This window comes from Paramacrobiotus metropolitanus, unplaced genomic scaffold (assembly GCF_019649055.1).
Source record: "Paramacrobiotus metropolitanus isolate TYO unplaced genomic scaffold, Prichtersi_v1.0 Parri_scaffold0000121, whole genome shotgun sequence".
NCBI classification, from domain to species: Eukaryota; Metazoa; Tardigrada; class Eutardigrada; order Parachela; family Macrobiotidae; genus Paramacrobiotus; species Paramacrobiotus metropolitanus.
The window spans coordinates 1230-71596 of NW_026570341.1; the positions used below are offsets into that span (position 1 = coordinate 1230).

The 70367-nt window shown below is 49.4% G+C and overlaps 4 protein-coding genes across 12 annotated transcripts; all 4 read left to right on the forward strand.

Moving 5' to 3' along the window:
- The first annotated feature begins 12145 nt into the window (after nucleotides 1–12145).
- Nucleotides 12146–21782, forward strand: LOC129598394 (uncharacterized). Of its 9 annotated transcripts, none has more exons than XM_055496281.1 (11): nucleotides 12146–12443; nucleotides 12707–13063; nucleotides 13318–13375; nucleotides 13512–16128; nucleotides 16221–16402; nucleotides 16926–17058; nucleotides 17149–17243; nucleotides 17308–17359; nucleotides 18456–18727; nucleotides 18804–18901; nucleotides 21134–21782. In XM_055496281.1, the coding sequence occupies exons 6-11, from the start codon at nucleotides 16989–16991 to the stop codon at nucleotides 21606–21608; spliced, it is 1062 nt and encodes a 353-aa protein (XP_055352256.1). In that variant the 5' UTR covers nucleotides 12146–12443; nucleotides 12707–13063; nucleotides 13318–13375; nucleotides 13512–16128; nucleotides 16221–16402; nucleotides 16926–16988; the 3' UTR covers nucleotides 21609–21782. The 9 variants fall into 9 exon arrangements, with proteins under 9 accessions (XP_055352256.1, XP_055352259.1, XP_055352261.1 ...); XM_055496284.1 differs by having other exon boundaries at nucleotides 13612–16128; XM_055496286.1 differs by having other exon boundaries at nucleotides 12707–12765.
- A 5982-nt stretch (nucleotides 21783–27764) lies between these two features.
- On the forward strand, nucleotides 27765–30699 carry LOC129598418 (uncharacterized). The gene is made up of 2 exons (XM_055496310.1): nucleotides 27765–27880; nucleotides 30174–30699. Exons 1-2 carry the CDS (start codon nucleotides 27786–27788, stop codon nucleotides 30661–30663), a joined length of 585 nt encoding a protein of 194 aa, XP_055352285.1. The 5' UTR covers nucleotides 27765–27785; the 3' UTR covers nucleotides 30664–30699.
- Nucleotides 30700–49358: 18659 nt separating this feature from the next.
- Nucleotides 49359–51639, forward strand: LOC129598404 (uncharacterized). The gene is made up of 3 exons (XM_055496295.1): nucleotides 49359–50021; nucleotides 50363–51187; nucleotides 51408–51639. Exons 1-3 carry the CDS (start codon nucleotides 49359–49361, stop codon nucleotides 51591–51593), a joined length of 1674 nt encoding a protein of 557 aa, XP_055352270.1. The 3' UTR covers nucleotides 51594–51639.
- An 879-nt stretch (nucleotides 51640–52518) lies between these two features.
- Nucleotides 52519–54636, forward strand: LOC129598405 (uncharacterized). Its single transcript, XM_055496296.1, has 4 exons — nucleotides 52519–53133; nucleotides 53212–54099; nucleotides 54168–54240; nucleotides 54575–54636. The coding sequence occupies exons 1-4, from the start codon at nucleotides 52519–52521 to the stop codon at nucleotides 54634–54636; spliced, it is 1638 nt and encodes a 545-aa protein (XP_055352271.1).
- The last annotated feature ends 15731 nt before the right edge of the window (nucleotides 54637–70367 follow it).

Here is a 70367-nt window from a genome sequence, read left to right on the forward strand (position 1 = left end):
AATTTCTGCACGGCCCATACCACGGCCAAGCATTCCCATTCGGTAACTCCATAGTTGAGTTCCGGTCCACGTAGGACTCTGCTGGCGTAGGCGATTGGATGATCGTCTTGTGAGATCACCGCGCCAAGTCCGGCTCCGCTTGCGTCACATTCGATGACGGTCTTCTTGGTCGGGTCGAACTTTGCCAGTACAGGTGCTTCTGTTAGCGCCTTCTTGATGTCGTTGAACTCAGCCGTGTGGGCTTCCGTCCAATCGAGCTTGATGTTTTTATCCTTCCGAAGGAGTTCGTACATCTTTGAAGTTTTCTGAGCGTATCCTCGGATGAACTTACGGTAGTAGTTGGCCAGTCCGAGGAACGACCTGAGTTGTCGTTCAGTTCTCGGGCAGCTTTGTTCTGCGATACAGGCCACTTTCTCGTCATCGGTCTGGACTCCGTTTTTACTGAGAACGTGTCCGAGGAACAGCAGTCTGTCCGTTCCGACCTCACATTTGGAGGGTTTGACGGTAAATCCGGCATCACGGAGGCATTTGAGGGTTGCTCGGAAAGCCTCAAGGAAGTCTTCGAACTTTTTGCCGAAGAAGATGATATCGTCAATGTAGGCGAACACACCCTTCTTCCGAGCTGATGCCGTGATCTTGTCCATATGCATTTGGAAAGTTGCTGGTCCGTTGCAGACTCCAAACGGCATACGGTTAAATCGCCACATGCCTTCGGGTGTTACGAAGGTCGTGTAGTCCTTGGACTGTTCATCCATGGGGATTTGCCAAAAGCCAGACTGACAGTCTACTTTGCCGTAGTATTCCATTCCGGCACATCGGTCCAGTAGCTCGTCCGGGTTCGGTAGTGGGTAGTTATTCTTCTTCGTGACTGCATTCAACTTGATATAGTTGATGCAGAAGCGTGTTCCTACCGTGCCGTCTCCGTTTCGTTTCGCGGCTAAGACGACGGGGAAGCTCCATGCTGCCGATGACGGTTCGATGACTCCTTGGTCGAGCATCTCTTGCACGTGTTTTTGGATGAATTCACGTCCCTTCCAGCTTGTCCTGGTGGGGTTCATCTTAATCGGCTGTGCGCCCTGGACATCAATGGTATGTGTTACCCCTTTGACGTCTCCGTAAGGTTTCTTCGAGGTCGGAAATACGGTCCGGTAATCCCATGCAACTGCCTTCAGTTTGGCTAATTGCTCGTCGGTTAAATTTTTACCGAAATTCATGGAGTCGATGATTCTTCGTCGCTCCTCTTGGGATTCCGCGTCTTCCTGCTCGACTTCAGCCGTGTTGACTCGTGCCTCTTCGACTTTCTGGTCGTCCGTCATCATTGTAAATGCTTCAGCTCGGCCCATCGGGGCACCTTTGCGTAAGGTGACTTCCCGATGAGTGTGGTTAGCCACCATGACGGTGAATCGTTTCCCGTCATGTTTGGTAACACCGTCCATGAATTCGACTCCGTCTCGTTTGGGGTCGGATTCTAGTACATCAATTTCTGGTCCTTGGATACCGGTACGTCCAGGACGACTTCTACCATGGTTACGGCTCGAGGGATGAGTTTGACCTTCCGTTGGGCTCGAACTCCTGTTGCCTCGAAAACTTCGAATTGGGGTTTTGGCTTTACTTCCCGGGTCGGGGGCCAAGTCTTCGCCACTCTGTGTGGGAGTTCCCATTCGACGAATGCATTGTTGATTTCCGGTTCATAGACATCAGCGTATTGCATATGTCCGAGTCGAACACCTTTCTTCAGCACCTTTGTTTGGTGAGTCGTGTTCTGAATGTTTATCCAGGCCGTGTCGTTTGTCGGTCGGATGTCGATCTTGGCTTCGATTGGCCGAATAGGTCGGACTACCCGTTGTAGGGTAGAGAAGTAAATTGGTCTTCTCGGATCCATTGGTTTGGCCGTCCGTACCTTGATCGAACATGTTGACCATGCTGGGAGAGAGACTCGCTCGCTGTTAAAGACAACTTGTCGGTCTAACGCTTTTGTCTCTATGTGGGGATCCAGCCTTAGGTGGTGGACTTCTGGGCATTTGTTGTCCAGGTCCAACTCCTCGATCGTCGTTACTTTGGCAACTCGTGCTTTCCATGTGTTGAAATGCTCCGACTTCTGTTGGTCGGTTAAGTTAGCCAAGGTCGGTTGTTCGGTTGACAACTGCTGGACGAATAAAGTTGGAGGTTGGAGATCGTCTTCCTCCGGTTTACCTCCTCCGAATTCCCGCAAAGCCTTAAGTTGGTCAAGTTCTTCCTGTTGTTCGGAGTCGACCGGCTTCGGTTGTTCGGTTTGTTCCGGTTGCTCGACTATAAATTCTGTGTGAACTATAGTCCGCAATGCCGTAGTTAGTCGGACATCGTAGGTCGGTTCTTCATCCTCCGATGACGAGTCGTCCGAGTCGTTTATGCTCGGTTTATCCGTCTTACACCGTCGGACTGACAGATCGAATTCTTCGTCGTCTTCTTCCTCGGATTCTTCCGAAGGTCGGTTATCGGAGTCTGTGTCCGCCGAATCACTCGTACTCTGTATATCCGAGTCGTCCGACTGGTAATCTTCATTTTCGACGGTTATTTCGTCTTCCTGTCCGACTTGCGGCGTGTTGCCGATTTCGACCTGTGTGGTCGTTTCAGCTTGGTCGGCCTTATCCGTCAGTTGGATAGGTCGACTTGCTTCGTCCTGATTCTCAAGGTCGGTTGGCTGTGAGCCTATGTCGCTCAGCCATCGGATGCTCGTCTGTTGGGGCTTCCGAAAGCGGTCTACCTTCCGTTCCTGTTGCGGAGGTGACGGTGACGACGGTCTGTCGTCCGACCAAGTTAAGTCGTGATGAGCCTTTATGGCCCGTACCACTCCGTCAATGTTGTCCTTACAGATGGTACACTGATAAGGTTTATCAGTTTCCTCCAGGATTACGTCGTCCTGGGGTTTCACCGGGCTACTCACGAATTGCACTGTGGTCGGAGTATGCTCCTCAACTGGCGGCAATGGGTCGGGAACATGTCGCGTTATAGCGGTGTCTTCGCCATACCGTTGCCAAAATGCGGTCGTTGACGTTTCTCCGTGCAACTGAACTCGCTGCATGTAGGCAAAAAGTTGAAAGCCTAGTTCCTGGCAGGGCATTTCCAAAGGCCGTGGGACGGGAAGTCCGTATTCCATGTACTGTCGATGGATCGGAATTCGTTCATCTTCCCATTCCCATGCTTCGTCCTCTATGTCATTCATGAGGGCGATTACAGGTTCACACATTTGTTGTGCGTCCCGTATTTGCTCGTAAGTTACCGCTCCGTTCTGTCGCAGAGTGGTCACCATCTCCAACGTCCGTTGGTCGAGAAAGTGTCGAGCTCCCGAGAACCAAGTTCGGTACTTTTGTCGTACTCGTTCTAGGTTCTGGGCATCCGCTTCAGCGGGTGCCTCTGGTATCGGGATAGACTTCAGCACCGTCCTTGCCGTTCGTAGTGTACCGTCGCGTATCCGTTTCTGATAGTGCTCTATCACGTTGTGGAGTGCTAGTTCCTCCAACAGAGTGCGGTTCGTATCCCGGCAATCGCGGCAGATTTTACGTGTGGAGTTCGCCGGGTGATCAAGCCGACTAATCCGAGCTTCGTTTCCTACCGTGTCCGATGCCTCTGGTATCGGGATAGACTGCACTACCGTCTTTCCTTCCGGTTGTTCCGGAATTGGAATCGGTGTAAGAATAAAGGTGAACTTCGAATGCAGGTAGTCGCATCCGAGTAGCACTGGGATATCCGCTTCGGTCGGCTGGACATGGAATGTGTGATGGCTAGTAAAGCCCTGCATTGTTACAGGTGCCGTACAGCAGTGTGACACTACAAAGGCGACTTGTCCGCCCACTCCAAGTATTTTGGTGTAATGTCCGAGGGGTTGCATCGTTAAACCGTTCCTCTCGCAAAACCGTTGTTCGATGAGCGAAGTTTCCGCTCCGGTATCTAACATCGCCATTGTGGGCGTGGATCCGACTTGGATTTCATGTGTCCAAGCTCGAACTGTTTTCGGTTTCTTATGCGTTCCCTTCTCAAAAGTTACTTCCCGTATCGTTGGTTTGATGGGAATTAGTGACACCGGTCCGTGGTCGGCTGGCTGTTGAGTTGAACTTTGTGTAAGTTCGACTCGACTTCACCACTTCCTGTACCTCAGGTCGGTTAGCTACTCCGTCCTCCGGTAATTTGGCGGTTCGGAACCGTTGTGCCTGTGCCAGTATCCGTTCCTCTATTGAGGTGTCTGTTGGCCTCAATTTCGACCACATATAGTCGAGGTTCAGGAATGTTCGAGAACTGGCTATCGTTCTAGCTGGTCGCTCTTTTGGCTGGAAGAGGTCCGCTTCTCCTGGCCGAGAGTAAACGGGTACCTGTGCTCCCAATGGGACTGTTTCCCATTCCTCGACTTCTCCTTCCGATTCTTCGGTGAGCTCGATGGCTGCCATTGTCGCAGCGTATCTATCCGTTGCGCGTGCGGATGATACGTTGGGGAAGTTTCTGTTGCCCCGGTGCGTGAATCGGCGTCCCGGTCCTCCGCGTCTTGGGCATCGTCTGGCCTGCTCGGTTGAGTTTATCCTCACCGGCAATCCGGTCCAACTTCCGTGGCCGGGCCGTGCTACGTTACTTTGTGTGACGGACGGCGCAGTCGCTTTGTTCGCACTGCTTAGGTCGGGCAATTTCTGCGTTCCGACCTCCGACGTTCCAGCTTCGAATCGAGGGGCTGGGTCGGTCGCCTCGAGTGCTTGTTGCATCCCGGGCCACGCTTCGACGGTGCCGTTGTTGGCGTACACGCCGAACTGAGCGGCTAACTTCCGAGCCGTCTCCGCCTCCTTTGTGGAGGCCGATATCGCCTTTGCGAAGTCCTCCTCGGAGCTGTTTTCGTTCAGTCCGAGTAGTTGGAGGATGGTGGCTACCTGTTGGTAGCCTTCCTCAATCGTCGTGGGGAAGTTTGGTTCGTTCCGGGAAGTAAGCGGCTGGTTAGTGGGGTTATCCTTGTCCGGTGGTTCGGTCGGATGTTGGAGGTCGAATGAGTCACCGGAGCTCATCGACCTTGGGCGTTTCGGGAGTTACTCCCGAGCCGGCCCATTGTTGGGTGGCGTCGAGTTTAGCGACTGGCGGGGCGGCAACGGTTCTCTGTATGCCGGGGAACCTTGTTGGTTCCCACCGCTATTGTTGCGGTTTCCGCCATTCCCCTGGCCGGGCGACCGGTTTCTGTTACCGGGGCTACCCGAGCCTCCTGCCTGTTGGCGTTGGCGTGGCGGCGGCACGATGTCCTTCCAGAAGGGATTCACCGAGCCTACCGGGCCATTCGTCGAGTATCGGCGGTACCAGTCGTCGTACCACCGATGGTTCGGATTGTTATCCGAGCCATAAATGCAGCGCGACTCGTCATGGTTATTGAACATGCAGTGCCTGCACCGAAAGGTCTTGTCCTTCGTCCACTGGAAGAAGGCCGCCTCCATCTTATCGACGTACGATGTTCCTTGCCGAGCACTTTGTTGTGCCTGGGGAGGTCGGTTGCCTTGTGGGCCGCCGCCTCCGCCGCGGTTAGGGAAGTTCCCACGGCCGCGATTCCCGCCGCCGCGCCCTTTTCCGCGACCATAACCTCCGCCGCCGTATCCTTGTGGAGGATACTGTCCGTATGCGGAGTACCCCTGGTTCGAGTTCTGTCCGTAACCAAAACCTGTGTTGTTTTGGTTACCGCCCGAGCTATAACCTGGGCCGCCGTAGTTGTTAACGGGGCTCCAACTCCAGGTGCCGGGGAATTCAGGTTCGCTGCTACCGCGCCTGCCCACGTCTGTTGCTGAACTGGTGCTTGTTGCACCGGTGGCGTCGGGGCCGGACTTAGTTGTCCGTATTGTGCCGTTGGAGTCTGGTATCCCGGCATCATATGTGGCTGATATGCAGTCTGTTGTGATATCGCCGGAGGTGGAGTCGGAACAGGTGCAGGTGTTGCTGCCCGAACTCTGGCATAGTCGCTATCGCGTGATTTGCGCACCTCATACATTTCTTTGCCGTTAACGAAGTCCCGCAGGTAGTCACGGAACTCGATCGGCGTCGCCGGCATCCTGATTTCCAGGGCCGCCCGCAGTTGGGGTTCGTGGACGTTCTCCTTAAGGTGGTACAGTATGATTTGGTCTGTGACCGTCGGGACTTGGGACTTCATGAACATCATTGCGTCGTAGTATTGTTCCGGCGTTTCTTCGCCGAAACGGAATATCCGTTTATTAATCCTGGATATCATGTTTACTTCTTTGTTTTTGTCCGCAAATCTCTGCTCGAATTTGGTCAGCCATAAGTTGACTGGCCATCCGCCGAGTGGTTCTCCGGCGGCTTCGAGAGTATGCCATTCTTTCGCTTGGCCGTCCAGTTCGGCTATCAAGTCGGACATGAAGGTCTGATCGTCTTCATACCATCGTTGGGCTTGACGATACAGGCTTCGGATTTGCTTAAGCCACCCATGAAGTTTGGTGTGGTCCCCGTCGAACGGCGGTAAGGGTTGCCGACGTCCGTGGGCTATTGCTCGTACCAAAGCAACGTGTGCTGGGTTTTGCTCCAAGGGATTTGGGTGTGCCGCCGGCGCAGCTTGTTGTGCAGCCGGGGCGGGTGGTGGCTGGACGTATGGCATGTGACCTTGTTGGTCTTCGTACGCCTCCTGTTGGTAGGCATCGTCGTCCTGGCCTTCGTATCCGTCCTGTTGCGGATGCCGAGCCTGAGCCTGGTCTGCGTGACGAGGCTGTTGCGGCTGTCCTCCATACTGTTGTGGAGGAGGCGCTCGATTTTGTCTCGGCGCCGGCGGATAGAATCCGCTCGGCTGGTCGTAGACTCTTCCGTACCGGTCGGGCTGTGTTCCTGAGCCGGCATCCGACTTTGTGTAGGTCGGTTTGGGGGCCTTCGACCTTGTTGGTCGGAGCTATCTTCTCCGTTTCGTCCGTCCTGCTGCTGGTCGGTCGTGTTGAATGACCGAGCTCGTCCGCGTTCCGAGTCGGAATGCGGATTCTGGCGGATGAAGTTTGGATTGGAGTTCGTCCGTGGTGGGCGATATGCGTCCATGCCAGGCCTTGGTGGCTGAATTGGGAGACGTTCGGCGTTCGTCGTCCGGTCTCCTCTGGCATTAGGTACCGGCGCGTACATTGTTGTCCGCGTCGCGTACGAGGTGCTGGTATATGCACCTGTCGACGTCGTTGTCGCCACGTTCGTCGTCGGCACTCGTGGTGCCGCGGTCGATGTGTTGTGTTCCGGTTCCGGAGCACTCGGTACAGTTGGTGGTTGTGGGATTGTTCCCACACTCGGGTCGGTTGTTACGACTCCGACGAAGTAGGAGGTGTTGTTCTCCTTCTTCACCATTTCCTGGGTCGGGTTAATTCCCCACAGGATGTCACTGATTGTTCGTGACGGCTGTTGATCCTGTGCCATGGACGTCCGGTATGAGGGCGGTTCAACCCGACTATGTTCCTGGTATGGGGGAAGTTCGACCTGGCTTTGTTCCAGGTGTTTCTTTTCTTCCCTCAGACATCTTGTTTCGATGTCCATTTCGTCCATTTGCCGCATCATATCTGTGAGATTACGGGCAGCCTGTTCGCCGAAGTCGTACAGTTCGACTTCACGGGCCTCCAGGTAAAGGATGCGACTGTGTTGCGCCTCGTTTACCTTTTGGGCCTCGTTCAGGTTGTACTCGAGTTGAGCTCGGAGTTTCTGTTCCTCCTTAAGGACTTGGTTCAGTCCATGGACCTGGTCGGCTAGCTGGGCATTTGCTTCCACCAGGTCGACGTCGGCTGTCCTTTGGTTAGGGAAACCCATGTCCCGAGCATTCGCGTCGATGAACCGTCGTCCCATTCTGGTGAAGACGAGTTCAATTTCCGACTCGAGCTCTTCTACTCTGTGCGTTAGGCGGTCGATCTCGTCATCGGCCTTCTTTAGTTCCACCACATATCTATCGACTTCGTTTCGATAGACCTCGGCTTCTTCGTTGGCCGTGTTGAGTTGCTGGTGGAACGCTCCAGCTGCCTGCTCCGACTCGACCAGTGCGGTCTGCACATCGGCCAGGTCTTTTGGGCTTCTTCGAGCGCTTTGTTCGCTTCGGCGAGTTCCCGGTTTAACTCGTTGACCGCATCCATAGATCGATCCAACATGCCCTTAAGTGTAGTGGCTTCGTCGATGTCGTGCCGACACGGTTGGTCGGTACGCTTCAATATGGCATTCAGCCGGTCAATTTCCCGTTGTTGGATGGCGATGCCTTTGTTGGCGTCGGCCATTTCGCGTTCCCATTTGCTTCGTTCGAGCCGATGGGTATCTTCCGAGTTTCGGAGCGATTTTCCCGCCGAGTCGATAATTCTGTCTGCCAAAGCGATCTGAGTGATCAGTCTACGGCATCTCGAGCGGAGTAGGTCAACGTCTACGATCCTTTCGGGCGGTGTTGCCGCTATCCACTTCTCGGCCGTATATTCGAGTGTACTGGCCTGGTAGGTGAGGTCGTCCTGGTTGGACTTCACCGGTGTTGTGAAGAATCCGTCCGCACTGTTCGGTCTTGACACCTTTGTTGTGTCAAAGACTTCGTCGTTCGGTGTCGGGGTTCTTTCACTACCAAGTTCGCCAGGTTCGAACATTAACGGTGATGGTCGGATCTTCAGGTCGACTGGTCGACTTTGTGTCGCCTTGGTCGGCTTCGCCGTTTGTTGAGCTTCGGTTACTCGAGTCGACTCGCTTCCGGTTGGCGAAGGTCGGTTCAACGGTGAAATAACCCTTTCATTGGGTGCTGGTATGCTGGTCGGCGATCCAGCTGGGCGAGGGCCGCTTCGTGGCGATACCTCGGAATCTTCCGTTCTAGTTGGTATTTTAGTCGACTGGACGGCCGCATCTGACTTTGTGTCGGTTGGTTGCCGTTCCAGGGAAGTCGGTTGCTTGTTGCCGACTTCCTTTTCTCCGACTTTCGAGGTCGGTGAAATCCTTCCGACCTGTGTGGTCGGTTGGACATTGCCGACTTCTGTTGTCGGCTTATCCATTCCGGTCGAAGTCGGTTGTTCGGTCCCGTGAGTTTGTGGCAGGTCGACCTGCTGTTGACCGACTTCTTTTGCCTGCGGCTGGTCGACCATTTGTTGGTCGGCCACCGTAGGTTGTTGTTCACCGACTTGCTTAGTCGGAGATTTTCGCTCGGCCTGTGTGGTCGGCGATTTCCTTCCGACTTGGTTGGTCGGAGCGTCCATGTTAGGCGAGGTCGGCTTCGGCACCTCTTCCGTCCTGTTGGGTGAATGCCGTCCGAGCTCGGTTGTCTTTGTGACTACCGAGCCTTGAGCTCTGTGTGAGCTCGAATCCAGGTCGGTATGAGACAATGTGGTCTCAGCGTGCGGCTGTTCCGCATCCCCCTTGGTCGGGTGGGACGGGGCTGCCGTGTCAGCTGAGGCTTCCAGGAATGTCTTATCCCGGGCGTCCTCGAAACTGTCATCCGAAGTCGGATTCGAGTCGGCAAGGAGGATGCGTTCGTTGCGTCTCTCCTTTGCCTCGGCCGATTTAGTCGAGTCGGTGGAGGACGGCTGACTTTTGTCTTGACCGGCGTACCGAAGTGAATACTTCCCGGTCATATTCGCGCGCCGAGAATAGTCCGTGTTGAACTTTCTCGCGTACTGATCTTCTCGGGGATTCGACATTGTTGTCGAGTCAGGTCGGCTCTGGTGGAGCCTTTAAAAGTTTAATCAGTTAAAAAGAGAAAGTCGAACAATCTTCTGTGTGAAGATGTTCGGTAAAGTCAGGAACGTCTTTTTGTTCAGGAACTTCCAAGGGTCAGGAACGTCCGATGAGATGTTGTTATTGTTGTTGATGTGTCTGTTGGTGACTCAGTACACAGGGTATTAATATACAGTACAATGGTACAGTACAGTACGTAATAGTAGTACGGTGTAGTACGTCCTATGTTACTGTGCTGACCAGTGTGACGTAACAGGTTAAGTGGTCTTGCACTTCTGTCTACGTCACGGAATGCGAGCCGCGTGCAAAATTTGCAAAAAACGATGAATCACGCCTATGTTAAGCTATGGGAACTTTCCCCTGCACGCTGATTGGCTGCCTCTTAAGTACTGATAAGCGGTCGTTATGACGTCACAAGGAAGTTCGAGAATTTTCGCGCTATTTCCCGCGAGAAAAACAAATTATTTTAGGTCGGCTAGAAAGTTTATCTAGTCGGATTTTGAAATTTTTAACCGTTAGAAATTAGTTTTGTTAATTAAGAAGATTTTCTGGTGGTCGAAACACCGTTAGAAATCAAAAATAAGAGAATTTCCGACCTGTTGCCGGTTAGCCTTTGTCTGACTGTCTAGACAGGTTCGTTGACCTAGCAGGTCGGTTCTCGACCAAAAGCAAAATTCCGAGTCGGTTTCTCCGTCGAAAATTACTTTTAACCGTTAAAAAGTTCAGATATACGGCTAGAAATAGTTTTCTACCGCTAGAAAGTGAAATGCCGACCTAGTTTCGGCTAAAATCGACCTATAACCGTGACTTTACCAGTGTCGGTGTCGGTGTCGGTTCCGGTCGATTTCCTCCGTCCGAGGTCGGAAATCCGTCGTTTCCGAGCTGAAATCCGCGAGTAAAGTTGCGGGTCGCTGTTCAAAGCGAAGGTCCCCGTATGATTGGAGTAATCCTATCGCGCTGCGGACTCTCGTTCGAGTCTGATCCGTCAGTTGGGAGAAGAAAAGTCCGTGCTGTTGGGAGATGAGATTCCGCTCTTCAATGTGGAAGAGACCAAGGAACTGTGCTCACCAGCTGGGTAAGAATCACTTCAGTGATCCTCGTTTTCCTCAGCTGTAAGACGATGCGACCGTTCTGATCAAAGTCAAGGGCAGAGATTGCTTCAGCAATCTATCTGACAGTGACTTTCAGGTTCCTCACAAGTTCTCCGTGAATTGAGCCTTCACCGTCTCCTCAAAGGGTCCGTTGAAAGAAAACCAAACGATCCTGCTTACCATGTAACAGGCAAGCGCGAGGAGATCACGAGTGTGCTTTATTGTACAAATAAAGGAACAATACTGCGTAATAGCAGGGAATGCAAGAACAAAGCACTGATGGCTAAGCAAGCAAGTGAATGCTAGAGGGCTCTTGAGCGTTCGTCAAGGCGTGAAAGAAGCAACTGGCGGCAAGCACGTGCTGTGTGCCATCAGCTGTGTGATGATGCGCAGACTGGACTCAATCCAACGCGAGCGTACGCTGAGTCATACAGCGAGAGAGGGACGAGAGAGCAAGTATGCTCAGTGTGTGCGCCGCATATATCCGCTTCAGCGGATACGAGGAGGGGGTAAATACAAGGGATAGACAGAAAAAACGGCAATAATAAGGGATAACCATTCACGTGTTGTGCAACACGGCCAGCCACCAAGGGAAGGCAGTTCTAGTGCCACTGTGCAGAACAGCCGTTGAAACTCCAGTCTCGAGCTGTTTCTCCGTAGACTTCTATGTTAAACTCAACCACCTTCGCCTTGCACATTTCAGAACTAATCCGCACAATCGATAGCTCAAAAGAACAAAAAAAAATTTACAAGATTTTTGATACCAAACAATTCGCCACTTATTAAAACTGAGGCAAGATTGAGCCATTTGAGTTTCTCGTAGACTAAGCATAGGAGTTGGATGATTTGTTTTCACGGAGCTCCTACGCTTTGTCTATGGGAAACTTAATTGGCTCTAACTTGTCTTGTTTCTCATAGATCACGGCTTGCGTGGTATCGAAAATCTTGTTAATTATTTCTTGTTGTTTTAAGATATAGATTGCACGGTTTCATTCTGAAATGTCAAAGACGCGTCACGCAGGTGTTTGAGTATAACATAGGAGTCTACGGAGAAGGCAGCTCGGGTCTCAAAGCATGAATTTTGTGTAGTGTCGCTGGACTGCCTTCCCTTGGCGGCCTGCCATGCTGCACACCACGTGAATGGTTATCCCTTATTATTGCCGTTTTTCTGTCTATCCCGTGTATTTACCCCCTCCTCGTATGAGTGCAGTGCAGCAGCACACGTACGTACAGCGAGAGAGGCGATATGGCAAGCATGAGTGCAAGTACGTCCATGGTGGGCCGTATGCACCAGGCGCAGTCATGTGCCTCTGACAACAGTATCCCACGCTATCTTGGCGGTTACGTGATGAGGCTCGGTGTTACCTTGCACTTCGTACTTGGCAGTTGCTGTCTGCCATTCTGAAATTCCATTTTGCTGCTATCTCCAAGGCCCAAGCATTCGCATCTGTAGATCATTAGATGTATCTTTTCTTTCGACGCAAATCATTGCTCGCCGAGCGCTTTACAACGATAATCACCGTTGTTTGTGCCGCCATTGTCGTACCCAAGGAAACCGTGGATTAAGGATAAGAACCATTTCTTGCCAAGCGAAGTAACGGAGACCCAAACCGTATTCGACGGGCATGATGACATTCCCCTGCATTAAATTCGTTCACGACGATGGAGTACAAGCCCGGTGATTCTTGCGTAAAGGTACAGCACGAAATACGGATTCATGGATTAAAGTATAGTTCCATACCACGGTCCGCCAAGCTTTACGCATTACATGCAATTGCCATGGCTGATGCACCCTAAAATACTTATCGTGTAATTTATGCACAAACTTGTCGTAACATCGAAGACCTTGTCAATCAAATTTATTTTCAGATCAATTCATTGTAGAATTGAAATAATATTTTCATTGCGATAATGCTGCTGATGCTACAAAACAAAGTACCCAGCGAAATGTCTTCCAGATTGCTCCTGTTAACATTAGGGGCGAAACGGAAATGTCAGGAGTCAGGACCGACAGCAGGTGGGCAACATTTTTGAAATGCAGAAAGGCGGCATCTTTAAAAGATTGTCAACCTCTTCTCGTCCTAACCACGCCTACCTCCGGCGGGGGGGGGGGGATCGGCCGCTCGAACGAGGGTACAGTTGCATTTGTGCGGGTGCTACTGTTTGGGGCAGAAGACGGCGCAGGCGGCATCCTGGAAGACGGGCTGGAGGTCCTTCTGCGTTAGAGCGGAGCATTCCAGATTGTGCAGCGTCTTTGCGCGTGCCTACCAGGATACATACGGATACAAGTCGGTCAGGAGATTGAACACGTAAAGGTACCGCTAATGACCAAGCGCGATGTTAGCGCTTGGCACGATGGCCGCTACACTACGAGCGGCGTAACCCGTACATTTGTTTATTTCGCTGTATTTAATCGTGCTTATCATCCGGACCGGCTTGTGTGTAATACTCCTGCTACATGTAAAAGGAGACATTTTTTTTACAAAAATTACAAACAAAGAATGCTTCAGTCAAACCATGCACAGAGTAAAAATAAACCAGAGTGGCTGCGATCTGTCTGCTGTTTCAGATACGCCGGAGGCCCTTAGTGAATTAGCCAGAGCTTTCATTACGTGGTAGCAGGTCCGGTAAGTTTTCGCTCGTCGAGTGAATACGTTCTGGTGTATTTTGCAGGATAAATTTACCCACTTTCATGTGGATTTAAAAATGTTTTGGAGCCCGAAAGTTAAGTTATGTGTATAGTAAGTATTAACATTTGGATAGATAACCGCTGCCTAAAAAAACTCTCGCCCGTTTCTGGACTGTGGCGGCGACTATACCGCTCCCAAATCTTCTCCGCTAGCGTTTTGTTCCGCCTCTTCAGGGTCCGAAAATTTTCATGCAGCGGGAATCCAAATGGTATCTCGATGGAAACCAGTTGTGCTAAATCAGGTTCCCACTTTTCGGGTGCTCGGCTGTTGACTCCATGTGCACAGAGACGCGGTCGATATAAAAAACTGCCAGTGTGACTACTGACTGCGCACGTCACACCCCCGGCTAGCGATTTAACGCGTTCCCATGGCGCAAGAGAGATCCCATCCCGCCTCTTGTGATCTTTCACAGAAAGACCTTTTGGCTCCATACCTCCTGGGAAACCGGCCGTCATAGTCCGCGAGTGAGGCGCCCGTTGATACCGTCGTGTCAGGGCAGTTTTCCAGTCGATCGCTTATGCCGAAGCCCGTGGCGTCCCTGGTCATCGACTGTCCCGTCTCATGCGCACGCCGGGTAGCGATTAATTCATGCAGATTTACATTATATTGATGCCTATTGATATAACAGACAAAAATTGCAACTTTTGATAAGTTGTGGCATGCTACGGCTTCCGCATACTATTACAAAAGCAGGAGTTAAATCAAGTCATTGCTCTTTTATAGCGACTATCGTATTGTACATATAGTACGAGGGCATGTTTGGAAAGCGCTTCATTTCCGGTCCTAGATGCAGCGAAACCGCGCGGTCTGGCAGCTTGATTCGGATTTTCGGTCCCGGTCCCGTGATTTATTGACGGCCAGCAGCACTTCCGTTGGCTAAACCTAGTAGACTCATGATAAATATGCGATTAGTGGGTAGCTGCGTAGTGAGGACCCAAGTAAAGCAACTACGCTAATCCGCTTTAATATTTTATGGAAAATGGCCCCGTACATAGCGTCGAAAATGAGATACATACACAAAAGCTTTCGTTTCCGCGCTCTCCGAATCACTTTTTTGTAAGTAATACAGACACTGTATGTTATTCTAATGCTAAATGATTTGTACACATTTTTCTGAAACGGTTTTCGCGCGCAACATCCGGTTGCCGAGATATGGCGTGTTAAAATACGTAAAAAGTTTAAATGCATTATTGTGTACCAAAAGTGTGGTCGTTACTATCCGATCTTCTTGAGACTTTGCTATAAAAGACACAATGCCATAAAGTCGAAAGTGAACTAATTTCAGGTTCATAGCACTTTCTAATAATTTTAAAATGGATTTTGAAATTTTTGAAATTCATCTTAAAAGCGAAAAAAAAACGCCATGGATCTGATCGCTTCACTTTCGGCTTAACGGCCGTATGTTTTTTAGCAAAGCTTCAAGAAGATCGGGTAATAACCAGACTTTTGGTACAAACAATGCAAGTAAACTTTTCGCAAGTTTTGCTTCCCCAAATTTCGGCAAACGGATGTTGCGCGCGAAAACCGTTTTCAGAACAAGGTACACAAATCATTTAGCTTTGGAATGACATAAAGTATTACCAAAAAAGTGATGCGGAGTGCGCGAAAGCGAGAGTTTTAGAGTATGTATCCCCTTTTTGACACCATTTACCGGCCATTTCCCTTAAAAGTGGAACGATAGAATGCCATTAAAATTAGTGGTGGCGTTAGGATAAACAAAAGATTTTTTTTGCCACATGATAATTCATTCGGTTGCTAAACATGTGAATCAAGTTTTTTTTTGTACCAACCGGCGCATATAGCAACCGGAAAGCGCTACCGCGTTTTGCTGCAGTCCGTTAGTCACACATGATAGATATATTAGTGTGACCTTTTCGAGTTGTTCGTAAATTACCAGCAGCACTGGATGCAACGTTGATTAGAAAGTCTATCGTCACGGTGAATGTAAAGAAGAAAGCATAAGAATTTCGTACGAGTATATTCTTGGTGCTAGCAACCATAAGAACGCATCGTGCAACCATCCGCTTCAAACTATGTCGTGTGTCTGTTGTACTTCGGGAACTAACTTCGCCCAAATGAAAAGCTCAACTCATTTTATGAAAAAACTTGAAAAAGCTCAACTTGACTTTATTATCTGTGCAAGTGTGCAGCTCATATCCTGTTCTGTCATGCGCAGCGCAATGGTAATTTACGCTGCATTCGTTATATTAATACCAGTAGCTGGGAGTAAAATTGGCATTTCTCAGTAAAACTACCCGGATCCTCATTCGTGACCTTGATGGCTGCAGCCTGCAGGAGCGCCGTAACTCGGCGTTTTCTTCTTAATAGTATTCCTTACCGTACGGTAAGCATTTTCGGGCGATATTTCGATTTCCCAAACGCGTACGAACGGGTTCTCCGGTTGCCTTTAATTTGGCAACTTCCGGAAAAAAATTTTTGCAGTTCACCTTGTTTAGTTGATTGATTGTGCGGGAGCGAAAGAGGTGCAGGAACGGTAAGCAGAGATACTGTAAATATCCATGGAATTTTTAATACAGTTAGTATGGGCAGGGTTCTTCTAATTGCACTGCTGCGGCGCTATTAGCGGAGGAGGCCATCCTGTTTAGTGCTTAGAATTTTGTATCTGCCGTATTAAATTTTCTTTACAGATGTACTAAGGCAAGTCACGTATACTGTACAGATGTACTAAGGTAAGTTGTCCGGCCAGACACGAAGTACATAAATAAAACCATGTATAACGTAATTCAGTTACTTGTGCCAATGTACCTTTTTGGATGACTAGTTAAGTCACCAAATCGCAAAAAAACGGCGCCCAATATATGGACCAGAAATAAAGCGCGGCACACCGGCGATTTGCTGATCAATAACGCGCTGACTGACGAAACGTTCACCCGACGGTTCGTCGAAGCACCAAATCGCTGCTCGGCAGGTTTCTCTGCAACGATTAACTGGGTGCAACCACCGGTAAGAAAAGCGCAATAAGAATTAACGGTCAGCACTTTGTCCGACAGCGTGGACGCTGCTTCAATAACGTGTTTCAACAAATTTTTAAAAAACGAAAAGGGGAAAATTTCTTTTTACAAAATCTTCAATCAAATTTCAGCTTAGGTGTGTATTATTCCGTATTTGCATACGTATGTGCAGAAGCATAACTAACAGCGCAGAGAACCTGCTTACATCGCTACCCGACAGGTCCATAGAACCATAACTGCAAAAAATCTTTACGAATTAAAATTGCAACTTTCTGTTGCACTCGTACAGCCCGCCGACACTGGCGAATTTAACTCGCTTGAGCGGGAGGGGCACTGAAACACCGGGAACCCAAAAGGCGGTGAAAAATTCTGCTGTAGATGTTGCTAGAAATTTTTTAAAAATAATTAACCTGGTGTAATCATGTACAGTAAAGATAAAGAACTCGCGCAGCGCGAAACTAACAGTCGGTTTACTGGAAAAGTTGCTAGAAATTGTACGTAATTTGGTTTCGTAGATTTAGTCTTGTCTCTTTATTGGCCTGGATCCAAACCGTCGCACTGCACACTCAAAATCCAGAATGGCGAGCAGGGGCTCGATAACCAGCGTTAACTCTGATGGATCCATAATTCGCCGCCCAGCCGTGGAAGGTACTGCTTTTGCGGCAATTACCGAAAGTGGATTGTCAATCTATTCAATCTGCTCTGATTACAGTTAAATAAAAAACAAGATAATTGCAGAAAGCGTCGCACCGATTAGGATTATAATGGATGATGGCTTTCGTTTAGGACAATCCGAGAGCGAAGAAGATAAAATCATCCAAGCGATGGATAAGGTAAGGCTCTCGCATTGCGTTTCTTTATCGCCGGCAGCTTGCAATCAGATTATTTTGCCAACAGGAATACACGCGCTTAAAGGCTATATGGACGCAGGACAAGCAAGACGCCCGGCGTAAGCAATTCCTTCTGTTCGTGGTACGAGCCGCGCGCCGAAAACCGCTCGACCCTTACACAGTCCAACGGTCACGATGCCCACTGGTCATGAAATCTAGCTGGTTTCTCGACGTTTTAAAGTTTTGTTTTCCGTTTCCTAGTTGTCTTATAAGGTTTCTCAGTTTTTTGGTACTTTTCTGTGCTCTCGTTAAGAGTCGAAGCAGTGTTAATCGAGTTGCGGGTCGCCCGGGATTCTCTTACGGTCTTCGAACTCTCACATTTTCCACCAAACGAACGTTGCCTCCTGTCCTCGCAGTCAACGAGTCAGAGGGCTATCTTAACTGTACAGGCGAAAGGAGGAAGATATTTTACCAGTTTGAAGAATGCGAAAACTACGAAAGATAGATATCATCTTCCAATTTTACCGCGAGTTTCAGAGTTTTTTACCGCACCACCGTCGCAGTGCGTATGCCCTTCACTCCGCTAAAATCATGGTTGCTGTCCATACTTAGTTTATGTCTGTCTCCGGGAAGATATCCCAAAGTTACGTCCAAGGGACGAAAGGCACGATGACCCTACACAGGAGACCCCACTTCTGCGCACACAGCCGAGCAACATGCCAGTTGCTCGAATCCTTCGAAACCAGATGCATTCTAAGCACTAACTGATCTACCGGTAGCGACCCTCCAAAAAAGACAGCCACGGAACGCGGAGTGAATGGGAGTTTTTATGGGATTTTATGCAGAATGTGTGCGACATCCTTTTACGTTTTGTTACATAGTACGCAACGCTTGCCTCGTTGCAAAATTTTGCTGCATCGTCAAGTGCCTGGCGATTTGCGAAATTAAGTTGAGTTGATAGCAGAGAGAAAGCGCTTTCAGATGCAACATGAATGAAAGTGAGATCTGTGTGGGCAAGATTGTACCAAATTAAACAAAAACAGTTAACACAGGTGGATACACCCTCTGTAATACTTTTATTATTATATTCAGCAACCTGTCGGTCAACAACAAGCTGTCCGTTAGACATTTTATCGGTCAGACACAAGTCGTTATCCGTTAGCAAGTTGTCTGTTTTTCCGCATGCACGATTAGTTAATCGGCGGGTACTTATAGTGACCATCCGCACGCTGCAACAACAGTTGGCGGACCGCGATCACGACATTGCACAACTGCGGACCATGTTGACCAATCTGCAAAATATGATCGGCACCAGGAACCGACTAATTGACGACCAGCAGCGGCGCTTGCAGGAGATGGAGGCACGTTTAACGGAGCAGATGCGTCACGTTCTGCAGCTGGCAACGCGCAACGCCCAGCTCGTGCGGTTCTACGGGAAGATCCGCGGGATGCTGGCTGACATCCCAGATACGGTGCAGCCACCACAGGTGACAAACTATAGACATCGTTTTATTAAATTCCTTGACGTAATCTGTTGGACCTTTGAGTGTTGCACCTTTTTAGGATGCGCAGTTGCATGTCGAGTTTCCTGCTAATGACCCGCCCGTGGACGCTGCGATTCCTACTGTCGCCATGATTCCGGAAGTCGTCGCGCCTAAAGGGTAAGGAACTAGATTATGCTGTTCGAATTTATTTAGCATTTTGTTCAATTAAAGATGGAACGTGTGCATACTGTAACCCTGCCTTTTCATTTCTACGTAAGCTGTGTATTATTGCGCACATGTAACCGTCCAAAGCGACCGATCGCCCGTTTTTGTTTTGACGTTTTCGATCGTGAAAAACAGAAATGAAACAATCGCCGTAAATTTTGCCCACCCATTTTTTTCGAATTTTCGATCGTGAACAAGAGCGATGAGTGTATTTCGTATCCGGTCGATTCTGCCTACGTCTAATTTTGTATCCGGAGTGTAATTTGGTATTCGGTCGCTTCAACAGGAATGTAAATTTGTAAATTCGTCCTAGTAATTATTTTAAGCTGAAATGCACACTTCGGCAGAAATGACCGGATACGAAATTACACTAGGATAGTTGCACATGACGTTAGCTCTGACCAGCGAAACTCCGATGTGACCAATGTACGACACGTAAAATCCTGAGAAACCTAAGAAACCTAAGACATCTAAGAAACCTAAGAAAACTTGCCACGAAAAGGTGGAAGCCGAAATCACCGGTATGTGGCCAATCATAAGTGTTAAATATTACCATATCCTAACCCTTTTTATTCTGAGCCACGTTATCATTTTGTTGATTTGCCTACGTAATAAACCTTTCGTAAACAATCTTGCTAAAACTATTGCAAATATAATTTTATTTCTCAATATGTATAAGGCGAGCATCCCTCAACAAAACTGATCAAATGAAGAATTTGTCCCAATTAACATGGGAAGGGACAGTGCACAAAACACTCATCGCATTGCCCCGCATAATCTCTAAACTTAAACGTTGAAACAAAAAACAAGTAGAACGGCTCTCGCCCGTCCTTAAAAACAACTTTTTACCAATCTCTTTTAACGTAATAATGCCGGTCTCACACCAAGTGCCAAAAGTCTCGCATGCAAAGGGGACAAAATTACAGCGATCCATAAGCGACTTGTATTTTCCAATCTTCTCCCGGCAGGCCAGTTCAGCGGCAGCGCCAGCACACTTTGAAGTCGCGTCGATGTATGAATCCGCCATCGTGTCTCTGCAAGTGACGTCCCAAACTAACGGCTGTCCGCGGTACCACTTCCAACGCGTGGCTCCATCCGGGCGCTTTCCGTTTTCACGCAAAAAGCCAATGGGCTCCGGATAAGCTTCAATGCCGGCATTACATAGCGCTCGCAGTATGATATCGTTGATACCATTATGGCGTTCCCTTCTCCCGATGCACTTCTTGCAAGCTAGCCCATGGTATCCGTTTTCCGCAACCTCTTTGCCACATCTCGCACATGAGTGCTGCTCTACGATCTTGGCGCCAAGCCATAGGCCAACAGAAATGCGGAAAGTCTGATCATCCAGGAGGTTGCCGAATACTTTCGCGGGAAGGGCGTTAAGCCAGGCCCCGGCGTACTTCGTGCTGACTGCTCTCAGGCGAGCTTCTTTTATCTACACCAATAATATTCCACAACGTGTCCACGTCCTTTTGGATTACCGCGTTATCCCAAACGCATTGGTGAACACGTGCCAGATCTAACGGCAGTTCTTCACACGCAGATTCCAGCTTCCAGTTTTCGCACGCATCGCTGACCAACTGTTCGCTGTTGCTGTTGAAGATCTGTGATGATAACTGACGAGTTGCAAACATGGAAGCCAAAAAGGCCGAAGGAGCCAATGCTTTTGCTCGTCGTACACCCAAACCTCCTTTGGCAACAGGAAGCGTTGCCTGCGTGTATACAAGGCCATCCAGATTGGTGTTGGTGATTTCTTCAAGGGCAACTTTGACGTGCAAGTCGAACTCATCAAGCAGTTCCGGCACTTTCCAACACGGGCTGCATCGCAACGTGTACATAAGCTTCGGGATGGAAAGGCAATTCCGCAGGAGGTAAAATCCATGATGGGCGTTAAGTAATTGCAAGCGGTCTGTAAAAATTTTTAACGAAGCAATTTTCTGTTGCAGTAAGAGGGTTATGGCCTCATCAGTTAATGGTGCCCCAAGAAACGTTACCGTTTCAGGCTGCAAAACAATCGCACCAGGGGCAATTGAATGCAGCCTGTTCTTGGCCACCTCGCGTTCTTCAGTAGTACCACCGATCAGCAGCATTTCACACTTCGCGGGGTTCAATTCCAGTCCAGCGGCGCTGCTGGCGGCGATGATCGATGTCAGATCATTAGCCACTTATTGCAAATAATTTCAGGGATCCCGTGGCGGTGGACGATGACGCACCGGAGGTCCCGGTGGAGACGATCGGCGAGCATGTCGAAATCGACACGGAACCGACGGCCGTCCTGCAGCCGCTGCCCGCTGCTAACGACACAGCGTCCAGTTCCGCCGTCGGCGAGTGCGTTGGAGACGACACGCGCTCAACGGATCAGTCCGCCCAACTCCCCGCCGCTGCGCACGCCCCCAACGCTGAACTCTCCAAGAAATTCGGTCTGGCCCGTCGCTCCCGCGCCTCCACGGACTTGCCGGCCACAGTGGCGAACCGGGTCGGTTGGGAACGCAGCCGGACGGATCAGGGAACTGTTGCTGCCGATCCCGGGAAGCGCAGACGGAGATTGTATCCGTGCGGAACGGTGGGATGTCCGCGGGTCTTTCGTAATGAGCCCTGCAAGCGGCGGCATGAGGCCATGGATCACACCGAGAAGCCGCAACTGCACTCTGCCAAATAGATGCGGCCAGATCTTCACGCTTTGAATTCTGACTGTTGTCATAACTTTTTCTTATGTTGTATCGCCATTAGTGTGCTATGCGGTAGACACCTAACTTTGTTTTAACAGAGAAATTATTTGCGGTGCGCTGAGGCGATATGATGGACAGTCGTAACTAAGGAAAAATTGAGGGAACCAACAAAGTACGAAGGCTTAGAACCATAAGAAAAACCTTAGAAATCAAAGAATAACCTATGCATAACCTAAGAAACCTACAAAACTTGAGAACAATCTAAGGAACCTAAGAAACCTGAGAATAACCTAAGACACCTAAGAAACGTTAGAAGCCTTCTTCTTAATATACTACTGAGTGTATGACGGTAGCGCCTAACAGATCGGCAAAAAGCGTCCAGTGAAGAAGCTTTAAAAGGCTTCCACCTGTTTCAAACCATTTCCAATAAGACAATGTCACCATATTTCAGTTCCTCGATATGAACACGTGTACTGGTATACAGATATTTATATTATTTAGTACAGAATGCTGATTGCTTGCAACCAAGAACTGCATCCGCGGATGTGAACCCATTCTTGTCTGCTGAGTGTAAGGCGACTCGATACGAAACAACCCAAATCCGTAGACTCTATCCGACAATATCATAGTGACGGGCGCAGGAAACTTGTCAGTTTGGTGAACAGGTACGCCGTGCGCAATAAAAGTGATGCAGTAAATTTGCACACATCAGAGAATCAAACATAGATAGGAGCATTTTTGGCAAAAACTCAAAAAACCTGTTTATACGTGACACTGCTATGAAAACTTCATTGGGAATCCGAAAAAAAGCCGGTAATATGGCGAACCAGATAAAAACGACCAAGGTGAAGTGAATCCAAATTCGAATGATGGATCTACAGGAAAACCATCAACATCCGAAAGATAGCCGCGAAAAAGTGCTCCTTTCCCAACACGTGGAGCGAGGTTGTCAGTCCCAAAAGGGGCGTTCCCGTCCATACCACAAGTATATATTTGCAGTTGCACAAGCAGGTGCCGAGTGATGCGCGACAGTTTCTCCCACTGCAAATCCTCCAAACCTTCCACGCACCACTGCTTCCCGCGGTAATGCGACGTCGGGCGTGGGTCACCCGAATGCGCCAGACACAGAAATTGCAAAGAGAAAGAGTTGGAAAAGTCGCGCGGTGTCGGCGCCGATCTGGCACTCCCTGGCCAGATGGACACCCTCCGCAAAGACGAACCACTGCCAGCCAGCGTAACGCGGCAGTGCGTTATGTGGAGGGTATCGCACGACAGACGGCGGCACACGCCAATGAAATCCTCCAGCCGGCCGTACCGTGCTCCGCGTCCAGCGCTGACTGATCCGGCATGAGCGGATGCCGACCGCATTCGTCCATATCCGCGTAAGCGATGGTATGGTTAGTGCTGATCACGCCCACGAGATGGACGGTACGCAGGTGGATGCCTACTGGATCATCCGCCTGCGGACGCCTGCATCCTATTGTAACCCTACAAATGAGATCTGTGGTGAAGATATACATCTCATTGGTCCTAGTTCAACCGAAAACATCTGAATGTGCATTTGTACAAAATGACGAAAGTTCTACCGTGGATTTTCTAGACTTCTGAGATTGTCTGAATGTTCTAAAATCATTCTTGCCCTTGCCCTTGGGCAAGAGCTCTTCCGCAATGACTTTTCAGGTGATTAAAAATGCTTGTGTACATTGACAATCACGCCGGTATCGGTTAACATGTTCGCAATTGCATAATTGATTTTTGGGTAATTCGCTAACTCGTAACATCACCGACGGTCACCGATGAACCATCAAACCTCGTTTCATCGTGGTACGGGTGGATTAACCCACTCCACTAGTGACAGCTTAGAAAGTTGCCGTTGCACCATAACGAACCAACAGCGAACAGTAGGAGCGGCATGGCGAATCTGCATCCAACTGGAACGGAGGCAATCGCTACAGGCCACAACGGGGCGAGTCAGTGCGCAGGACAGTAAGGTGAGGCGAACGCGGTGCAGATGCAGGGTCGTCAGTCAGATCCCGGTCTGCTGAGCCGCTACATACGGAATCATGTCGCACACTTCCATTGGAGTGGCACGCTTAGCGCGAATCTCATCCTCCTCTTGCGAACAGGTGACAATCAGGCGCTGCGTGCCGGGCGCAAACAGTTGTCACATCGTCGTGAAGCAGAGAAGGCTGCCAGTGGTCCAGTCGCGGTCATCGTCTTATCGGATGACGATCGTGAAATGCAACGCAGGCGTTTCCATTATCCGGCTGCACCTAGTGCAGATAATGCGCAGCTTTGTCTGAGTAGCAGTGCCCAAGTGGGAAAACACTTCCGGCCACAATTCTGCAGCGCCATTTGCACTTCGTGAACGGTTGCCGGGGTTTTGCAGCCAGGGAAATCCATTACCATGCCGGGCAAACTGCGAGGTAATCCGCTCCGCAAGATCCCTACACAGTTCCGCCCTTACCTCTGTGCTGTGAGCGTAATTTGCAGGCTGGCAAATGTAGCTCAATGTGCCATCCACGAAGTCCACATGAACACTGGCGAAAGCGAAGCAGGAGGTAGCCTTCAACATTCGACCGCTGGATGAGCGCCGGAGAACTCTGAAAAACAACGGAGAACTCTGCGCCGATATAGTCCCCATTAAGCGACTGCGCCATGTTAGGGAGATTGTTGAAGAGTCTCTGATCCGCGAAAAGGACCGCATCGAACCGGGAAGGTTCGCCAAGTGCAGCCTGCAGCTGGATGCGCGGTTTCGCTCGCTCACGGCGGAAACGGCTGCTGCGCTGATCGCGGCGAGTACGGGTGATGATGACAGTTACCCACCGAAGTTATTTATACGGATGGTGGAGCTGGTAGACGGCCGATTGGGTGTGATGTACCTTCGCCAGCGATTTATGAGCTGCGATGCCAACGACCTTCGATTCCAGGTACAACAACACGCAGTTCTCAAATTAGTGTGATGCATTTAGTATTAGTACAGTGCAGCCACACCCACTTGTACGAGCCCATCCACCATTCACATACGCGGCTTGCAGCTAGTGCGTGTTTAAGGGATTTGGCCCGGTACATAGCACCAAATTCGTGTACATACACGGGAACTTTCGCTGTCGCGCACTCCCAAACACGTTTTTGCATTGCTTTATGGTATTTTGTAGCCAAAAGATTTGTATACATAGGCGTGGAATCCGTTTTTGCGCGCAGCATCCGGTTCGGGAGTTATGGCTGTTAGAAAATTCCAAAAAGTTTATATGCATTCAGGTGTACCAAGTCTCATTATGGACCGATCTCCTTCAAATTTTGAATAAAAATGCACATAACGACGAACAACGTTTTTACAGCAATCCTCCGTTCTTAACAGGTTTTTCAAATTTTAAAATGAATTTCAAAAATTTTAAAATTCATTTTAAAATTCGAAAAAAATCGTGGAAGTCTGGATCCGTTTAAGAACGATGTTCACGGTTATGTGCATTTACGTGCAAAATTTGAAAGGGATCGGTCTATAATGAGACTTTTGGTACACCTGAATGCATTTAAACTTTTTGGAATTTTGTTACCCTCATAACTCTGCAACCGGATGTTGCTCGCGAAAACGGATATCACGCCTATCGGCCTATGTATACAAATCATTCGGCTACACACTGTCAGAAAGCAACCCAAAAAAGTGATTGGAAGTGCGCGAAAGTGACTATTCCCGTGTGTGTGCACGAATTTGGTGCTATGTACCGGGCCAAATCCCTTAAACGTGAATTGGTTGAATGTTTATCCGGCTATACAGCACCGTGTCGCTCATAGCGTTCACATTTCCTAGAAGTGCAGGGTTAGAGTACAGTATTTCGATTTTTCTCACCTTTGCGCTCACTTTGCGTGTACGGTTTCATCAACTGGCCAGCTTAGCTCTCTTGTAGCTTTAAAGCACAGCTAAGCTTTCTCGTGTTTTCGAAGCAATGCTTTCGGAATCAATCGTACTTCAGGCTTTTTCATTAATAACAATGACTTCGAAAACTTTATTGTAATTAAAAATTAAACAGGATGCATGCATGCAGTTTCCCGAGAGACTGCACGGGTTTCCCGAGTTTTAGAAATTACGAGTCTTCCACGTCTTTTCAATCTCGTTTTTCCTTGTTCCACATGGATTACAAATTTTTGGAAACATATGATACATGGTACTTTATTGGTACATGATAAACCGTGCTTTTAGCGTATGCTAAGACAGAAATGATGCACAGTATTCAACGGCATGCTTAAGAACTAGACAGCAGTATTGTATTGTATGAGAGCGCACAGTCGCACGCCCAGTCAGATGTGTAAAGACATAGATCGGAATCCGGTACATCAGAATTGCTCAAGGGCAGTTACACATCAACGATACATTATCGCAACATTCCCTTCCTTAAAAAAATGCTGTCCTCAGCATTTGCGCGTTCGGAAATTATAGCGTTGAGTCGGAGCCTCGTCGATTTGATTTTCATGGTCGGCAATTTATTTTTCATGTTCAGGTTGATTGGTAAGTCCGTTATTCACTCTTTCGCCGGGGATTTCAGAATCAGGTTCTGCTTCCCTATTGTCCGCATATACGATATTTTCTTCGTCCCCCTTTTTCCTCTCTTTCTTTAAACGGTCGAAGTCGTTCGACGTGGACGATATCCTTTCCTTTCTTTCATGCCTGCTTTTAATTTCATAATAAACATTATTTACTTGACGAATTATCTTCCATGGTCCATGCAATTTCCGTAATCATTTTGTTGTTAATTTTCTGTTTTCTTCGGCAGTCGTTGGCTGATGGTTTCTTTTATGAAACTTTGGTGGTGTCCTTAATAGAACAAGATCGCCGGAGAAACATTAAAATAAAATTTAAAACAAATAAAACTGAACGAAGAAAAATCTCATGGACCGGACCCAATTCTGAAATTTTGTTGATCAGCGACAAATGTTGTCTGTTATTGTGTAAAAGCGTGGTTACGCGGCTAAGAAACCGTCAACAATAGTGGTGTCATTTGATAAAAGCAATCATGCATACAAATGTGCTACAAGGCCATCCGCTCAAATACTTGCGTCTTGCAGCACTACTGTACTCGTAGTCTCTCTTTATAAATTTATTTTAACTGGCGAAGCCTTATTAACTTTTGCACATGAAGTTAACAATGCCAATAGTGACTAGTGCGTACCAGCACCCTTTACGACACTATTTCAACAGCGAGTTTGGGAATTACCCGGTGACAATCAATTTACATTAATGACTAACACTGCAACAATATGGGTTGGGCGATGAATGGTGATTAAACCACAAGGCATTATTAGCCCATAAATAAATCAGGAATTGACAATAGTACTTACTTGCAATTATCTGATAGAGCAACGGCGCAAGGTAATACTTCAATAATATTGACAACAGTCACCAAGGTAACAGGCATCATAAGCGCCGACACTTGATTGCCAGAATTTCAACATTAAAAAATGTTATAAAATCACGGTAATTATATTAGGGTTCATGCTCCGTAAGTGCAAAACAACGGGACATGCACGAATGCTGCACATGCATGCACCATTGTAAGAATTTTTATTGCTGCCAAAATCCAGTAAAAATTACTATGACCATCTTTTCAAATTTCAGGCGTGCAAATAAAATTACTTACCTACATGAAAAGACAAGAAAGACACATCTGAATAGAATAAAAACAAGTAGAAATCGCAGAATTTTTCACCATCAAATTTAAAACTGACGACGCAAATCCACTTCGCGCACTTTGATCAAGAAGGGAAAATACAACTGTTGACACCGTTAAACACAGTATCACCTTATCTATTATCGGATAATAAGAAATACTACCGTTTTTTACCTAATCGAGCAAGGAATAAATTTCGAGGTGCTGCTGCGAGTTACGTCGATCAATGGTGCATCGAATGACTGCTGAAGGCCGTTTCAATGCCTATGCGGAATGTTCGTTTCATCAGAATCAAATTTTAATGTAGTGCTAGTACTCGTATCTAGGCAGCCGAACGCAGTTCAACGCGGTCGCTGTCGGATCATTTCATACGTGAAAGTGCGCTGCGGGCTGTACCGCTCTATCGGCGGAAAAACATTGATAGTTTATGTCGTCCTGTGCACATGTTGGCTGATTCCATCACCACATGCGTCCCGCCACAGAGACTATCCAGACAGCCGAATGACCGCTTCAATCACACTTGCGTGTGATCGAAACCTATTGTCTTTCTGTGTTTGCTTTAATTCTACCGATATCCAGCGATGTTTTATGGCTCGGTAAGATAGATATGGCACGTTTCGTACCACTCCATAAAACCGACCATATCATTTCTTCACAGTAGTCTACGTATTCCTACGTATTCTCCCTGTATTCGTACTGTATTCGCCTCGTATTCCTCCCTGTGCCGACCGTAACATTTCTGTTTTCGCTAAGTCAGCTGCCGTATTCCTACGTATTCTCCCTGCATTCTTGCTGTATTCGCCTCGTATTCCACCCTGTGCCGACCGTATGATTTCTGTATTCGCTAAGTGGGCTGCCGTATTTCTAGGTATTCCGCCTGTATTCTGCCCGAATTCAAGGCGTATTTTAAGTTTTCTAATTCGGAAACCGAAGAATACATTGGAAATACAGGCGGAATACGGGAGAATACGGGGACACACTAAAGAAGACAGCAGTCAGGTCTAAATTAAAGCTATATAATGGAAAATCCCTCCCGATTACAGTAGGAATACAGGCAGAATACGGATGGAATACGTGAGAATACATCTAAAGAGTAAAGATACGAGTATCTTAATCATAGTGGTGAGATTAATATATCTGTGGAGTGTGCCCGTATTCCCACGTATACCAACTGTATTCTGATTGTTTCTATATAGTATTCCATAACTGGCTTATCTAACCTCTGTGACTACTGTCTACTTTCAGCATATTAGTGCATTCCCACGTATTCAGTCAGTATTCACCACGTGTTCCCTGCTGTTCTTGTTAAAAACCTAAGAAACCTAAGAAACCGAGGAATACATTGTCAACACGGACAGCATACGAGTAGAATACGTGGGAATACGGTATTATACAGCAGAGGAAAACGTAGGCAGACGCACTTGCAAAAGCATAATAATGGAGAACATAACGTGAATACAGACAGAATACGCGTGGGATACATAGGAATACGTGGAATACAATCAACAGAAAAAGGGGCCGATTTTATAGAGTGGTACGAAATGGGCCATAGGTGTAGATTAGATTGCTTGCAGGCAGTGGTGTTTGTCGGTGGGCGCGCCGGACCAGCGGTCATTGCTTTATAGGGCTGTTATTCGTTCAACGCTTACTCCGAAGAGCTATTGTACTAGTACAGCTTTTGCCCAAATTAGCTATTCTTGGGCCTGGCGGTAATTCGGAGCAACCAGTAGTTCCAGAAGAAGAATGATTCACTAGTCAGGCGGCGAAACAGGTGTGAAGTAGAAGGTGGACGTAGGAAGTGGATCGAACCGATTGAACGATAACTAGAACTAGAGGTGCGCCAAGGCAACACGCCGCACAACGGTTGAAAATAACAACCAATCAGAAAAAACTTATGTTACGTGGATAACCGAGTCCCTCAGATTTGCGAATTGTGATTTGCCCACAAATTAAAAATTTGACAGGATGATATTTTATAAGAGGAAAAAGCATAACCGTTTGTCAAAAAAAGCCAAAGTTCGTTGTGCTTAAAATTTTTAAAACTAGATAAATTGACATGGAAAACCTGCTGTGCACGAGAGAAAAAAAATCAGGAAAATGCGTTAATTGGAACCCTACAAGATTTATATTAGTAACGGGCTAACCAATGGTACCAAAACATAAGAACTTTCGAACGCCATTTGACGGTCGTTGTGTGGCAAGCACTGTGCAACGTTTGCGCAATTCTACCATAAGCTACCGTTCAATTGGTTCGATCCGCTTCCTACGTCCAACTTCTACTTCACACCTGTTTCGCCGCCTCACTGCTAAACGTTTAGGTGGGAACGGTAAACGAATGAAAAGCATTACGGAATCTGCCACACACTCTACTCTGTGCATGTAATACAACATACCGACGTACCGAGTGGCTAAACAAAATGGCCTTACGGTTTTTTTTCTCGCAATCAACTCACCGTAAAGTAAGCAGCTTAGCATCGTTCGATAGACAAAATAATGGCTACCAAAGTCAATACATTGCTTTCTGGTGCCTCGCAGTCAAAGGAATGATTTACAGTATATGCCAGTATTTGAGTGAAGGCTAAAACTTTAGTTGGCTTGACAGCTGTATCGTTCGTGTTGACAGATCCAAACGCCTCTGCATACCAGATGCGTAATTGTCACTCACAAATTAGGCGCAGAATTAGAATTTTCTGTTTTTTGCCGTCGTGCATGACTTGAGTACGCAATCGTATAAAAATATAAATAATTTTCAGCTAACAATTTACTGTATATGTACACACATTTCCAGTGTTTTTAAAGCACTTTGGAATCTCGCAGCGCGATTTCATGATAATTTTTTGTTTGATATCGTGTTTTAGGGATGATTTGTTCACGAACTGTTTTCAATAGGGCAGAAAGCCTGGGACAAGTTTTCCTCTTTTTAATAAGCGGATTGTATCAACTGTTGCAAGATGTGCCACCTGAGGGCTGGAAGAAGATATTTGTCTGCTACGACAATATTTGCCAATTGAACCGGCTGAAAGCTGCCTGTGAACTGCTTCCATTACCTAAACCATTTGATGAGATGTGGTTGCGAGTCAGCAAAATTATCGACGGATTGCACATTCAAAACCACAAAGATCCAAGATGCAGCAAAGATTATCACCCGGATAATTTCTACTCAACCTATCCAGAGGCGGAAAGGCGGAACACGATGGCAGCTGAACAAACGTTTGCGTGGTTGGCGAAATTCCGGAAACAGCTTAACGCAATGAATAAAGCCAAGCAAATCTTCTTTCTCTATCGAATGATATTACGGCGTAATGTCTATTTGGCAGAATGTGTAACAGAGAAAAAACAGCCGGTCGGTGGTACAATGCGTACATTTACTGACAAATGAAGCCATTGCTTACTCTTCATTGCAGGCTCCTTAGATATTTCCAATTATCACATGGCGGGTGCATTGTATGTTTCAATGTTTCTTAATCTCCAAGTTGACTTATTATTCTTTGTTTGGCCTAGTTATACTAGCGCTCCGTGGGGTTGTGATTGCCCTCTTTCGTAGTTCACGAAATAACAAAATCCCCGTTCCCAGAATCTATCGCCTCGGGCGTCTAATAAGCTGCAGCGCCGCGTTTTTTAGTTGGTACACTAAACCTGCGCAAAATGCTCATTTAGTTATTGGCCCAAATCCCACTTATCACAGCACAGAGCGTTAATATCGATTTTAAGGTAGTTGTGCTAGCCCAAATTCTACGAGTAGTGCAACCCACAACAAAAGAATTCAAAACAACAAAGGAAATTATTACGCGAAAACTTATAGAAGTTGTTATAGACAGTTTTCAGCTTTATTTAGTTGAACTGAAAAGCACTTATAAATCACTTTACTTTGAACTGCATAACGCCAATCAAATCGGCCACCAATCTACTCGGATTGCATTGTATGTGCTCACAAATTATTGGTTAATTTGCAAAAAAATAATTTTTATGTTCGAATTTACAGGCTTTTTAACTTACAAAGTAACCCGTGATGAATTTTTGAAAATCTATGATTTTTTCAAGAAGCGGTTGCATGGGCTACCGAATGCTTGCTTCACTTGTATTAGGTAAACATAGTCTGCAGTATTAACATTGGAGACCAACCTGCACTGCAGTCAGCGCAGTGCTAGTAGCACGTAATGCTATTAAATAGCAGGCAGCTAAATTTTAGCTGTTTAATTCTTGTTTTGCCACGCTCTGTGGACCTTTGCAGATGAAAGTATTGTTGGAATATGGTGTGGCGCTATTCCAGCGTTTCACAACTCGTAGTATTCTAAGTTTGGTGACTATTTCCTTACATGACCAGCAGTAGTTTGGATTCAGAAACGTACTCCGGTTTTCTTAAATTCACGAAGATTTGGGTGGTTTACTTAAGCTGCGTAGTTCAGTTTTCTCAGGTTAAAAATCAACCTTTAGTTTTACGCTCACGCTCACCTTACCATAGAGCATCATTTTACTCGTGCTTTAGCCTTTCCATTAGCCTGTCGTGTCGTGTTAGAATGTTAGAATAAGTCACTTTCACGGCAACATATTAATACTTCTTAATCTACCGCAGTATGGTGCTTATGAATGACCGTATTAGAGCTACAACATGGAATCGATAGACGGTAATGGATGCTGTTTTATACAGGCATCGCGGCGTTGCGGCAAGTATGCCTGACTGCGGTATATGCAGTGTCGCGGTGCATCGCGGTTATATACAGGCATCGCAGCCATCGCGGCGTCGCGGCAGTATGCCTGACTGCGGTATATGCAGCGTCGCGGTGCATTGTGGTTATATACAGGCATCGCCGCAAGTATGCCTGACTGCGGAATGTGCAGTGTCGCGGTGCAACGCGGTTATATACAGGCATCGCGGCCATCGCGGCGTCGCGGCAAGTATGCCTGACTGCGGTATATGCAGTGTCGCGGTGCATCGCGGTTATATACAGGCATCGCGGCGTCGCGGTAAGTATGCCTGACTGCGGTATGTGCAGTGTCGCGGTGCATCGCGGCTATATACAGGCGTCGCGGCCATCGCGGCGTCGCGGCAGGCAGGCCTACCTGCGGCATACGCAGTGTCGCGGTGCATCGCGGCCATATACAGGCGTCGCGGCCATCGCGGCGTCGCGGCAGGCAGGCCTACCTGCGGCATACGCAGTGTCGCGGTGCATCGCGGTTATATACAGGCATCGCGGCCATCGCGGCGTACCGGCAGTATGCCTGACTGTGGTATATGCAGTGTCGCGGTGCATCGCGGTTAAATACCGGCATCGCGGCCATCGCGGTGTCGCGGCAAGTATGCCTGACTGCGGTATATGCAGTGTCGCGGTGCATCGCGGTTAAATACCGGCATCGCGGCCATCGCGGTGTCGCGGCAAGTATGCCTGACTGCGGTATGTGCAGTGTCGCGGTGCATCACGGTTATATGCAGGCATCGCGGCCATCGCGGTGTCGCGGCAAGTATGCCTGGCTGCGGTATGTGCAGTGTCGCGGTGCATCGCGGTTATATACAGGCATCGCGGCCATCGCGGCGTCGCGGCAAGTATGCCTGGCTGCGGTATGTGCAGTGTCGCGGTGCATCACGGTTATATGCAGGCATCGCGGCCATCGCGGTGTCGCGGCAAGTATGCCTGGCTGCGGTATGTGCAGTGTCGCGGTGCATCGCGGTTATATACAGGCGTCGCGGCAGGCATGCTGTCATGCCGCATTAGCAGTGTCGCGGTACGTCGCGGTTATATACAGGCGTCGCGGCCATCGCGGCGTCGCGGCAGGCATGCCGTCCTGCCGTGTCTGCAGATTCGCGGTACGTCGCGGTTATATACAGGCGTCGCGGCCATCGCGGCAGGCATGCTGTCATGCCGCATTAGCAGTGTCGCGGTACGTCGCGGTTATATACAGGCGTCGCGGCCATCGCGGCGTCGCGGCAGGCATGCCGTCCTGCCGTGTCTGCAGATTCGCGGTACGTCGCGGTTATATACAGGCGTCGCGGCCATCGCGGCGTCGCGGCAGGCATGCTGTCATGCCGCATTAGGAGTGCCGCGGTACGTCGCGGTTATATACAGGCATCGCGGCCATCGCGGCGTCGCGGCAAGTATGCCTGACTGCGGTATGTGCAGTGTCGCGGTGCATCGCGGTTATATACAGGCATCGCGGCCATCGCGGCGTCGCGGCAGTATGCCTGACTGCGGTATATGCAGCGTCGCGGTGCATTGTGGTTATATACAGGCATCGCCGCAAGTATGCCTGACTGCGGTATGTGCAGTGTCGCGGTGCATCGCGGTTCTATACAGGCATCGCGGCCATCGCGGCGTCGCGGCAAGTATGCCTGACTGCGGTATATGCAGCGTCGCGGTGCATTGTGGTTATATACAGGCATCGCCGCAAGTATGCCTGACTGCGGTATGTGCAGTGTCGCGGTGCATCGCGGTTATATACAGGCATCGCGGCGTCGCGATTGTGTCCGCGACTGTCGCGCGATAAAAGTTTGGTACCGATTGAGCCAGTTCTATAACATCTTGCACATGTTTGTACGTGGCTTGGAAGTATAACACTCGAAACTTGTAAAATACGAAGTGCTCGTCACAATGACTAGGAATGCCACAAAAGCCAAGAAGGTAACGCCGGATTAAAATCAAACTGCCGGAATAGCAACTGAAGGTCTGGTAAAGATCTGAAACCAATGCGGAATCACACCATCCACAAGAAAACCAACCCATTAAGTAAAAGTTAAAGTGTGTTCACCGAATTCAGCAGGATGTTTTGATGATGTAACATGCCTAATATCTTGACCAGCGTATGAGCGCGTCAGACAGAACACGAAGAACACATCCGAATCACAACACCCAGAAGAAAACCAACGACTGAATGAAAGCTAAAGTCGGTTTATGAGAATTCAGCAGGATTTGTTGATGATGTAAGATGCCTAATATCTTGACCAGACTATGAGCGCGTCAGACAAAACACGAAGAACACATCCGGATCCGGATCACAAAAAAACTCCTCTGCTGTAACTTGCCCGCTACATTGCATTCGGCCGATTGCGCCGCGCACAGCATTCACAAAACAACGGCACCGGCAAATCGGCCATGATTACCTTTGCCTTTTTTAACTTCACCTTTACCTTTGCCTTTGACGCCGTCAGAAACGTACCGTCCCATTTAACCTCCCAAAACGCCGTTTTAAATTACCTTTGCCGTCGGCTATAACCGCTGCATGACACACCACCGTCAAACACTTTGCCATTTTCGGATCTTATAGTCGTTATCCAGGTTGTGAAATTATTACTCTTATTCATTATTGGTAATACAAACATTAAACAATAACATGGCAATAAATCTAAATTCGATGATTGTGACCGTCATTACGCAGAAATTGGATAACTTAAACTTTAAAGGTTGCATCGATTTGGAAAGGACTGTGGGCTGCAATTCTGAACCTGCAATGCAAAAAATTTTAGAATTTGTTGAAAAAGTCGGCATCCTTAATCTGGTTGATGCTTTAGCGTTCTCCTGCACCTAGACATAGTTCCTTCAGTCCCGGGTACTGTAACAAAAGGACCAAAGGACAAAGCACTAACATTCCAGGTGCTATGATCATAACCCATTGGCTGTAGGCTACTCTAGGATACCATTCAGGATACGTGCCCCGCTGCAAACACCTGTAAATCGTCGCCATAGGCAGAAAGCGATGGAATCGACACAGGGAGCCCGTGTACTCCTCCAAGGAAATGGTGATGCGCCCGCTCAGCACTGGCTCATACAGCATCGTGTTCCATGCTGCGCAGACCGCGCGCAGCCCCATCTGCGTCACGGTGTCCAGCTGCGAGAACACCTTCATGAATAATTCCCCGGGAAGCGCCTTCTGGTCCGTCCCTGTCGGGACCTTGTCCGTCAGCTCCGACACACTGACCATCTCCTCGTCAAAACTCGCGACGGCCGCCTGCAATCCGTGCAAAACTCGTAACCAGATCGTTTTCACACTCAAAGTGATCGTGATGCCTCACCAGAACACGCCGCGTCCAGGAATCGTCTCGTCGGGAGTGACTCGGTCGACAAATGTACACCACTCGGCCGTCGACGACATCCACGACGGCAACCGTGCAGTCCAGCGCATCCAGTTCAGACCCGGTCAACCGCTTCATGAGCGCCTCGATTTCTTCCGTAGACAGGGAGCGAAATACGTCGTCCAGCTGCAGAGTCTGCTTGACGAAGGTGCCTGGGCCAACATGATCCAGCACTGTGTGGTAATCCGAGGCATCTTCGGTTCCCGTCGTACGTTTACGCTGAAGGTGAGCCAGCCGCAGCAGATTCAGCTCCGTTTGCACTGTCCAGCGGATCCGTTCGCTGGGAACGAAATCGGTACACGTTTTTCCGCTGCAAGGGCGTCGCCATTCGACGACGATCCCGTGCTGCATCCCGCGTCCGAAACTGACGGCTTGACCAAGGACCCGCATCCACGGTCCTAACCTTGTCTCCTCCACGAGTACCTCCACGGGAATGTTCGGGGATTTCTTCGAGCAAATACGAGCCACATCCGCTTCGCTCGTTCCGCTCAGCACAAGCATAGACGGTCGAACGGGACGAATTCACGGCGTCGGTCGGGGCAGAGCAGATCCACGAAGAGTCCGTCTTCAGCCGCGTCCACCACACGCGCGTACCGCATCATCCCGTCGTCGAAGAGAACGTCCACGGCGTTCTCGCGGTGCATTCCGCTTGGCATTCTTCAGGATGCGTCGGGACTCGAAAAGGGAAACACTTGCGCTCATGCGCAATGCGCCACCGCGTACAAAGCAGGATGCGGTCCAATAAACGCCTCCCTGCTAAAAACTTCGATGCAGAACGAAGTCGAGGCAGAAATTCAGTTAAAGATACGCTTCAGAAATCGTTCAATATAAAGCACAGTTTATTACTTAACGCGGAGTGGCTAGCAACTCGGTCCTTCTGCGGAAACGGGCATACCATCGACGCGTTACAGTTTTAGACAAAACCGTAGAATATAACACATAAAGAAATGATTTTTGTACTTTAAAATGGGTTCAGTAACAGTAACACATTTATTGTTGCTGAGAAATTAGCTTTTAAATTGAAAAATTTGAAGTCGATTTTTACAGAGTACAGATGTGAAAAAAAATATTCTGCAACGGCCATTTTATAGAGCGAAGTATTATAAGCTTATTATACGGACAGAATTTTGATTGATAAAAAACAGAAAAAGAAAAAAAATCGGGGGTGCCAAAGTAGTGCTTGGGGCACTCTACCCCTGGATATAATTGACCATATTTGCCGAACAAAACCCTAAACAGAAATTCTGTCCGTATAATAAGCTCAGGCTGCGGTACTTTATTTATTGCGATTTTATTTGTAATTTTTGGCAAACCAATGTATTCACAGCTGATTTTCAAAGTTTTTTTACGTTTTGTTCAGTGTTAGCTTGCAGAAGTATACCTCTTTCACGGCTTTGGTGCCGGTACCGAGAGTTGCTGGCTGCCGCACACAAAAGCACATGCACATGTGGAGCAACGCAGAACAGGCAGGCAGCCATATAACATTCATGCAGACTGATGCAGTCATAGACACTAAAACAAAAGACTGCAATCAGACGGCAGATTTGCGTTTATGGCGTCTTTTGTTTCTCTTTCTTTTCAACAAACTCAACAAAGCTGGATGGGGCAGTTGCAGATTTTGATCGCACCTGATTGCGATTACTTCAATGCTAACCACCGATGTCGGGGGCGATTGAAGGAATATGCCATCACTCACAATAAGTGCGGCGCAACCCATTATTTTGCGGTTCACCTTACGTGCCCCCCTCTACCACTCGTACAACTTTAATTTTTTTCTTGTTAACGAAAAAAGATACACTCATTACAATTATCGCATTATGTAGTATAGAAAACGCCCTGTAAGATGAGCTAAGGTAATTTTTGGGAATTATTTTGAAAATTCGCTAGCCACTTCACGTTTAATTAGATACGAGAATATTAAACTAGAACTGTGTCGTAAAATGCCTATAATTTTACTATAATTATCAATCTTGCATTTACGTACCGTGAAATAAAAGCTTCTTAATGTGATGAACTCCCTTAACAAAATGTAGAAAAGTGTTTGCTGCTCGACTGGCTGACAAGCGGTGGAGAGACACTGGCTGTTAATTTATTGCCGGGAACGTCCTGTCACAGCTGGACGTACGTACAAGCGCGTTTGATACCAATCAACGCTTTACACTGCCCCTTTTCTCAGACTATTCCCGTCCGTCATCTTTCATTTGCCGCCACGATTGGCCAAAAATCGGTAGTGTCGTCAGAGCTGTTCCTGTACCGTTGTACATGAGAAAACTGATATTATTACTACTCAGGCACAGCGCCATCGGCTTTTATTTCCCATAGGGGAGGCCAATCTCCGGTACGTCATTGCGCAGCAGGTTGTAAGCGTGCTACACTCCGAGACGTACACTGGGCGCTGGATCGCAGCAGGACTGTCCGAGTCTGGTTGATGCGACGTCGTGAGCGTCTTCGTAGGATCCATTACTCCGGAAAGACCTTTTAGGTTCCTATCAGCCATTAGCTACACGAATGAATTGATCGTCAAAGCTAACTTACAAGTTATTGTGAAAATTAATATCAAATCCAAAACTGCCAACTGATGAGCTGCGTTCTTGCACGGTTTTGACTGTTAATCACTGTCACAAATGGGAAAAGTAGCTGCCGTGCTCGATGAACAGTGTGGTGCGGTGACCACGCCTCCTGCGCACATCGCAGTGTACTGGCACCACCTTGATTAATGATTGGCTGGTGGAAATTCGGTAGCTGCTTTGTCAGCGCCATGGGATTGCACAGCGAGTAGCGTCACAAATCCAGCCCAACCAACTAGCGAACGGACGAAATTTTCTCTGCTTTGTACTCCGCAGGCTTAGCAACCCTCGTACGTACAGGCACAACTGTGACGTCGTCAGGACGCTATCAATTTTTAGCCAATGGCAGTCGCCATTGAAAGATGACTGACAGGAATAATCTGAGGCTAGGAGCAGTGTGAGTCGGTGAGTGGCAGCGAAGGCGCTTGTACGTACGTCCAGATGTGGCAGGGCGTCAGTCTCCCGGCAATAAACAATTACTGAATAACGAGTGTCGGTCTCTCATCCGTTTGTTAGCCACTAATATACATGCGCTTGGTTCTGTTGGCAGTGTTCGAATTACTCTACGTTAGATTTAGCGTTCATATCGACTGCGCACTCGACGAACTGAAGTGGATGCCATTACTAGTATCTATCCTTTTGACAACGGTTTCGAATGCGTAGGACACTTTCCGAGTTTCTTCGTCGAGCGTTTACGCACATCCCGAAAGCGCTACGGTTTTATGTATCTATACACCATCAAGTGCCGCGAAAAATGTAAGACGAAAGGTCACGAAGCGAATGACAATACCAAAAGGTCACAACTGACCTTTGCACTAAGTTTGCTTATAAGTGCTGTATCTTATATATGGCGCGCAACTTTTGGATAACTTTATAGACATCACTTATTCAGTTATATGTAAATTACAGTTCTCATGACGAACTGTGGTGATTTGGTCTGCTCGTATTTCTCCCGCGAACGGCCGGAACGGGTGCATTTTCTCAATGTTACGGTAAATAATCGCTCAACCCGACTGCCGACTGGCTCGGAATTCGGTGGCGCACTGTGAGATGCCATGGACGCGGCGCTGCCGGTACCTGCAAAAAACTAACGCTTTAATTTAAATAAGCAAAGATATAGTTTATTTTCATGCAGGTACCGAGTAACCAAATGCTGCACGAGCTCTTGGATTGGCTGAAAGGGAAGTTGGACGTGGAGCGAATTCTCAGGCAAATCGTTTGCAAGGTACGAATCATCAGTTACGGTTTGTCCTTTGTGCTGTTTCCTGACTTGAAAAACACTGCACGATATACGTGCTTGCAGATGTTGTGCGCGCTGCAGTCGGCCGATCCGCGACCCTCGGATTACCGCGGGAAGCAGTGGTGCGTGGAGGGTCTGCAAGGTTTGCTGTTGGAGAAGCTGTCGCACATCGCCCGCCACTTCCTATTCATCTACAAAGAGTCACTTCCCGGCCGTCACACTGGGCGGCCGCGCGCCCTTGACCAATGCCGGACGACTTTTAACTAGCAATCTGTACAGATCGCGGCAACTCTGTTCTTCTTTCCATTTAGTTTGCTGCGTCAGCCATTTTCTTCCTTTTTAGGCCGGGCAGTTCGGATAGTACGTATACTGGCATAAGATTCAACATTATTGCTTGGTGACAGTTGAAAGCATTTTTCGGTCTGTACAATTCCGCGGAATCGTTTCCGTGAACGTGAATCACAATACTGTACAATACATACTACAATTACCCGATTAATCTCGCATTCGCCGCGTCTCGACGACCGGTCATTCAGGTTGTGGAAGCGTCAGAAGGATTCCGGGGCAGATAATGGGTTGTACGTTCCTGACCGTTGTTACGACAACGATGTCATTCGCGCACCTTAAACGCGGAACGCCTGGTTCGACGATTCGCAGGAGCGAGCGACTGTGCAGGGTATAAAGGGCAGGCGACTGCGGGACAGACAGTTACAACTGGCGGAAATTGGTCGGCCCGCGCTCAAGCTCTGACTCTAACTCAGACTCTGACCGCTTAAACTCTGACTCTGACTACTCAAAGTCTGACTCTGACTGTCCAAACTCTGAATCTGACTGAATAACCTTAGAATAACTTAAGAAACCTAAGAAACCTAAGAAACCTAAGAAACCTATTAAGAAACCTAAGAAACCTAAGAAACCTAAGAAACCTAAGAAACCTAAGAAACCTAAGAAAACTAAGAAAACTAAGAAAACTAAGAAAACTAAGAAAACTAAGAAAACTAAGAAACCTAAGAAACCTTCAGAGTCAGAGTCAGACTTTGAGTAGTCAGAGTCAGACTTTGAGTGGTCAGAATCAGAGTCAGAGTTGGAGTCTAGGCCTCTCTTGGCCCTTGAACCGTCCAAAAAGCCCGCCGTCAATCTTGCTCGCCCGGCCGATCCGTTCTCGGATTACCGCGGGAGCAAATAGTGCGGCCTGCAAAATTTATTGCAAGAGAAGCTGTCGCGCATTGTCCAGGTGCAAGAGTAAGAAAGCAAAAAAATTACGCCCGGTGTGCTAATGTTGGCGGCGTGCTGGATCTGTGCCGCTACTCGCTGGACACCCCCATTGCGCTGACCTCCCGGCGGCTGGCCGGTGTGTGCCCACCGCAGCAGCTCAAAATTCAGCCACTGAGATTCAGCAGCTAAAGCAGCCACTCCGTTTCAACCGGCCAAGTACACTGCGATATGCACAGGAGGCGTGGCCACGGCACCACAATATGCATCGGACATGAGAGTTCGATTTGCCCCAATCATCACAGTAGTTTCATATGTGATTTGCAGTCAATACCGAGCAGGAACGCATTTCATCAGTTGGCAGTTGTGCATTTGATACTTCGCAGTAACTTGTCAATTAGAGTTGAAGAAATTAATTTCATTGGAGTAACTAGCGGTTTATCGATACTGAAAAGGTCTTTTCCGAGTAATGAATCCTCCACCGAAGAAGCTCAAGGCATCGCATCAACCAGACCCGGACTCCGCTGCGATCCAGCGCCCAGTGTACGTCTCTGAAATTAGCACGCTTTCAACTTGCTGCGCAATTGTTATTGCAAGAGGGAAATAAAAACCAGATGTGAATAGATGTTAATATTTGTTCCTCCATTGCAGAATGGACCCACGTGGGCAAGGACGCTGCGAGCGCCGCATCACCGTACTTCGGCACCATGTTCACGGGTATTTCCGAACCGAACCAACTATGCAACATGCCTGGCGGCATCGGCTGCTTCAACACGGTCCAGGTGGTGGACGAGGACGGCTGCCTGCGCTACGGCCGCGTCGTGGACGTGACCGTCATCGGGTTCTTCGTCGAGCTGCGTGGTCCCCGGCGGGAGCGCCGTCTGTTCCCTTTCGGTCGCGTCTACCGGCCACGCCAACTCAACGAAGCCGCTCTGGCTGGAAAAGCCGCTGCGGAAACCGGTCTGCAAGTGCTGGTTCGCGAAACCCCGTCCGGTCATTGGATCTGGGCTCCCGTGGAAAATATCCGCGTGGGACGCGGTGAAGCGGCCGTTGTGCAGTGGAGGACGAACGGCAGCGATGTGTCCTACACCGATATCGTGCCCGTTGATCGTCTGCGCTGGCCGTTTGACCCCGCCCATCGTTATCAGCACATCAAACCGGGAGCGTTCACTAAACGCAGCGTGCGGTTGGATGCACAGTTCGCTTCTCTATCAGCAGACGCGGCCGCCGCGATGGTCAGGGCGGCCAGCGCGACGGATTCCTTCGGCCGACTGGAGTCGCGAGTGGCCATGGTGGGCATTGTCAACGGCCGCTTGGATATTCTCTACGCGCCGCAAGACTGGAACAGTTGCGACGCCGAGGACCGCGAATTCGTGGTACGCTCACCATACATAATATAGTAAAACAGTTTTAGTAAGTACTCCAACACTACTTAGATGAGTGTTTTGTGTCGATTTACAGGAGATATTGGCTCATCTGGATCTGAACCTGAAACACTGTCTGGAAGCGTCGAAGAATCCCCCGGAAATTGCCGACTGCAGCATGTTACCGGCAGAATTATGGACGGAAGTGTTCTCCCATTTGGACACGGTGACGCAGACGGCGCTTCGCCTCGTCTCGCCGGACTGGACCGCCATCCTCACAGGACCGACACTGACCGCCGCCATCGTCATTACCAGTCAGAAGAGCGCACGTTTCCGCTACTACATCTCGGCGGTCCTCTTCAAATGCCTCAGTCCTGGCTCCCAGCACCTCGTCCTGACCGATTGGGAGGAAGACGTGGACATGGGAGACTTAATGGCGCTGGCAGGCACGATTAACTTCGTGGCGGCGCAGCATCCCGGCGTGCGCCTGCAGGGACTGTGGCTGCGGGGCGTCCGTCTGCAGTTGCTGCTCAGCGACGTCCAGGAGGCGCTGCCCTGGGACGAACTCTGTACGCTGCACGGAAAGTATGAGTCCTCTGATCTGCTGACAGATTATCATGGGGATTACTTTGTGCGCCTGCGGGATTTCACCGAAGTGTATGGTCGTCTGCCGTGTGACGCCATTGGCTTGAAGGACTGCTCGCTTCTCCTGGGATGCTCCGTCATCCATCTGCTGTGGCAAACCCGCACACTCGCCTTCTTACCGGCGCGCATCGGTGCATCGCGGATGGCGTTGGGTGTCGGTTTCGCTTGCGCACTGTGGCAGACCTTGGACACGGCCGCTGCGGAACCGTTCGGGCCAGAGCGGAAGGAAGTGGCGCGGTTGCTGGATTCTGCCAAAGACCCGACGAAGACGGCCCAGAAGATGGTCAACACCGCGGTGTGCCAGGTTAGACTGACTAGCTGATTTCAACTTTTTTAGTCTTACAGTAAAGTTCTTCATTAATTTACTTCATTCTGATTGATTAATTTGATCATCAAGTTGCAAGCGGCCGATAAAGACAATCGTCGGTTGGTTAATTGCAGGTGTTGTGTGCCGTGCAGTCGGCCGATCCACGCCCTTCGTCGCACTACCCCGGGAAGCGGTGGTGCGTGGACGGTTTGCAAGATGTGCAGCTGGAGCAGTTGTCGCGTTTGACGCGGCACTTTCTGACCCAACTCTGAATGTAGGCATCCCCCCCAACCATGAAGTCTGCCAGCATCGGCCACCGCGCAGTCTCATCTTTCTTTTCTCTTATTCTGCAATTCGGAATGCAGTTTGTTCTTTTTTATTACTTTTTTTTGCAATCTCATGCTATATTTTTTCGCTCTTAAAGTAACTGGGAATGGTCGCCGGACTTGCCGCGGCTGAACTTGTACTTTCTTCCATGTTCTTTTAGTGGCTGCGAGCACGAATTATTTTGCTCTGTGGAAGTTATTCCTCTTAGTTTTTAAGTAGAAGCTGATGCAAATAAATTGCCGATGTTAGTCATGTTATCGAAGCTTTGTCTTAAGAATTATGGAAATAGCAGTCCGTCTCGGCGTCTGGCGGATAGTGATATCCCAGAAATTCGCCATCCGCACATCTTTAGAAGCAGGCTACGTGGCGCTATGGCGTACTGAAGCCGTCCGATCAAGTTCACAAAACACCATTTATTATCAGTTTACGGTAAAGGTCATTAGACACTAATACACGTATGAATACATACGCTTTCCTTGTTGGCAGCGCTCAAGTTTCTCCACGGTAGAATGACTGTTACGGTAAATCTTAGAAACGGCTTCAGCGCGTAGTACTGTATGTGCGTGCCTCGCTGTGCTGTCCCCGTGTCCAGCGCACATATGTAAAAATCGCTGCATCGCTTTTCCCTTTTATCGCGTTTCTGTACTGACAAGTTTGCTGCGTAATCACTCTGATGTTTTCGGATAAGAGACTACTGACTGATTTTGGGCAGGGTTGTTTCATATCCAGTTACATCCGTTCTATTCAGAAAAAAAGAAAAATATTTGGGTTCATATCCGCGAATGCAGGTTTTGCTTGCTTCTAATCATTAACAACTTCCAAAGAGGATTCTATACTTATATGCGCAGTGCGCTCTCACATCGACTGCGCACTCGACGAACTGAAGTGGACTACATTGTCCTACGGGAGACGGTTTCCATTCGGGGAACCCTTTGGGTGACAGGGCGTGAACTTAAATAAACAGCCGTAGAACTGTCGTATTTGTTCAGACCGTCAGTTATTAGTATTCCGTGGTTTTCTTCCTGGGACACGGTCAGGCCATCTCCTGACAATTCCTACTCAATAAAAATAAGCAAACGACCAAAACAGCTTGTTTTGGTCGTCATCGGAACAGGTACCTCATTGTCACTGTGACATCGTACTACTGTAGATGATAATATTGAAAAGAAATAAATGCTACTCAATACCGCTAATCAAAGAAATGGCGTGCCAGCGCACGTAAGAAATAGGAGCAGCTGGAGCAGTTATAGCAGAGAAACAATCCATCGCAACTCCAACAACAGAGGCAATGCAAGCATACAGCGGAATCAGCGACACAATGCACACTTTCGGTTAGGATTGGCAGTGCTGAGAATCGTCTAAGCGTAGATGAAGGTCCACGTCATATGGCACAGACACCCTGAGCGACGGGACATAATGATCAGAACGGCGCTTTTCGGGACGCCAACCAGGGAAGGAGCAGGAGAAAATGCTGAGTCATCCGCGATAATTGCTCCCACGGCAACTGTCGCAGGCCGTCCACGCACCATTTCTTCCCGCGGAAAGGCGACAGGGGACGCGGATCCCTTGACTGCACTCCGCACAGTACCTATCAACACCCAACACGGTTAATTCTTTCGTGTGAAGTGATAAAGTGGACAGATGCAGAATAAGCGAACATAGTGAAACTGACCTGACAGATATCCTCCCGTGTAGTCCCGCCCCATTGGTCGGATGTGGCCAGCAAGTCGGTCAAATGCTGCAGCGTGAAGCCATGCGTCTTCGTCAGGCCCGCCTCCCACGTCTGCCACAGCGTCGCGCCGAACTTGCCGCCCAACGGGACTGGCGATTGACAGGAATCCGCTGATATGTGGGCACTGAGGAAATCCGTGTGGCCCCAGGCTGACCGGCGATCGGGCAGGGCGCAGACCAGGACCGCTGGGCACTGCGTCAGGCGCAGGGCGACAGACGGCAGACCGGCGTACACGTCCACAAAATCCTGTAGGCGACTGTAGCACTCGCCGTGAAAGTTCTGGACCGGCTTTTCGTCCGCGGCCGCGCTGCTCCGATGCCGGACACACTCCGTCGGCTTCGCTGGAAACCCGTTGATTACCAGCCGCAGCGTCACCCCGCGGAAATGCAGACATCGCAAGCGGATACCGGAATGCTGCGTTCCCCCGTATGCAATCATCCCCGCCAGTGCCATGACGTCATTCATGTCGAAATGCCATGCGTGCTGCGCCACGACGACTATATCGCGGGTGTGGGCGCGCAGGCAGTGATAGATAACCGCGGCGTTGTGATAGCGGAAATGCCGGTTGTGTCGCCGGCAATTGCCTGTAAAAATACCGATCGTGGCGGTCAGTGTCGGCCCAGTGAGGAGGTGGTTCCATGTGGCGGAGACCGAGCGGAGTTGCGTCTGCGCCAGGGTCTCCAGATGGGAGAACACCTGCATCCAGATTTCCGATGGCAGCACGATCGTGGCATTCGTTTCCGATGGTGTCTCCGGCCAGCAAAATTCTATGGTGTCCTTGAGATTATCGACGGCCATCTAAACAAACAACCGGAAGAAAACTGCACATGTTTGGTAATGCGTTTAGAGGCATGCTAGATACACCGTCGCTCGGCTGTTCGAACCGCATCGATACTAAAACATCCGCGTGCTATGCATCTTTACCAGAAATGAGCGGTCGTCATCGCCCCCTAGCCACCCCGAGGGCCGGTACACCACCTCCAACCGGTTGTCCACGAGGTCCACCGGGCACACTCCAGCATCTTGCCAGCCGTACCGCACCCGCCTACGTTGGAGCAGGACCTGGGTCTCTTCCAGCGAAAGTGCCGGGAACGTCTGCTGCAGCTGGACGCAGCGCTTGACAAACGTTCGCGGTGCGACGCACTCTTGCTGCTGGGTCCGTTTCCAGTGCAGCCGCTCGACGGGAACGATAGCGGTGTGCGGCACTTCACTGCCCCTATTCCTCCACTGCACGACGGCCGCTTCAGAGCTCTGGCACCGAATGTGGGCAATGTCAGCGTCCCGCCAAATCCACGGACCCGACGGTCCGTCGCGAACCAGAACGCGCAGACCCAAGTCTGCGGCACGTTTCGCCGTCAGATGGTGGTCTTCCAGGGGGCGGGGCTAAAAGATTCGGCTGAAGGGATAAAACTCGCGACGTTGTTGCGGACAGAGGAGGTCCACGAAGAGGCCGTCGTCGGCCACGTCCACAACGCGGCCGAAACGCAGGAACCCGTCGTCGCCCAGAACATGGACGGTGTTGAAGCGATGAATTCCGCGGGACATGCTTGGCGTTGATAAATGATTTGGCTGTGAATACGAACAATATCACTTCGCGTTCACAACAGATCGGTGACAACTGAGTCCGAAGCGAACTTCAAAGTCTGCAATACAAACTCACTCACAAACCACCGTGTGTACATCGATAGTGACATATAAATGTATACTAACCGAAACGCTGCGAACGACCAGTCCGAGCAGAAAGGCTACAAACGCTGGACGATGGGCCCCGCCTATTTAGGGCGCAGTGTACGGTTCTTAGTAACGACACCCATCATGCCGATTCGATTAACAGCCGATTCGTGCCATCACGTCGATTCGTTCACTAAAGAACAACGTCATTACGGTGCATCCAACTGAAGCGCTGCTAACCTGCAAGATTAAATTTGACGGTTTGCTGCCGCGTCCGATCGAGAAACCCATATGCAGTATATCGATACCTGAATGCCGGAAATAAGTTCAAATACTTGACAGCTGCCATAAAGAATCAGGATTGTGACTGTCGTGATCGAAGCCTGTGAAGTGTATTTAATGTTTCTCGTTACCTTACACATACCACAAAAACCGTTCTCTCTCAATTCAAAAAAACAGCAGTGAACTAAATCAACGTAGAAGAGATGATCCAATTCCTTCATTGCAAGGAAGAAGCAGGGAATAAAGTACATAATATGGAGCGAATGCAGCGAGCTAATGATCGCCAATACATCGCAACATTTCACAAAATCCCAGTCAGTTTTAGGAGAAAATGCAGGGTCACGCGCGACAACTTCTCCAACTGCAAATCGCGCAGGCCGTCCACGCACCATTTCTTCCCGCAGTAACGCGGAAAGGCATGCGGCGGATAGGTCGGACGCGGATCGGCCGTCTGCAGCGCATACAGCATCTGCAACAAAATGAAATCAATCAGTATTCTTCAAGTCGCTGGAAAACCTATGCAGAGTTAGGAAAGACGCAGCTGTTGAGCGTACCTGGCAGGTGGTGATGGCCATTTCATCCTTTTTACCAGAATTCCCGCCCTTTGTCAACCGCTGTCGCAACTCGTTCAGCGGGCGCTCACCCGACAGCAACAGCGCCGCGTCAAACGCATCCCACAACGCGATGCTGAAATCAGTATCCGGATGCAATCGGACGGCGCCGATGGTGAACTGGATCTGAGACTGAACGTTCTCTTGCGTCGAATTACGATAGATGACAAACGGCAAGGACACCACGCAGTCGTCAATGTGGACGGTGTCGCACGGTAGACGGCGCATTCCGTCAACGAAATCCTTCAGCGGCACATACGAGCGGTACTCCGCATCTTCCTGCTCCAGGAAAGGATGCGCGAAAGAAACAGGCCCGTGAAGGCCGCAATGGCCAGAGTACAGACTGACGACACCGTCACTGATCAGCAGGTTCAGATGGACGCGGCGCAGGTAAACAGCGCGCAGTTGGATGCCGGTTCGCTGAGCAGCCACTTCCTGGATCATGGCGCAGATTTCCATTGCGGAGCCCGCGCTCATCCCTTTTCCCTTTTTCCGGCCAGTTATGGCCACGCGCCGCGTCCCGGAGCGGAAGTATTTGTGCACCGTCGCCAAGCGAAGGAACGGGTTAAATCCGTTTTCATCCGTGTCTTCGATGACGAGAGTGGAATACAGCGCTGGGCCTCCATGATGCGGTTCCACGTGGTGCACACGGCACGCAGCTTCGTCTGCGTCACGTTGTCCAAGTGGGAGAAGGCCTCCTGCCACAGGTCCGCCGGTAGCGGCGCCGTAAGACTATGGGTGGACGATTCGTTCTTAAGACGTCTCTTAATTAAGGTGAGTAGCGCGTCCTGGAAGCGGTTGATCTTCTGCAACACATTATAACGGTTAAGCAAAGCGACGCACAGCACCAAATCAACCGACCTGATTGTTAGAAAAGCCAATTGTACTATAATGGCGCTTGAAAATGTAGTTCAGTTGGCCATCCACGAGGTCCACTAAGGAAACCGGCAAAGCGAGATACCGGCTGAGTCTGTTGAACTGCTGGATGAGCGCCGCGGATTCTGCAGCGGACAGCGAGCGCCATTCCTGGCCCAGGTCCACACTGCGCTTGATGAAGGTGTGTGCTGCCAATCTGGCTAGCGAGGGTTTCTTGTCCAGCATGGCGACGTCGTATGCTGGACGAATGCGTTGGACCCGGAGGATGTCGGTGCACCGCGCTCCCTGCACACTTTGCCACTGCACAACGGCCGCTACGTGCAGTTCCTGACAGATTTCACCCGGGAGCCAAATCCACGGACCCGATGCCGTCTCCCGCACCAACACCTCCACCGGAACGCTCGACTGTGGTTTGCTAGAGAAACCCGTCCGATAGTTTGCGAACGTTGCAAAGGGAAGGAAGACGCTGCCGAATGGGGCATATTCCCGTCGCCGAGTGCGACACAACAGATCGACAAAGAGACCATCGGTGTCCAGGTCCACGACGCGCCCGTGCCGCAGTCGTTGATCGCTGCCCAGAACCTGTACCACGAACATTCCGCTGGTTGTTGTGAGACTTTGACAACGAAGCACAATAACTGATTGCCGAGAAAACGAATTGTTAGATTCTATACAAAATGGAAACTAGCACGCTCTTAGATTCTTACTAGTTACTATCGTACACTGTTTATTGGATATGTAACGGCAACTGTACGTGGAAGCTTGTTGCTAGCATGCTCTTGGACGCCAAATCTGGAGCTTCGGAAGTATCGAGGCAGGAATGGCGATACTGTACACACCCACAATTTTCCGCAGACCAATTGCATCTTCGCGGCGTCTGTGTTAACAACTAGCGTGAATTGTCGCGGACTGCCGATCCCGGAAAAGCAGCGCTGAACAGAAGAGCGAATAGCGAGAACGTGGGCGGAGTTATCAGCACGAACAACCGCACAGTATGTCCAAATTTTTAGAATATTTCCATTTGTTTGCCAGTCTGCTAAAATAATTTACCGGACTTGTCGTCGTTTTGCGCATGACTTTGCCTATTTTTTATCCTTCTGAGTTTACTCGAGGCAGTCAATGCTGGATTGCCATCAGCAGCCAGTAGCTTGATTTATCCAGGCGAACCGATTTCAACTATGCCCATCGACTACCACCGCATCAACAGCGTCCATGTTCAGGGCGACGACGGTCTCTACCGTTTAGGCCGGGTTGTCGACGTGGCCGACGACGGACTTTTCGTCGACATGCTCCGTCGCAATCAGCGACGCGAGTTTGTCCCCTTCGGTTGGGTCTTCTTCCCCTGCATGCCAGCGAAGCGATCGGTGCTAGCCGAAATCCATGCCAAAGAAATTGATCACCAGCCCATGCAAGCGCTGGTCCGCGAGACCAATTCTGGACCGTGGGTGTGGCAGGACGCCGAGATCATCAGTGTGCCGTACCAGAGCGTGGAAGCGGCCGTTGTCCAGTGGGAAGATAAAAACAGCGGAGTGCTCTCCACCGACATCGTTCCCATTAAGCGACTGCGCTACGCTGACGACGATCTGGAAGGGTGTTTCTTCCGCGAAGGCGACAACATCGAACCGGGAATCTTCGCCAGGTGCAGTGTGCAGCTGGATGAGCGGTTTCGCTCGCTGACGACGGAAGCGGCCACCGCCTTGATCGCGGCGGCGACGGTGGCTGATAACAGTTGCGGACCGGAGTTATTTATGCGGATGGTGGAGCTGGTGGACGGCCGGTTGGGTGTGGTGTACCTTCGCCTGCGATTTAAGAGCTGCGATGCCGACGACCTCCGATTCCAGGTTAAAAAATTGTTATTCCCTTATCTGTATGCGGTTCCACTATTTCCTGTACTGTTTTTGTGGTCACACTGCAGTCAATAGTCCCTATTTTAAAACATGACAATGTTTTCGAAACGCATCGTCCTCTTCTAGGTATGTTCACTAAAACCAGCGATGAAATCCGAAAACGTGTTTGTGCTTTAGAATCAAATGAGTTGGCAAGTTTTCTGAATCCTGGGTTTGCAGTATCGTGAATCTTTAGTAAGTGTTCTAAGATGTACGAATTACTATTTCATAGCAAAGTGAGCGAAGTATAAAAAATTAATCTGGAAATGAATTCTAATGTTGCGCGTGTTCGACAGACGGCCTTAGCCAACCTCCAGGCGAACCTACCACGCTGCTTGGAATTATCGGAGAAACACTGGGAACGGGTTGACAGCTGTGCGCTTTTGCCGGAATTGTGGATGGAAGTCTTGTCCCATCTGGACGCGGTCAATCAGGCACAGTTGCGTGCTATCTCCTCAACATGGAACCGTCTCCTTACCGCGCCCCCGCTGACAGCCACGCTGGTCCTCACCAGATCGAAAGACGACCGACGTTTCGCTTTTCTCACCGCCGCGGTTATCTACAAAGGCCTGGGCGCCACCACACGCCACCTTGTCGTCGCGCCCGAAGATAAATACGACCTGGACAGTGACGACCTTCTGGCGGTGGCGGGGATGATCCATTTCGTGGCGGAGCGCCAACCCGGCATCCGTCTGCGGGGTCTGTACTTGCACGGTGTGACCCTGGATGTGATGATCAACGGCGTCCGGGATAATGCGGAATTCGAGGAATGCGTGGCGCATCAACCACCGGCGGAGTATGACCGTCAGGGACGGTTCTGTCGTCTGCAGGAACTCGTGGAGGTCGTCGGTCCGCTGCCGTGTGAGGTCCTCCGCATGTTCGACTGCACCACTGAACTGGCGTGCGTCGTCAGCGAGAGACGGAAGGATTTTCTCTCCGCCAGCTTGTCCGGCGCGTGGAAGCTGTCGCTGGGAGCCGGTTTTGGCTGCGCGCTGTGGAATGCATTGGAGGCGCCGCTGGCCACTCCGAGCACGGCGGACCACAAGTTTTTGAAGCAGTTTCTGGCGAAGCAGTCGGTCCAAAATCCAGCGAGAAATGACGCCAAAATCACTGTCTGCAAGGTGAGAGCGGCAATGCAAGACTAGGAATTAGGAAACGTAGAGGCTTGGTTGTACCCATACTTGCGCAAACCAGCGCTTCGCTGTTCGAAGCGGGTGGTGTGATTTATGCGCGCTCCTGTTGCACGGTATTTGTTATATGACTTGTAGGGCCGCGGACCCATTGCCCAGTTTTCACTGTCTCAGTGGTGCCTTGTAAACTTGTCATCGTTTTGTTTTGCAGATGTTGTGCGCGCTGCAGTCGGCCGATCCGCGTCCGACCTCGCATTACCGCGGGAAGCAGTGGTGCGTGGACGGAATGCAAGGGATACAGTTGGAGAAACTGTCACGTATGACCAAGGCCTTTCTTTGTGCACGCTTTAAAAAGTCGTCCCATGCGGCCACGAAAGAAACCGGGAGAACTTCCTAATTGGCTGGAATACGCATTATCTCACTTTACAATTTTGACGCTCCTGTTTTTCTTCTGAGGTTCTAAAGTGTAATCGGAAAGATGACTTGTTTGTGCTGTTTCCGCTGTGAGTGCGAACTGTTTCAGCAACGTCAGCTGTGCATAATACATGCGCTTGGCATTGGCTACTCGAAAATGAATCAAATCAGTTGTTCGTACTGTAAAATCCAAGTATGGACGTTTTTTCCAGCCATTTTCTAGAGATAAATCGTATGTTCGTTGCATTCGATCATACGCTGCGGCCGGGTCACTTTAGTTTTGCCTACAAATTTCGTTTCCCGGAATGACTATTTTATCAAGATCCTATTCCAACGAGGCCGCCGTGCCTGTTGTAGCTATACAGAATTCGTAGTCTGTAAGGACGATTTTGGCTGCACTCGTTCATTTGACCTTTTCCGCCATTCTTGCGTAGAGTACCCCGTTTAGGGTACGAAATTGTACTTCCAAAAGTTCCGTTAGACCCGTGTATGAGCATAATTATGTGGTTTCTGAGATCGTACTGTTTGGCACAGGTAGACCTACGCATTTAGAGCTATATCGTACACTGGAGCTTAACTGCACAAAAACGACCACCACGCCCAATTGTCCAGACGGATTATTAAGGGTATAAAACGCTGGCAAGCTATTGGCAGTGTTAGTATACGCAGCGTTCTCACTCGAGTTCGCATAACAGCATTCTCGTTTGAATTCATTATGAAATAAGTGCGCTACTAAGTTTTTAACTACGATGTGCACATAGTCACATACACGTCTGGCTCGCTAACTGAAATTTTATTTTCTTCCTCAAGTAAATTCATTCTTGCTGTTCATCGGACTTCAGTGTCCTATTACGTCCCCAGTGCAGTTCCGCTGTGTCTATCCTCCTTTCGTGCCCAGTGTCGGAAGCATGCCCAGCGGAATGAACGTGGTGCAGGTTCTGAGCAGCGATCAACGGATGCGCCATGGACGCGTCGTGGGCGTGGCCGTCGACGGTCTCTTCGTCGATCGGCTCTGCGCCAACCGGCGACACGAATTTGTACCGTTTGGCAGCGTCTTCTTTCCCTCTCCGATGAAGCATAACGAACAGGACAGCTTATACGACAAAAAATGGTTAAGCGGCCCAGTGGAGGTTCTGGTGCCGGAGACGCCGTGGGGTCCCTGGATTTGGCTGCCAGGGGAAATCAGCTGCGTGCCAAAGCTGCACGGAGCGGCCGTTGTTAATTGGCGAGGTCTTCGCAAGGGCGAGCACTGCACCGACATCATCCCCATTCACCGCATCCGCCCACTGCGTACTGCTTCCAACCACGCCATCCTCCGCATAGCGATCAGTCCGGGCACCTTCAACAAGGGCTGCGTGGACCTCGGCGAGGAATTTCGTTGGGTACTCCCTGAGAAAGCGAAGGAGCTCGTTCAACGGCTGAATGGCTGCGACCTGCATCTCCTGTCGCGAATTGTCGTGGTGGACCTAGTGGACGGACTACTGCAATACATTTATGTTTTATCCAAATGGTTTTCGCGCTTGGTCAGTTTTGTCGGCAAACGTCGTTCAGTGTATGAAACCTTTGCTAACGTAATTTCACTAATTTAATATGCATTGTAGTGCTTTGAGGAGACGACTGAACGCCTTCATGCAGACATCCTCTGCCTGATCCGAAAATTCCAAGCCGAAGCGGCGCGTAGCGAAGACGGATTAGGGACGGCGTTGTCGATGGAATTGTGGCAGGAGGTCTTTTCCTATTTCGACGCCGTGGCCCAGACGAAGCTGCGTGCTGTGTGCACATCGTGGAACCAAATCGTGGAGACGCCATTGCTGCGTTCCACCATCGTCATCCGCAACGACGACAAGACCAACTGGAACGCCGGCAATTTTGCACGTGTGGCAAGTTTGTACAAGTTTTTACGCCGCGGTACGCAGCGTGTCCTATTAACACGCCTGGATCGGTTATCATGGACGCAGTACCTGAGGGAAGTATCGGCGATGATTCAGCATGTGGTGAACCAGCGAACTGGCATCCGTCTGCGCGCTGTTTACCTGCACCGCGTTTGCCTCCACCTGCTGATCAACCGCGGCCCGGATGCCGTAGACACGCAGACCATTGGTCAGTGTGCGCGGCATCTGTGTGATCCTGTGCTGCCGAATCCGTTCCGCGTTGACCCGGAATATACGGCCAGTTCCTGGCTGGAGGATTTCCTGGCCGGTTGCCGCAGTCTACCGTGCGATACCATCCATCTTGTCGACTGCGTGGTTTCCTGTGGACTCGTCATCCGCTTTCCGGCGGGGCAAACGCACTTCAATCACACTATCGAGTTCCGCATCAGCAGTGCGCGATTTCGGCCTGGAAGCGCTGATTTCGGCTGCGCGTTGTGGGACGCGATGGAAGCAGGGCTGCCGGTTCCCAGTGCAGAGAAGCTGCAGAAACTGCTCCAGCGGATGACAATGGGCAGGAAGCCGGATGACATGGAGGCAGCACAGAACAGCCTTAGCAAGGTAGACATCATTATCATTTAGTTCGTTGCGATGGGAAGACTGTCGGGTTGAGATTTTGGTTTTTGCAGATCCTGTGTGCGCTGCAGTCGGCTGATCCGCGTCCGTCGGCGCCTTATCGCGGGAAGGCGTGGTGCGTGGACGGTTTGCGCGGACTGCTGTTGGCGAAGTTATCACGCATTGCTGTGCATCTTCTCCTTAAATTTTATTCGGATTTGTGAGGGACGCTACGAATTTCCCGAACGATACTGGTCTCTGCGTTTCAGACTGTAATCAGCGCTATTCGCTTTTCAGACGATTGGATTTGAAGGAATTTAATTTGTTTTCTGTTTTATTATTCTACGTTCGCTGTCTTTCGCGTTTACTGGTTTCGCTACATGATGGACGTTTGGTTTGCACTCGCGGCCGTACAATGCGGTTTCTGTCTTTTACGAATGGGTTTATTTGAAATAAGCTGTAACATGGTTCCATTTGATAGAATTTGTCAACTTTAGCGAATTTGTCAACTTTATCGGCACCATCCGTTTGCGCATAGAATAAAACTTTAGAGCACGTGGATTCGAGGAACAGGAATAAGAAAATCTCCCGCGAATGCAACAATGCGCACCGCTTCCAGACTCGAAACGTTGATCATAAATCATAATTACTAGTGGAACGATTGCGCCTGATTCGGTCATCAGCGTCCACCCGTTCTCCGCGGTTAATAAAGCAACACGGTCTTTCGACGAAAAACGGGACGCTGCTTACATGCTTACGAGAAGCTAGTTAGACGCGGTATAGCATACACTGTGCGCCACTTCTGCCCCGTTTCCGACTGCGCATCGTTCTTCTGCACGGCGTCCATCTGACCGTGAGCTTGCTAATTAAACGTGATGCCGTACGTCTTTTTCTTACTGTATTTCTTTCCGTTTTATTCATATCGTTCGATACATTCTTAATCGGCGGCCTTCTAATAGTCGCGTTTGTGAACGATTCTTGTTATTTCAAGAATTTAACAGAAAATGTTTAAACCGTAGGAGACGTGAGGAGGCGGTTCCATGCGCACGACAGGTACGCAGCGCCATCTGCGCCACCGTGTCCAGTTGGGAAAACACTTCCATCCATACTTCCGGCAGCAAGGAATTCCCGTCCACCGTTTCGCGAGATGTTTCCCATAATTCCAAGCAGCGTGCTAAGTTCGACTGGAGACTGGCTAAAGCCGTCTGCAAAGCACACGGCACAGTGAAGTATAATTCGCTTTCTCCTTTTTTCGATCACCTTGCGTGGAAGTGTGCGGTTTCATGAACTTCTCTGTAAAATGTTGTATGTACCTGTAACTGGAGGCCGCTGGCATCGCAGCTCGTCCATTGCTACGGAATGTACACCAGCGCCCACCCGCCCATCCACCAGCTCCACCATCCGCATTCGTGGTTCCGGTTGTTGATTGGAACACCAGCAGCTCGAAGGAACAACTGATGAAAAAACCGTGCTTTTGCATTCTTAGGTAACATCCAGTGCCTTTGTTTGCGCCCACTACAGTATTATTACTTCCACTCTATCGGAACGTTCCGCTTGAAGTTCCATAGTGTTTACCTTACAGGGGTACTTATTTATAACTACAGTATTTACTTACTGTTGAATGCAACTTAAGTGTAGAAAATTCCCTTTGCACAAATTGCGGATCCACATCATAACGCCGCATGCAGCGAAGCAGCAAAGTCCAAAGAGTTTATTCCTTGATACAGAATTACAAACACTATGCTCACTGGCCGCTGAAGAGATGGTTCGCAATCGCTTTCAAAACCGCATTCTGATCACAATTAACGGCTGACAAAAAAACTAAGAGCCACATTTTAAGAACTTAAGATAAACTACTCAGTCCACTCCATTATGAAGCGGACCCTGCCTATTTCTAGGCCGCCTCCTTAAAATGCACGCGAAGAAAGGTCTGCGTCATACGCGACAGTTTCTCCAGCTGCACATCCTTCATTCCGTCCACGCACCACTTCTTGCCGCGATAATGCGAGGAGAGACGCGGATCGGCCGACTGCAGCGCACACAGTATCTGTAAAGCGATGCCAACGTTGCAATGCAAGACTCGCAATATATTTAAAGATATTCGCAATCGTTTCGTGGTTCGAATTTTACAAATAAAAATCAGACGGCTATGTCCAATGTGCATGAATCATCAGCACGCGCGCGAACAGGGAAGCGCTGCTTTGCGCAATATGCTTGAAGATGCGACATTCGCGTTTATCCGTATTATTAATTATTGCTGATCTCACCTTGCACACCGTGATTTCGGTATCCTGCTGATCAACTGCCGATGCGAGAAACTCGTTCAAAAACTGTCGATCCGCCTTGCTCGGTACCGGCAGCGGCGCCTCCAAGGCATCCCACAGTGCGCAGCCGAATCCGCCACCCAGCGGCAGCCGGCACGCGCCGTACTTCAGCGATACACGGGCGCAGAGAAAGTCCTTGTCTCTCTCGGGGAGGGAACACGTTAAGGGCATGGTGCAGTGGAGCCAGCGGATAACGTCACCCGGCAGCGGACCCACGACCTCCACCAAGTCCTGCAGGCGGCAGAGCGAACCACGACGCGGGGACTCCGGAGGCGGCCGATGCGTCACGCATTCCTCCCATCCCAGATCGTCCCGGAACCCGTTGATCATCAGGTCGAGTGTCACACCGCGGAAATACAAACCGCGCAGGCGGATGCCAGGGTGGCGCGCCGCTACGTAACGGATCATCCCGGCCACCGCCAGGACATCGTCCATGTCCAGGGGCACTGCGCGATCGGCCGCCAAGACCAGACTGCGGGTGGCGCAGCGCAGGGATTTGTAGGTGACCGCCGCCATGAAAAACTGGAAATGTCGGGAGTCTTGTCCACTGATGATGACCAGCGTGCTGGTTAGTGTCGGCGCGGTGAGGAGGCGGTTCCATGTGGACGACACGGTTCGCAGCGCCGTCTGCGCCACCGTATCCAAATGGGAAAACACTTCCATCCATAATTCCGGCAGCAAGGCATTCCCATCCACCGTTTCGCAGGATGTTTCCCAAAATTCCAAGCAGCGTACGAGGTTCGACTGGAGACTGGCTAAAGCCGTCTGCAAAGCACACAGTGCAGTGAAGTATAATTCGCTTTCGCCTTTTTTCGATCACATTGCGTGGAAGTACGCGGTTTCATAAATTTCACTTCAAAACGTTTTACCTGGAGTTCGTCGGCATCGCAGCTCGTCCAGTGCTGCGGAATGTACACCACGCCTGTAGCCGGCAGGAAGGTTGACGGGTTGATGGTTGACGCTCAATGAAGGTCATCAACCTTTCTCTAAAGGTCATCAACCTTTCTGATCAACCATTTCTAAACGTCATCAACCTTTCTGATCAACCTTTTCTAAAGGTCGTCAACCTTTCTGCATAACGTTTCCAACTATTTTGCCGAAGGTTATCCTCCTAGCCGTCCATCATATTTATCTTTCGGCTTGCGGTCAACTTGCTTACCATTAATTTTTCTTTTTTAACATTTCTTTCTCGGTATCCATGCATTCAAAAATGGCGCCATGGTGTGCATTTGGAGACATTGCGGCTATGAAATCACTCTGCGTTATAAAAATAATATGCGCTCAGAGTACTCGGAACCATACTGCAGAGCTTTGCTAATTTCTCAGCTCAACGTACTGGCATAATGCACTGAATTAACCGGCAGCAGGCCGAAACCGGCAAATTTCTTTATTTTGAATTTTTGATTGCCCTGTTCGGGCTATAACAGAAGAATTTTCCGAACCTGTGTGCTTAAGGACTACCTAGCAATATAAGCAATACTGCATTTTACAAAGAAAGTAGACTCAGATGCGGATGTCATTGCACTGTTGGGTACCGCCTACCTTTCTGTCAAAAGTCACAAACCTTTCTATAAAGATCGTCAATCTTTCTCGAAAGATCATCAGCGAACCTGTAACGGTCATCAACTTTTCTGTAAAAGTCATCAACCTTTCCGTAAAGGTCATCAACCTTTCTGTTAAGGTCGTCAACCTTTTTTGTAAAGGTCGTCAACCTTTTTTGTAAAGGCTGTTCCTTGATTTTTACCAATTTACAAAGCCCCACAAAAAATGATTTGCGGTCGGATGTATCAGTTGACAGCGATAAAATCAATTAGAGCTTTAGAAGAAAGGTCGACTGTAATTTTTTCCTGAAAACCGTTAAGATATTACTAGCATTTTATTATAACTTATCTTGATTACAGTTGCATAAAAAAATATTTGCTCGAGTAACCGGCAGAAAGGAGGATGTTCAATGAAATCACATCCAGTAATCTACTGAGCCTATCCGTCGGTGTCGATTGATCTAATAGTGACACTATTGAATGCTTTCAGGCCCATTGTGAGGGTCAATGCACGCCGTCACTGATTCGGCAAAAAAAGGGGATGGATATATTATTTTATCACTTTGCCTGCATGGCATCCAACTGTTATCATCTTCCCAATTAGTTTTTCATTTGAGAGAAATTATATAATTGGAACTTGTGGTAGACGAGACGGGTGCCAGCTGCGCCGCCAAACAGCTATCCAGGTGGCTTTCCGCTCTCGCCACAGACTCGTACGTGAAACTCCAGTTTTTTCCCTCGTTCACATCTCGGTCAAACCTCCGGATTATAGTTCCAAAAGGTAGAAATACTCTAGTTCCTTGCAAAACTAAGCAACGACCCTTACAAAAAAAGGTTGACGACCTTTCCGGAAAGGTTGATGACCTTCACAGAAAGGTTGATGACCTTTACAGAAAGGTTGATGACCTTTACAGAAAGGTTGATGACCTTTCGAAAAAGGTTGATGACCTTTCGAGAAAGGTTGATGATCTTTATAGACAGGTTTATGACTTTCGACAGAAAGCTGGACTACGATAACAACCCTCACTAAGAATACCAGTGCAATGGTGTCCACATCTGAGTCTACCTTCTTTGAAAATGCTGTAGTGCTTATAATGCTGTAATCCTAAAGCGCACCGGTTCGGGAATTTGTTGTTCATAAAGTGCACAAGGGGTCCGAACGCGGCAATCAAAATAAAGACATCCGGCCTCAGTTAGTTTGGTGAATCTTTCCAGTAAGTGTAGCCAGGCCCGTAGAGAGGTCCGAAGGATAGATGTTGCGCATATCGGCTGTGCCAGCCGCGCCCGTTTCGAAGTTCGGTCTGCGCTAACTGCGCCCGTAGATTTCAGAGTCTGCGCCCGCTGCGCTACTATTATCCCTTGGACTTCGCTACCGACCCTGCTCCCGTTTGACAGTCGACTGCATGTCAAAGTCTACCTACTGTGTGCCAAATTTCCAAATTTCCAAAGATGTTAAATAAATTTATCACGGCACCGCACATGCGCCACGGGCGCATGTAGCCGTTGACGTTTATAGCCGGCAGAAAGGTGGACGGGTGGATGGTGGATGTTCAATGAAATCGCATCCACCAATCTGCCGACCTTCGGCATATTGGTGGATGCGATTTCATTGACCATCATCCCGTCCACCTTTCTGCTGGCTACAGACGTTCAGTGAAGATCATCAACCTTTCTCCAAAGGTCATCAGCCTTTCTCTTAAGGTCATCAACCTTTCCATCAACCTTTCTCCAAAGGTCATCAACCTTTCCATCAACCTTTCTCCAAAGGTCATCAACCTTTCCGTCGGAAAAACGGAAAAAAACCCTAATTTTGCGGAACCGAGTGGGTTGTTTGTTTATGTTTATCAAACTACGTCTACGTGTTCCATTGCGTAAGTACAGTAGGCCTAATACTGACACGCAACGCGCAGAACGTAGTCGCAGGACCTGCCAACGGCCCTGCAAAAATTGAGTACGCAAGAAGTTCTTGTCATTTTTTCATAGATTTTTTTTGTGCGCTGTAAAAATTTCACAAAGTGCATTATTTACGATTAATCGGTTGCAACTTTCCTCATCCCTAACTCAAAATTTTAAATAAAAAACGAGCAAAAAATAATTTGCCTTATTTAAAAAACAAAACTGCAAAAAGCGAACGGTAGCATCCGCCTTTCTGCCGAACCGGTGGCAGCATCCATTCATCAAGCTTTTGCGCCATTGCAAAAATTTTCTGTCAAAGTTGTTACCTTCGCTATCGCCTTATCAGTTAATTCGCTTGCCTATGATCCAGCATGCAGACGCAAGGTACGAACATCGTCGACATAATAATTATTATGTCTTACCGAGTGGCGAAATAGTTGTGTCGCACACTGAACTACTACAATGAGCACAACACCATCAAAGGACACCGCCGGCAGAAAGGTTGATGACCTTTACGGAAAGGTTGATGACCTCTGCAGAAAGGTTGATGGCCTCTACAGAAAGTTTAATTACCTTTTTAGAAAGGTTGATTACTTTCACTGAATGGTTGTTGATCTTTAAAGAAAGGTTTATGACTTTCGACAGGCAGGTAGACAACCATAATAACCCTCACTGAATCTAGGGGTGCAATGACGCCCACATCTGAATGCAAAATTCGGTACTGTTCATAATGTTTAGTCCTAAAGCACCAAGGTTCGGAAAATTGTTACGGAAAAAGTGCACAAGTAGCGCGAACGTGACAACCAAAGGAAGACACCTGCGCCTTTTGCCTAAAGTTTGAAGTGTTGCGCTCGGTGCATTTTTCCAGTAAGTGCAACTCAGCATTTAGCAAAGGACAGTCCCTGCAGTAAGGCTTTGGCTACTCCGAGCGTATACTATTAAAGCGTAAACTGATTTCTAATAGCCGCAATGTCGCCAAATGTAGAACCATGGCGCTGTTTTTAAATCAATGGATACCGAGAAAGAAATGCTAAGAAACAAAAAGTCAATGTTAAGAGAGCTTAGACAGACAAACAGTATGCAGAAAGATAGATATGCTGGGCAGCTAGGAGCATAACCTTCGGCAAAATGGTGGAAAAGGTTCTGCAGAAAGGTGGATGACCTTTAGAAAAGGTTGATCAGAAAGGTTGATGACCTTAAGAAAAGGTTGATCAGAAAGGTTGATGACCTTAAGGAAAGGTTGATCAGAAAGGTTGATGACCTTCATTGAGCATCAACCATCAACCCGTCAACCTTCCTGCCGGCTACACACGCCCACCCGCCCATCCACGAGCTCCACCATCCGCATTCGCGGCTCCGGCTGTTTGCATTCGTCATCAGTCTCATTCACCGCCGCGATCAGTGCAGCGGCCGCTTCCGCCTTCAGCGAGCGAAACCGCACATCCAGCTGCACGCTGCACTTGGCGAACCATCCCGGTTCGATACTGTCGGCATCGGTCTCTTCCAGATCATCCTCCTTGTGGCGCAGTCGTTCAATGGGGACGATGTCGGTGCAGAGCACTCCGCTGTTTGTTTCTGTCCACTGCACAACGGCCACTTCCACGCTCTGGTACGGCACACTGATGATCTCGGCGTCCAGCCACACCCACGCTCCAGACGGGGTCTCGCGGACCAGCGCTTGCATTGGCAGGCGAGCGATTACCTTCGCGTGAAACGCGGAGAGGTCCGTTGTACCGGGGGAGAAGGCCCGGCCGAATGGGAAGAACTCGCGTCGCTGATGACGACAGAGCATGTCGACGAAGAGTCCCGTCTCGGCCACGTCGACAACCCGGCCCAAGCGAAGGAGACCGTCGTCGCCCAGAACATGGACGCTGTTGATGCGGTGGTAGTCGATGGGCATGGTTGGAATGAGGGAAGGCAGAAGGGTAAATAACAGGCAGCGTCATGCGAAAACCACGACAAGGCACCGTAATTTAATCGATGGGGTTATTTTTCCTTGTGGCAGAATTAAATTAATTCAGCAGACCGGCAATGTAATGCAAATATTTTCCAATTTGGCATACTCAGCAGTTTTCAATTGGGCGACGTTTGTGCCGCCGCCCACCCTCTCGCTATTCGGTTTTCTGGTCAGCGTTTATCATACTTTTCCCGTCATACGTGACACGTTCAGTTACCTCGTGTACGATACTTCGCTGAGATATCAGCTCACAGCTCTCGCTTACAGCTCACCAATTATACTAAGTCTTGCTTTCTCAGTTAAATTCCTTCTCGGTGTTCGTTGGTGTTTAGTGTCGGTATACACTAACCAAGCGCCTTTTACCTTGTTTGTTCCCGTTGTCGCGAAGGATGCCCGGCGGTACCAACGTGGTGCAGGTCCGCGGCACCGATCAACGGGTGCGCCAGAGACGCGTCGTGGACGTGGCCGACGACGGTCTCTTCGTGGATCTGCTCTGCGCCAACCGGCGACGTGAATTTGCGCCCTTTGGCCGCGTCTTTTTCCCCTCTCCTACGTGGCACAACGAGCGGGACAGTTTATCTGGCCAAGAATGGTTAAGCGGCCCGGTGGAGATTTCCGAGAATGGTCTCCGGCCCGGTGCCGGAGACGCCATCGGGTCCCTGGATCTGGCTGCCAGGGGAAATCCACTGCGTGCAACAACTGCATGGAGCAGCCGTTGGTAATTGGCAAAGTCTTCTCACGGGCGAACACTGCACCGACACCGTGCCCGTTGAGCGCATTCGCCCTCTGCGGACCGCCTCCAACTTCGCCGAACTCTGCATCGCAATCCCTCCCGGGAGCTTCGTCAAGCGCAGTGTGCATCTGGGCACGGAATTCCGCTCCCTGTCCGCTGACGAAGCGCAGGCGCTCATCATGCGATTGAATGACGCGAAACTCTTCCTCCGTTCGCCGGTTTTTGTTATGGACCTCGTGGATGGCGCACTGCAGTACCTTCACGATGTGCTACATCGGTCCTGGGGCGAGGTCGCTTTTCTGTCGGCATGATGTGCTATGCTGGGACCTTGATACCGTACTGGTGTGCTGTAGGTTCGTCTGGAAGACCTCGACTACTTCCATGCGCACTTGCTCCGCATTCTCAAGCCAGTACCGGCAAAGGAGACTGCGGCAACGGATACCGCGCAGATGGCGTTGCCGGCGGAGTTGTGGCAGGAGGTCTTCTCCCACTTGGACATCATGACGCAGACCCAGCTGCGCGCCGTGTGCCCGACGTGGAATCGCCTCCTGGAGGCGCCAGCGCTGCGTACTATCGTCATTCGCCATGATGATGACCGTAGTCGGATCTATCCCGATTTTCTCCGCATGGCGGCGGTCTACAAGCGCCTACGGGCTCCCAACGTGGATGGTGGGGGCATTACGCGGTGGAACTGTTCAGTATGATCCAGTATCTAACGCGTGAGCACACCGCATTCCGACTGCGCGCGGTGCATCTGCACCGCGTCCATTTTCACTTGTGGATTAACTGTCATCACGATCCTGTCCGCACCCCCCTCACCGGCCAATGTGAGCGGCATCGGGATGAGAACCAACCTCCGGTACAGGCCCACCCGGATACAGATCACCGTCCGTATTACTATCTGCCGGATTTCGCTGCCGTCTGCTGCAGTTTGCCGTGCGATGCCATTCACATCGCCGATTGCACTGTTTCACTGGCGCTTGTCGTCTTTCTGCAGCGCGCCACGAGCGTCAGGTTTACGATCGAGAAGCTTAAGATCGGCCGTGCGGTGTTGCCGTCGGCGAATGCTGCTTTCCAACGCGCGCTGTGGCATGCGATGGAGGCAGCGCTGCCGCTGCCTACTGAACAGACGCTGCTCCTGCTACGCGAGACGCTGGAAGGGGCCGGGAAAGCCAGTGAAATGGGGACCATGGAGAACGGCATCTGTCGGGTGGGAATGACAATTGTGCAGGTCCGCTGTTTGGCAGGCGTTACATTGCGGTTTTCTCTTGCAGATGCTGTGTGCGTTGCAATCGACCGATCGGCGTCCGTCCTCGTCTTACCGCGGGAGGAAGTGGTGCGCGGACGGTCTGCGCGGAGTGCAGTGGGAGAAGCTGCCACGCATCGCTCTGCACTTCTTCGTTGATCGTTATGTGCGTTGGTTTAAGTGAGAGCCGGCGCCGGTCCGCTCCACGCATTTCCTGTTCGATACTGTCGATTGTGCTTTTTACTGTGCTCATTTTTTAACCGACTGCATTGTAGAAACGTGATTCGCTTGATTGTCCATTTCCCCATAATTCACTGGTCTCTCTCTTTGACTTTCCCTGCCTCGCTAAATGCCGGACTTTTTATTCGAATTTTTGAGCCGCCCATTGCAGTGTGTGCTACGGCCACGGCGATTTCTTAAGAGCTGGAATTTATTGGCACGGCTTGTTTGGACAAATGTAACGTAATTTCAGGGAATCGGTGCTTTTTTTTGCCTGCGAAAAATAAATGCTAAATAAACTTGTGGATTATATCATTTACAAGAAACAGCCTCGGCTTCGCCTCCGCGTTTCTTGGGTTCTAAACTCCTTGGCCGGTTTACGGATTGTTAACTTAGAACGGATAAATCTGAAGAGCCCGATAACAAAAATTTTATAAAAAAATGGATGTTTTGGTTTGGTGCAGTCGAACGCAATTACTTTGACTTTACAGATCATTTTTGTAAAATTTTCTTAGCGAAAAGCCATCCGAATCTAATCACCCACGAGAGTATCACATTACAAACTAAAAGGACGCTAAGACTACACAGTGGTGCTAGATAGGTCACCCATTAAGAACTTAGCAGGCCCTGCTCTATTTTGCTCAGTAATATTGTAGTTCGGTCATACGTTCACCTAACGGGCTCTGTGCACTGGATAGCTTTGGTAGCTCGGTCACCCACCTACCTAACGGGATATATGCAAAGGACAGTACTGGTAACTCGGTCACTAGATCACTTAACGGAGTTTATGCGCTGGACAGTAGTGCTAGCTCGCTCATTAGATCACTTAACGGAGTTTCTGCACTGGACAGTAGTGGTAGCTCGGTCACTAGATCACTTAACGGAGTTTGTGCACTGGACAGTATTGGTGGTTCGGTCATCCATCTACCTAACCGGATCTATGCACTGGACAGTATCGGCAGCTCGGTCACCCATCTACCTAACGAGATCTATGCATTGGACAGTAGTGGTAGCTCGGTCACTAGATCACTTAACGGAGTTCGTGCACTGGACAGTATTGGTAGCTCGGTCACCCATCTTCCTAACGGGATCTATGCACTGGACAGTAGTGGTAGCTCGGTCACTAGATCACTTAACGGAGTTTGTGCACTGGACAGTGGTATCTCGGTACTCTTTCACCTAACGGGTTCTGGGCACTGGACAGTGGTGGTAGCTCGGTCACGTACTCACCTAGCGATTTTTTGACGCACTCAATCACTAGGTGAGTGACTGACCGAGCTCAACCTGTCCAGTAAGAAATATCGCTAGGTAAGGAGAAAAATCGCTAGGTGAGGATGTGACCCTGCTACAACTACTGTCCAGTGCACACAGCCCGTTAGCTGAGCAAGAGCAAAGCCCGCTCGATGACTCACTCACCTAGAAATTCCGCTCAGTGGGCAGTAACGGTGTTTCGGTCACTCACTTGTCTAGTGATTTTTCTTACTGGTCAGTGGTGGTAGCTCGGTCACCCACTCATCTAGAGATTCCGCTCATTGGTCGGTGATAGTGTTTCGGTCACTCACTCGTCCAGTGATTTTTCGTATTGATTTTATATTTGATATTTTTACATTTTATATCGGTTGATTTTAAACGTGTTTCGAGCTCGGCAACACCGGCAGCAATGTTTGAATAACGCGAGTGTTTGAATAAGTACAATAATTTATTTAATTTTCGGTTTAATTAGTGTGATAATTATGTCAATTGATATTTTGTATTGTATCTAGGGAAATATTTTTAAGTTTCAAGGTGACCTTTAAGATGGGTTGGATCAATCTGGTCTTGATGCCGGCTTGATGCCGGCTCGATATTTTCACAAAAAAAACACATGCCGGCCACTTCTGAACTATCCCGGATCTAATGGCGTTGTTCGTTTTTCCAGAAGTTTTATGGTTAAAGAGATCTCAAAACTATGGGGCGCCGCGCTTAGTATAGATCTTGTACTTAATATTTCTAGGTGAAATCTTGTGCCAGAGCAAATCTGGTCAATCTAGCAGGTGGCCACAACGCCGGTTTAGAAAAGTTCACAAGTACTGTACTGTTTCCACATTTTACAGGGTGCTTATCTACAAACATAAAGCATTTACTATCGAATGCCAACCCCAACGCAAAACAACACTTTGTTTGCATACCGCACCAGACGGTTTGGGGATTCCTATGGAAAGCCGCACAAGTAGCGAAGGTAACAAAAGCAGGGAAAACTTCAGCAAACCAAAAACATGGCAAAGCTCAAACCAGCTAACGAAGCGCCGCGGCGCGTCTGCTAATTTGTTGAAGAAGATCAGCAAACTTTTTGTATTAGAACCTGAGCAGTTAACCACTTGGTATTAAAGGCTAAAGTCATAGCAGCTCTGTGCAAACTGGATTCTACTCGAAAGCTACATAAAGCAAATAAAAAATAGTATACATATACAGTAACATAAAAATCAAGGTAAAAGACTGCATGTGAAGAACGGCTACAGAGAATGCCATCATGTTTAGGCCGCATGAAGCTACAGTATATGTCGGGCAATCTGTCGGCATAATTAACAGTACAACTAGTGAGCCTCCGATTGGACTCGCATGAGGAAAAGGCGAGAAATGTGCGACAGCTTCTCCACTTGTAGATCATGGAGACCCTCCACACACCACTTCTTCGCGCGATAATGCACGGACGGACGCGGTTCAGCTGACTGCGCCGCTTACAGTGACTGCAAAAGAAACGTCGGTTGTTTACAGTTCATTTTCCTGGTCGATTGCTGGAGGTCGTTCCAGCCGGTGGACCGGTGCTGTTCCAGTGTTATTATTATCATTATCACGGCACAAGAGCAGAAAACCCCAAAGGGAGTTCCAGTCTGGTAGAACAAAAACAATTTCTCCTAACAAAAACATTTAGGACAGACTAACGGATTTGAGTAGCAATCTGAAAGAAGGTACAGAACTGGCTTCAAGAATTTTAGGGGTAACAGCACGAATTTTATCAAGAAGACGCATTAGCCGCATTTCCATAGGCGACTCTCCGATAAGTATCTATTTTGGACATCTATTTCCACCCAGCAGTTGGTCAGACGGAGGGCCCCACAAGGCACACGCCCGCAGAGATCCAGGAAATCCTGCTGACGGCAGCGGGAATAGTTTTCCAGTTGAAAGGCCGGAAAACCCGTCTTCGTTCGATGCAGCGAACACGGGACCCATTGCACTGTATCCTCGGCAGCATTTATCACAAGGCGTAACTTTAACCCGATGAAATGCAGGCTGCGCAGGCGAATTCCGGGGTGCTTCTCGGCCAAAGTCGGAATCATGCCCAGTACGGCCCGAATGTCCGCCAAGTGGCAGTGAGTCGCAGTGAGGCTGCGCAGGAGTCTGGGATTCATCTTCGTACTGTGCAACTGAATCGCGTCCATCTCAATCTGCTGGATCTTCGCCACGGCGATATTGTCTACCCGGGCAAGACTGGCCAGTGTGACCGGCACGCTCGTCTTCCTCGTCACCCTCCTGAGCCTAAGCCAGCACTGCCGGATGCACGCTATTATTACTGGTGGCAGGATTTCATTGCCGCGTGCCGCAGCCTGCCCTGCAAATGGGATTCACATCGCTCGCCGCCGGGTTTCCTTGGCGTTGGCTATCTATCGCGGGTCGGCGTATGCCTACTTTCAATCTCCTGAGATCGGCGTCTTGCATTTGCACCGCGGGATTCCAACCGGCGAGTGCGGATTTTGAATGTGCGTTCTGGGATGCGCTGGAGGCAGCGCTGTCGTTGCCTAGTGAAGAGAAGCTGCGCGGGCTAATGCAACAGTTGGAAATGGCCGAGAAATCCAGTCAAAGGGAGACCGTGGAGAACGGCAGGGCAGGAATAACGGTTGTGCTGCATCACTGTCCAGCAGTGTAAGCCGTGATTCTATCTTGCAGATATTGTGTGCGGTGCAGTCAGCCGACCCGCATCCGTCGGCGCATTATCGCGGGAAGAAGTGGTGTGTGGACGGTTTGCGGGATTTGCATTTTGCAGTGGGAGAAGATGCCGCGCATTGCCCTGCACTTCCTCGGCCGTAGCCACCACAGCGGCTTCGGTGGAAAAAGTTCTCGTTGACACCCACTGACGTTGGCACTGTATGTTATTGCCTGCTGCGTAATCTTCCCGCTCAAAACTTGTAGGGGAAACATGCGATGCGGCGCAGCACACGGCAAGAGCTGGTACGTCGCGTGTTTCATTCAAAACAACTATCAATTGTCCGCTTTTTAACGAATATCGAATTTTGTCGTGAACCCAGGCATGACTACCAAAACCTCTTCAATTTGGTCGGATTGCGACTCCAAAGGAACGGCAATATTTAACGAAGTACGCAACCTTTATTGATCGAACACAAAGACAAGCTTACAATTCACAAAAGAACATCACATTTCAATATTGACCAACAGCAGAAACATGCGGCCGGATTACAGAGAACATTTGCTTTAAATTAGCCGAGGCCGGTGCCGTTTCCAGGATGGATGCCGCGTTTCCACGTTGAATTTGGATGCTGAACCTCTGGCGCAAAAACTCCGTTGCACGTTTCTGGCCTGTTTCTTGCCATATCATCTTGCCCACTTTGCTAATCAGCCGGGAGGCTTCCGGTTTGAGTGGCCCCACTGTCTCTACGCCGACCGCTCGGAACATGTAATCGTGGGTGATGTTCTGGTACTTCTCGAGTTTTTTCCGTTCGGCCTGAGCCGCTGCTGCGCCGGCTTGCGTGAGAGTACGAGAGATGAAGAGGACAGAGCAGCCAACGAGCAACATGTCGAGGAGCAACATGTCCTCATGGCGGATGACGATGGTGGAGCGCAGTGCTGGCGCCTCCATGATCCGGTTCCACGCGAGGCACACGGCACGCAGCTGCGTCCGACTGACAGTGTTCAAGTGGGAAACACCTCCGGCCACAATTTCGCCGGCAGCGCCAACTTCACAAAGTCGTCATGGATGGGAGGACTGTGGGAGCCTCAGCAAGATGATGCTTAACTAACCACAGCAACTCGGCGTGAAAGCTCTGAATCCGCCCCTGCAGATCCTGCAAGGGATTACGGTATTAAACTTTTCCACAACGTTTTTCTTGACCGTTTTCAATAAAGAACAAAGTTAAAAGAAAACAGATTTCCACAGCTCTTTTTATTGGCATGATTTGTCGCGAATTGTTCCTTAGCAGCACTAACAAACTGACCGCGGCCGAATAGTATGCTTCGGCAGACACACACACAAGTCAGAAAAAGCGTTAAATTTATTAAAATTCAATACGAATTCTAACTGAAAAGTATGAAAACTAGCACAAGGTATGCGTCGTCGATTCCTCTCTTCGCAAGTTCTCAGCCAACGCTTAGCGGACGGTATTTATGTTGTATTTGACTACGTTTCCGTTCGCTCGTGCAGACCACAACTGGCTTTCCCCAGGAAACCGGTTAGCGTTAAAGCATGAGTTTTAACGGCTAATGTAAGTGCAAGCACGTACTGAAAAAAAGGCTCTTCTTAAGCTAGTTACGTGATATGTACCGTAGACAGCGGCGATCGCGGACTGGACAGCAGAAGAGACTGTAAAATACGGTTACAGCCGACTGAATTTATTTTCTAATTCATTCGGGCTAGTAGCGATTTCTGAGCGGTGTGGCACAGGTTTGGACGAAAAATTTTCCGTAGTGTTCATCTTCATTCCGCAGAAACTCCGTTGATCATTTACTGATCTCCACCATGCCCAGCCGAATGGACCTCGATACCGCCGTGGACGTTCTGGGCACGGATCAGCGGCGGCGCTTCGGACACGTCGTGGACGTGTCCGACGCCGGTCTCTTCGTCGACCTGCTCGCTCCCCATCGGCGCCGTGAATACGCTCCGTTTGGCAGTGTCGCGTTGACCCGGGTGATCGATTCCATCGATCTGAAGGGTTTCCATGCCCAGCCGGGGTCCGTCGTTCCGGTGGAGGTGCTGGTGCCGGAGACGCCGGCGGGTCCGTGGATATGGTCCGCCGGGGTGATGGAGGTGGGACGCCAGGGCTATCTGTTGGGAGGGGCCCTTGTCCGTTGGCTGTGCCCGCATTCCGGAGGGCTGCGCACCGACTTCGTCCCCACGCAACGCCTTCGCCCCAATGCGGACGCCGTTACCGGTGATCCCATCGAACCAGGCATCTTTATCAAGGGCCGTGTGCAGCTGGCCGAGGAATTCCGCTCGCTGTCTACCGAAGCAACCACGGCGCTCGTCAACCGACTGAACGGCGCCTCCCGACTTGCCAAAACGCAAGTTGTCGTGGTGGACTTCGTGGACGGCGAGTTGACGTACATTCACAAGCGCCGTGACACAGAGAAATGCCAACCGTCCGAAGGC

What these genes read in the sequence shown, in the direction of transcription:
- LOC129598418 (XM_055496310.1), top strand. Translation starts at nt 27,786, where the DNA reads ATGACCGCTTCAATCACACTTGCGTGTGATCGAAACCTATTGTCTTTC. An exon ending in CAGCGATGTTTTATGGCTCG is followed by an intron (nt 27,881 to 30,173) that starts GTAAGATAGATA and finishes TGTTTTCAATAG; the next exon opens with GGCAGAAAGCCTGGGACAAG.
- LOC129598404 (XM_055496295.1), top strand. Translation starts at nt 49,359, where the DNA reads ATGCCCATCGACTACCACCGCATCAACAGCGTCCATGTTCAGGGCGAC. An exon ending in CCGACGACCTCCGATTCCAG is followed by an intron (nt 50,022 to 50,362) that starts GTTAAAAAATTG and finishes CGTGTTCGACAG; the next exon opens with ACGGCCTTAGCCAACCTCCA. An exon ending in CCAAAATCACTGTCTGCAAG is followed by an intron (nt 51,188 to 51,407) that starts GTGAGAGCGGCA and finishes TTTGTTTTGCAG; the next exon opens with ATGTTGTGCGCGCTGCAGTC.
- LOC129598405 (XM_055496296.1), top strand. Translation starts at nt 52,519, where the DNA reads ATGCCCAGCGGAATGAACGTGGTGCAGGTTCTGAGCAGCGATCAACGG. An exon ending in CACAGAACAGCCTTAGCAAG is followed by an intron (nt 54,100 to 54,167) that starts GTAGACATCATT and finishes TGGTTTTTGCAG; the next exon opens with ATCCTGTGTGCGCTGCAGTC. An exon ending in GAAGGCGTGGTGCGTGGACG is followed by an intron (nt 54,241 to 54,574) that starts GTTTGCGCGGAC and finishes TCCATTTGATAG; the next exon opens with AATTTGTCAACTTTAGCGAA.
- LOC129598394 (XM_055496280.1), top strand. Translation starts at nt 16,989, where the DNA reads ATGGCGAGCAGGGGCTCGATAACCAGCGTTAACTCTGATGGATCCATA. An exon ending in GGACAAGCAAGACGCCCGGC is followed by an intron (nt 17,360 to 18,455) that starts GTAAGCAATTCC and finishes GGGTACTTATAG; the next exon opens with TGACCATCCGCACGCTGCAA. An exon ending in ATACGGTGCAGCCACCACAG is followed by an intron (nt 18,728 to 18,803) that starts GTGACAAACTAT and finishes GCACCTTTTTAG; the next exon opens with GATGCGCAGTTGCATGTCGA.